Here is a 71,097-nt window from a genome sequence, read left to right as displayed (position 1 = left end):
CTCTGCTCTGTGTGTGTGTGTGAGTGGTGATTCTTGAGGAAAGGGTTTTTTTTTTTTTTTTTTGGTTTAAAGTGAGGAAAGTGGGGAAAAAGTTATAATTGATTAGAACAGTTCTGAGCCTGAAAAAAAAAAGTAGTAGTGGGTGGATTGAGCCAGTTGGCTCCATAAGATACTGGAACAAGGGCCTTACATATTGAGGATGTGGGTTTCCTTAATATAGAAAAAAGGGATTCATATAGAGAAATTATATTTGCTAAATGGATTAATTAATTAGTAAATAAAGATTAACACACAAAATATATTGCATTTTAACCCTTAAATTATAATAAATTATACCTAAAAATATATTAATTAATGTTGTGTCCCTACCTTATTGTGTCCTAGTTTTTCAAGAATTGCACTGTTTGCAGTCCTTTCCTTTATATTGATGAGTCTGATTGCCATCTTCACATGTTGGATGATTAGAAAGAGATTTTGCTAAAATAACCAAGGAAACAACAGGCCTTCATTTGAGGGATAATTCCCTTTGATTCTCAAACCTTTACAGCTTGTGAACAACCAGAGTACAGCTTTGAGCCCCATCAAATGCTTTTTGGAAAAAAGAGGGTATTTGGTAGCAAGAACGGAAAGAACTTTTGAGCACCGTAAAGCTCTTTTGTAGTCTAATAGAAAAAGCTGAAATTTGGAGATTTTAGGAAAAAAAATTCTACTATTTAGTATTTACTTTTTAAGCTTTATAAATCCAGAGATTTAAAGCACTTTCAAGGGCATGGTGAAGACAGATACAGTTAAACTTTTGGTGGTATACTGTAGTATTCTTAAATATCTGTCTGTGATAGGTGTTGACCTGTGTTCTTAAATATCCTTTAAGCAGATATGTTTAGCTAATTGAATCATATAATGTCACATTATTTGCAATAGGTAGGTGTCCCGCCTAATATGCTACTGTTCTAGTCAAAATAAGAGACAGCGAAAGTAATAACTAATAAATGGTTTTAATTCTGACCTCCTTAACCCTTTTAGGGATCATATTATAATCAGGTTTTTAGAATCGTTAGTCTCTTTTATTGTTATGAGATGCCAACAATCTTGTCAGTCAAGAGGGGGAAGAAATCTTTTGTTCATTGCTAGATTGTTTTGACTATTGTGATGGAGTTTAGTGTTCATTATTAACATGCTAGTGTCACGCTTGTGTCTACCATATAAATTCCATCTTGTTGCAGAAAGTGAAAAAAGAGCCAATTTTTCTCCTTGCAGGATTCCTTTTTTCTCTACAATTTTGGATGTAGTGGTCCATCTTTTATATTTCTGCATTCTAGGGTTCTGTTAAAGAATTGAGTTTCCAAATTTTTTTTTTGGTCATGATTTGCTCATGTAGCCCTCTTGAATATTTTCAGGACCATATTTGATGTTGACATTGAAAGTTTTGAGGAGAAACCATGGAAATATCCTGGCATTGATATATCAGACTTCTTCAATTTTGGTTTGAATGAGGAGAGCTGGAAAGATTATTGCAGGCAGCTGGTAACTTTATTAAACCTTGAATCATAATGTTGGCCATGTAAATGAAAACTAAGTCCCTGCATATTGATTTTTCAGGAACAACTCCGCCTAGAGTCTACCATGCAAAGCAAAATTCGTGTTTATGAAAGTGGGCGAACAGAGCAGGTAATGAGGTTGAGGTCTTTATGTATCTTGGGACTTGGGAAAGTTTATTGTGGTTTTCAATAGAATATTTGGCTTCTATGCTCAAGTTATTTTACCAGAAAAAATCTTTTATTGCTTTTATTTCCCCAGGAGTATGATCCAGATTTACCCCCAGAATTGGCAGCAGCCACTGGTGTTCATGATGTTCTGGCTGAAAATGCAAATTCTGGAAAGTTGGATGTTGGACAAAGTGATTTAGCAAAAGGATCTGCTCGTGTGCGGCCACCTATAGTATGTACAGCTGTTATGTTATTTTTGACATGAAGATTTGTAGACAACTATATTCTGCCATTAATTTTTACTCTTTATTTTCATATAGCTCTCTTCTTTTTCTTTGCCTTTCTAATTGTCACAATATTTACACAGAGCTTTTAGCAATCATGGTAAAAAAAGCTGTATCTATGAGACAATTGCGTTTATTTGCTATATTAGCGTCCGGGCTCATCTATTTTTTTTCCCCTCCAGCCAACCGGGAGAGCAATACAGGTTGAAGGTGGTTATGGTGAGCGTCTCCCCTCCATTGACACTCGACCTCCTCGCATGCGTGATTCAGATGCAATTATTGAGGTATGTACTAATATTTGTCTTTAAGTGCACTGATCTAATTGTGGGATTGGATGCTTCATTTCATATGTGGTGTAGATAACCAGGCGTATTTCGGTGAACAGATTGTCTTGCAGGACTCTGTAGATGATGATTCCTCCACAGGAAATGCCCCAGAGCAACCAGACAATGAAACCCCCAGAGAGGATTTTAGAGGTGGCGATGTAGCTGAAGAAGACGTGGAGCAGGTGGATAGTGAGTATTTTGATGGTTTTCCACAGGCTTACAATGTTCGAAAGAGAGATCTTGGAAGAAGAATGCCATCTGTGAATTCTGGTCAAGATAACTTGAATGATGGGGATGGAATATCATCCTTCCCTCCAGAAGCTCCAGTCCAGATTTCTAGTTCGAGGGGGCAGACTAGCGGGAAAGTTGGTACTCCTTATGATGAAAGGTATGAAATAAGTCTTGGAAATAGATGTAATGTCTGATATATGTTCATAGAAACCTATCTGTTATTCTGGTCAATTTGATAATTCTTTATTCAACACATTCCTTTAAGTAAGGAAGAGAAGTCCACCTCAATGCAACAATCCTTGATTCCAAGTACTTGGATTGGATTTACAATCCTTGTCCCACCTTGCGCCTTTGCCTTGTGTTCTATCTTAAGTTTTTACAGGCCATTTTTATACAAAAGCTTAGGATGTCATCGTCTGAACGTGTGAATGCATTTAAATTGTAGAAGCAAATTAACTTGCATTTCATGTGTATTAGAGAATCATGGTAAAAGGATTCCAAACGATATATTGGATAACAAAGCATAAATGTAAAATTACTTATGGTCTTCTTAGAAGGTGAGAGAAAAAATAGTTCCAAATGGATCATTCTTGCAGTTCTCAAAGTAATTGTCTGCTTTTTCTGTCCAATCAATAAAAGGGATTTGTCAGTATTCTCATTTGGAGGTTTTCAGTTGGCATATATACACTTTTGCCTTGTGTACTTCATCAGGTACAACTTATGATATTGTAGTTAGTAGTTACCCAATTTTGTTCATATATTTTGTAACGACCCAAGGAAAAACGTTAGCCACATCTACGTTATACCTCAAAAAGACTAGTCACAATTGAGGCTCCTTACAGTTGTTAATAAAGCTCAGTTCAACTTAGTAAATACCCGATGTGGGACTCATCACACACCCACACACATCACACAATCAATCAAATTGGGGCGTCACAATCTCCCCCACTTAAATCCCTAACGTTCTTGTTAGGGCCCACTTTATGGAGTAGTGTCTCCGAGCCCACACGGGATTACCCAACCTGGCTCTGATATCACATGTAACGACTTAAGGAAAAACGCTAGCCACATCTGCGCTATACCTCAAAAGGACTAGTCACAATTGAGGCTCTTTGCAGTTGTTAATAAAGTCCAGTTCAACCCAGTAAATACCCAATGTGGGACTCATCACACATCCACACACATCACACAATCAATCAAATTAGAGCGTCACATATTTAGCTACATATAATATTTATTGACTGAAACATATTTGTTAAAATGTTTAATCTTTAGCATATCTTTATTAGCCTGATCTGGAATTATTATTAACTTGTAAAATTGCATCAGACTCAACAATTGCATTTTAACTTGCGCCTTTTGAATACAGGCGGACACAGGAAAGAGCACGTGACCAATCCCCTCATATGGCTCCCAGTCGAAGTACACGTGATGGGAAATTTCATGATGATCAGAAGGAAGAATCAGTTGAAAGCTTGGATGGTAAACATAGTCCGCGGTTATCATCTCCTGTCACGGTTAGGGTTGCCAGAGAGTCAAGTGTTGAGCAGAAAGATGCTGAACATGATGAGCTCTTGCTAGCTGATGGAAGCCCTGTGATGGAAAAGGATGAAATGACTTTAAACACAATAGGCAAAAATGACACCCTCAAGGATGGAGTGTTAAATAAGCAAAAATTGAGTTCTCGTGTCGAACAACCTGTGCTCCAAGAATTTGATGAGGGCGAGGACTCAAAGGCTGCAAGAAGTAGTGAAAACAGCAAAGCTAGGTCAGGAAGCAGCAGGGACTATCAGAAGTGGCGGGATGGGGCTGATGAGGAAGTCATTCAAGAAGGACGTTCAACACGCACAGAGAGCATGAAAAGGCACCTTGATGACAATGAACAGGGTCTCCGAAGAAAGAATCGTGATGGAAGACAAGATATAGAAAGAAGTCGCATGGCAGTAAAAGGAACGGAAGATTACCTCTATAGAGACTGGGATCCTAGCTCAGGTCATCAGATGCATATGAAAGCTGATGGATTTAATAGGCGAAAGGAGAGGGACAATCCTGAAATTCCTTGGCAACGGCGAGATGATGATCCTTACAACAGAAGGATTAGAGCTGAAGAAACAAGGAAGAGGGAGCGTGGTGAGGAAATGGGATCCAGGCATAGGGGTAAGGTTCGAGATGGCGAGAGGAGTGACAAAGATGAATTTCTCCATTCAAGGAAACAGTTAGATAATGGAAACTATAGGATTCCTTATGATAAGGAGGCTGGATCACGCCACAGGGAAAGAGATGATGGTCTGAAGAGTAGGTATGAAAATGTGGATGATTACCATGGCAAGAGAAGGAAGGATGAGGAATATCTGAGGAGGGACCATGCTGACAAAGAAGAAATCTTGCATGGCCACAGGGAAAGTACCAGTCGTCGAAAGCGAGAAAGGGATGAGGTTTTGGACCCACGGAAGAGAGATGACCAACTAAGACTTAGGGATAATCTTGAGGATCACCACTCTGTTAGGCACAAAGATGAGGGCTGGTTGCAGAGAGAAAGGGGTGAAAGGCCGCCAAGAGAGAGGGAGGATTGGCATAGGTTAAAACAGTCTCATGAAGAAAATCTACCCAAGCGGGAAAGAGATGAAGGACGGGGTGCTTTAAGGGGTGGGCGTGGTCCAGAGGAAAAAGCATTGGCTGGCCATTCTAGGGCAAAGGAAGAGTACAAGGGATCTGATAAAGAATACCAATTCAAAGACACAGTGCGACACAGTGAACAGTCCAAGAGACGGGAACGAATTGAGGATGAAAATTCACATTATAGGGGACGCGAGGATGTTTACCCACGTGGAAATCAATTTAGTAATGATGAAAGAAGATCCAGGCAGGAGAGGTCAAGTACTCGTAATGATCGTGCTGTTAGTGCTTCTGATAACCAAAGAGTGCATGACAAAAAGCATAGAGAGAATACAAGGAAGAATAAAGAGTCTGAGGGTGGTGATCACAACGCTATAGGCCCTTCCAAGAGAAATCGAGAAGACCAAAGTGGTCAAATTAATGAGACGGTATGTTCCATGTTTAGACACAACAATGTATAGTTTTGTCATGATAAGGAAAAAAAATCTCCTTCATAGAAGTTGAGTTATTGGACAATGCCTTCACAAGAAGAACAAGTAGGTCACAAGCTTGAATTCATATAATTAAAGCATTGTTTACAAAAAGAAATTAAAAAAAGAAAAAGAAAAAAGAGAGAGAAATCTGGCTCACTCCCTCTTCCAGCAAGGCTTAGTTAAGCTCCTGTTTTCAGCTGGAATTCTAACCACAAAATTTTTTTTGGTTGGGAGGGGTGGGTGGTGTTGGGTGGTGGGGATTGGACCCATTAAGCATCCTACTTCAAGGACCTGATTGTTGAAGCTTGTTATAATAACTGGTTACTGAATTTTCATTATTCAGGCATTGGACTAAGGTTGAAACCATGATTTCAGTGGAATAAAGAGTTGCTTCCAAAATTGAGTATTTTCTTTTAAAGATGCTAATTTCTGGGAAATGTACAGTGTAGCTTTCATTTAGGAATAATATAGGTCATCAGATGGGCTGACCGACTGTAGTTGTGTTGGTTAAGTGCTAATGTTATTGAAATAAATAAATATATAGACAAATAAACAGAAATGACACCATTCTGATAATCTTGCTTAGGCTAGTGTTTTGCAATATCGAGAATTGACTTTTTTCCCCATTAAATGGCGAGTGTTGTCAATCCTTGTTTACACTTAGAGGCCATTTTTCATGGATTGAGAAGTGGCCTGGTTGTTTTAAGCTATTTACCTCCTGATGCAGGAGTCTAACGCAATAGATGGAAGATGTTGACATGGCATGGTGATGTGGCACGAGGGAGTGACATGGCACAAGGCAAGCCAAGCCTAAGGGCTGTCTTTCACATGTTCCATGTGATTATTGTAGCTAAATCCACATGTGCTAAGTTTGTTGTAGTATTTTAAAATTGGAGGGAAAATTAGTTAGAGGCACATACACATGCTAGATTTTAGAAGTTGTTAGGAAGTAGAAGTTATGTGCTTTATCAAATATTGCAAGTGATTATATATTACAAATGTAATATAGCATGTGATAAATGTGAGTTGGTTATGGTTGATGTCATCACCAGTAACTAACCCCTAGGCTATAAATATCCATGTATAAGCATTGTAATAGGGCTTCTTGTTAGTAAATGAAAATAATCCTTTGAGAGCTTTTCCTCAAGAACTTACTGTTCTTTGTAGGGGTGTCTAATCGCCTATCAATCTGTTCTAAGCAACTGTCCCGTTTAGTTCTAAACTATATTACATCCCATCACATTCTTTGCACCATCTCCATAGTATTTTATTCATGTATGCCTCTGCTTGTAATTAGAGTAATTCATTCGGGTAAAGAAAGGGAAGATGCAGACAATTTTATTTTGTAAAACTGACCCAAAACACACATAGATTTTGATGTTTGGAATGAATTTGAGATCATTGAAGTAAGTTTTTTGACATAAAATTTGATTTTGATCATTTGAGCTTGTTCTTAGGCTTGCAGACTAATTTTTAAACTGCTTTGCTTGTCTTGGTCAGATTACCATCTCGTATTGGCATTTCCTATTATCATTTCCTATTTTCTTTCTTCAATTCATTTGGGTTTTGATTGTGAATTTGAGATACTCTTTGTTATTACTAATAAGAGAGAGAGAGATACAATTTGCTGAGTCCATTGAGGTGTTCTTTTTTTGGTTCACTACTTAATTCTCAATGTAGGAAGTATCCCTGCAGGCTCATGGTCACTTCTCATTATTGTTTTTTGGCCTTTGTACTTAAATATGGTAGGAAATGTTCAAATCTGTTTTTCCTTCTTGTTCCTTTATATAGGGCTTGAAAGGCTCCGGGGATCAAGGAAATGGTGAGCGTGAGGTTCCAGTGCAGCGTCATGTCTCCAGAAAACATAGGGAAGATGTTTCCTCAGAAGATGAACAACTAGACTCAAAAAGAGGGCGCTCCAAGTTGGAACGTTGGACTAGCCATGCTGAGAGGGATTTCAGTATCAACAGTAGGCCATCATCTTCCTTGAAATTTAAGGAGAGTGATAGGAATATCAATGGCGCATCTTCAGAAGCCACCAAACCTCTGGATGAATCTGCTAACACAGTCGAGATTGTTGATAATCAACATCCATCAGCTGAAGAGAAAGATGCTGGTGATCTGGAAAGCAAGGATGCTGACACAAAACCTTTGGAGGAAAGGCACCTGGAGGATACAGTGGAGAAGTTGAAGAAGCGAAGTGAGCGGTTCAAGCTTCCACTGCCGAGTGAGAAAGAAGTCTTGGTGATTAAGAAGATAGAGAGTGAAGCACTGCCCTCTGCCAAAATTGAGACTCCTGTGGAGTCAGAGATCAAACCAGAGCGGCCTGCTAGGAAAAGAAGGTGGGTAAGTAACTAAATGTGAAATCAAGGGACCTGCATTATTTTGCTGAATTGCTCATGATTTTGAGGGAAGTCTTGGCCTGATTCTGTAATTCTAGAACCCCGCCGGTTGAGTCACGCCCTTGGTTTTCAAATGGCATCTGTAGGGTTTTAGAGACGGCCATCTACCTCTTCAATACTCGTATCATCTTTTGTAACCATGCTGCCACCCTATACTTTTGATGTTTTGTATATACTAGTGAATGTAACATTAAACTGGTCACTGATGGTGGCACAGGAATTATTTTTTAGTGTTAATTCATATTATGACTCAGAATAATCTGGGTTGCCAGACGTGGCAAGTCTGACCCTTGCAGAAGCCAAATGCTATGGGAGGCCGGAACTAGTTTGATGCTGGCGTCTTCCAGTTGTGGCAGCTTTGATGTTTGAAGAAAAGGGCCGATGAGCAAAACAGGAGCAGCCAGATTTACTACAGTGTTATAGACTTATAGTTCTTACACTTGTATTTTGTATCTTGATTAGTTATCATTTTTTTTAACCTTCTTTTTTCGGCCAGAAGCCTGAAGTAGAAGTTCCTTTTGTACTTAAGGAACAAGTGAGTTTTAAGAAATGCGAAATTTAAAGATAAAGAACAAGAAAAAAGAAAGATTTTTAGTCATCTTCCGAGTTATCTATCCATTTTCCAAGTACTAACTGTTAAGTTCCACCAGATGAAATGGAATTTCATCATCCCAATGAGATACCGAGGGGAACAATTTTTCAACAACAATCTTTTATTAAATAACAATAGTTGACTGACCCAGCGATTTGGTAAACTGATAATTTCAGCTTTGAAGCAAACTTCATTTGGTGTATTGGTTTTTATCATTTGATTAACTACGAAAAGAAAATTCAATATAATTAGCATCACAAGTTTGTCTGTCTAGTAGGCTGGACAATTCAAGTTTCATCACACTTTGTAACAATGTAGGGGTTTTCTTTAAGAGGTTGTTTGTTTATTTACACTAAAAATCAGTTTATTTTCGCCATCAACTTCAATTTATGCATAACCTTTTTGAGTCTTGTAAAATAAATCAATGAAAATAAGCTCTTTCAAGCTCGCACTAAGATCAAAAGACAAATAGTGGGATGGAAAACGGTTCACCATGACTCCATATGGCCAAAAAAAAAAAAAAAAAAAAAACCACTCTCAACCGGCCTTCCATGTTTCACCTCCATAACCAATTTCGAATTTGTCAATCTCACATCCCAAAGCTTAACTGTATGATCGTATGACTCAGTAACACACGTTTGATGACTAATAGGTGAAGCAACACACATAATCCTTATGATCCTAAAAAGCTCTAAAAGTGAGGGTCTTAGAGCATCAGCATTAGGAAATGCTACTCTACTCTATTTTACCATCTCAAAAAGCTACTTTATTACTTATACCATACCATTTTACAATACCTCCAGCATCCCAAACTTTTATTTTCCTCATCTACTCATTAAAATAATATATCTACATAATAAAATAATATATACCAAAAGCAACAATCTACACAGCAACCACCGTCTTCACTGAGACCAGTCACTTCAACCCAAAACCCCAGCTGCAAGAACAAGCCTTTCCCACCACCACCAAGATCTTCCTCTTCCGTGACTCGATCATCGACCCAGACCCACACCGCCACCATGATCTCCAATCTTCGCCAATCCACTCCAATCCCAAACCCAAAATCAACACCCAGCTCCGTCACGCCGATCCCAAATCTAAAATCAACACCCAAATCCAAAATCTCCAATCCACGCCCAGATTAACCCAGATCAACACCCAGCTTTGTCACACCCAGATCAACCCATAACCCACGGCCCACCATGCCAATCCACCACTTGACCCATGATACACTGATCAGAGCAAACCACACCCACATTGAAGCAAACAGCATTGAAAGAGAGGAAAGGGAGAGGGAGAAAGAGAGAGAGACGAGGAGGACAGAGTTGAGAGAGTGGGAGAGTCAGAGTAGATGAGAGAGAAAGGAATAAAATAATTTTTTTATTTTTAGAATACTGCTACAATGCAATTCTACATGTAGAATTGCACTATAGCAGTATTGCAAAAAAAATTTGAAATTCTTGGTTTTACAATTCTTTGATGCAGAGCATTTTGGGGCTGCAAATGCCAAATTCTCCTTACATTTGGCATTAGCATTCCCCAATGCTAATGCTCATATCTTGCTAGACCAAAGGGAGCTTATCATGAATATATATATAGGGCAAGACTTAGGTACAGTACTTAAGTGCTGTTTCTTATGTTCCCTTCTTAAGATTCTGTTATATGGATTTTTTTCAAGGGATAGAACTTTATTTTTTAGTTAAGTATCCACATGTTAGAATCTTAAGAAATGAACCTAAGGAACTGCATCTAAGGTATTGTACCTAAGTTTTGTCTATATATATAAATATAAATATATATATATATATATATATCAATCAAGGCGATACTATTAGATTGGACAATGCAAATAATATCACCTATCATTCATAACTAAATTAAAATTGTTAAGATTCTTAAAAATAAAATAAATAAAAATCAAACGGTTTAAATTTAGTCCTTTAATTTTGCCTATAATTGTCAAATTAGTTATTCATGTTAAAATTATTATCAATTTAGTCCATTATTATTATTTTTTTTTAAAGTCAATCTAATTCTTTGTCTAAATATTTTAGTTAGGAAATGATATCATTTAAATGTTTTTTTTACTATTAAAAAATTAACTAAAAACATTCATAATGTGCATTACTTAAAAGATCTTATTGTTCAATATTAATTTAAAAAATGCTTAAAGGACTTCATGTACTAATAGATTTGGACAAAATAATTAAATTAACTCTTCTAGTTATTTACTAATAGATTTTACAATTGAATAATTATTTACTTCCTGTCGAGGGCGGTTTTTTGCACGTAACTATGTGTCTCCTGCTGGAAGTATGACTTTGCTAAGCCCGGATTTGTTTTAGGGAGTTCAACCCGGAACTCGACATTGAGCCGCATGGACCAATGGCTTCCGGTGTATTTTTAAGCCTACAAAATAGATGAAGCCGAAAGTCTTAGAATCATGATAATGGTTGAAATAAATAAAAAATATGCTTAGCATGATAGTTTTGATTAAATGATGAGTTGATACGTTATTATTATGTATATTAAGTGATGTCCAATATTAGAAAAGAATTAATTAGGTATCAAATGTCTAATAATGGGATGAGTCCAATAGTCTATATCCAGCTGTGGTTCATGGTTCATGTTCAACATAATAAGGTATGTCCGGCAATGGTCCATGTCCAAATAATATGTGTCCAATGGTAGTTCATTTCCAAAAAATATGTGTGCGATGGTGGTAGATCAATTTATTAGTATGTATGTTCATTAATGAAGTATTAGTGAGATTATGTTCATTAAATAGTGAGATGATATTAAAATAACTTGCATCTAACGGTAAAACAATAATGAGTTAACATATACTTAATAATGTAATTTCAAAGATGGAGAAAGTATTGACTTTTTTTCATAGTTTGTAGCTCCAGCCGCATAGCATCAGTGGACTTAACATTTCAGCAACATGAGAAAATGAGCCCAGTGGCATAATAACATTAGTCGAGTGGTATAATGATAATGAATAAAATATACTTAATAATATAAATTTGAAGACAAAAATATAATGACTTATCTTCATATTTTGCAGCTCCAGCCATATAACATCAGTGGACTTAACATTTCAGTAGCACGAGAAAATGAGTCCAGCGATACAATATGATATTATGAGTCCTTTCATAGTGACTTCATGATTGAAAGGGAAAAATTGGTGCAACTGGAGGGAGAGAGAATATGTCCAGCCGTGTGCATAGATTGGTTAAGTTCATCCTCTTTATCGTGCATTTAAATCATTAAATGATTTTCCCCATAAAATGCTCTTTTAGTTTTTTAGTCAAATATGAGTGATATTGCCTTCCATAAGAAGAACTTTTAATTTTATAAGTTTTTGCCTTTCATAAGAAGAGCTTTTAGCATTATAAATATGTCTTCCATAAGAAAGGACTTTTAGTAATAAGTTCTTGGAAGAGTGTTTGATATGTTTTAAGATGTGTGTAGATGGTAAGAAACATATATATTTTGTGAGATATAGTGTTTGTAATATGTATAGGAATTATATGTAGATACTTTGTTGGACATTGATCTTGTATACGTATACTTTGTGAGACAGAGTTTAAAGATATATGAGAAGTATGTATGAGTATTTTGTGAGGAATGTGTTTGTAAAATATATGAAAGCGTGAGATAGATAATATGAAAGTTAAATATAGTAAATACATGAGATTATAGTTGCTGCTGGAGTGGTTTTTTTTGTGTTATGTAATGGGTTATGTTGCTTTCTAAGAAGGGAGATTTTGTATGAGAAATAAAGAATGAGATGGAGAAGTGTTTTTGGGCAGCAAAATGATGAAGTTTCAGAATATTAAAGTGGGAGAGATGGATAGTGTGTAATGGTGTAGTGTCATAGGTGTAATGTATTGGTGTTATCTAAGAAGAGATATTTTTGTAAGGGAGATGGAGAAGTATGGAAGAGTTTAGAGATATATGCAGTAAAGTGATGTTTCAGAATATTGGGGATTAGAGAGGAGGTCCCCTTTGGTGTGTGGCTTGGTCCTCTTTATATAGAGCCAAGCATGTAATTAGATTAAAACTAGTTGAAGGGTGTTGAGGGCCATTTGTGAGAAAGAAAGCCCAATAACAATGGCAACAAAGAATTGACAAAGTAGGCAGCAAAACCATTAGGCCCAAGCGGCAGGAATAATGGATCACAGGCCCAAGAAATAAACAAATGGGTCTTGAAGAGGCAAGTGGGCTTAAGGAAGCCCGGAAAGAAAGAAATAGCATCCCATGGGCAGTGTATGAGGTAGAAAAGCGAGAAAGGGTCGCCACAGGCCCAAGGAAATGCAAACTAAGAAAGTAAGGGATTTATGATAGACCCATAAACCCCAAGGATGAGAATAAGGTTATTGGGCCAGGAAAACCCAATGAAGTTAGTAAAAAGCCCATGGAAGTGTGGAATTAGCAAATGGGCCGAGGAAGCCCAAAGAAAGCAAACGGGCCGTGGATGCCCAAAGGAAAGCCCAAAGGGACATAGGAGCCCATAAGTAAAAACAAAACAGTGGCCATGTCAAGCCCACTAAGAGAAGGAATAAACTGCTGACCTAAAAGAGACCTAGCAGGATTAAGTTGTTACGGCAGGAATAATAGAACGACATTACAAGAAATAAAGGAAACCAACAAGTGGGCCAAAGAAATGTAAGACCCATCATCAAATAAAGCCCAGCTCGTGAATGGAGCGGGAAAACAAAGAACGGCCCACGTAAAAGAACGAAGAAGTAAGACAAACTGTGCAAACAAAGCTCCAGACCGCGGCAAACACATGAGCAGCAGGCAAATTTTTGGACATATCTGAAAGGAAAGCACGTGCAAGGCCCAGGCACCACCAGCCTGTACCCAGCCAATATGGGACGTGGTGGGGTCATGGGTCAGAGGTAAGAGGTAAGGGGGGTATGGTTTGGTGGTGGGGAGAGGGGAAAAGACCTATTTTGCGGCTCCTACCCAAGCCCTTTTTGGGAGGTATGTCTTGTTGGGATGACAGACCACCCAAAAAAGGCAAGGTTGAAGGGGGAACCGTTAGGTGCATGCCTTGAGGGAAAGAGAGAGAAAACATTTACACCGTGGCAGGTAAGAGTGCTACGGTGGACTAACGAATGAAACAAACCTGCCTTTATCTGGCAAGGGTGAGTGGCACACAGACGAATCCTTTGGTGGTCGGCAAGTACGCCCAGACCAAACAAAGGCGGTTAAGGGGCAAAGTGGTAAAATCTGGTCACGGCAGGCACTATAAAAGGACCCTTGCCATGCCCTGCACAGGGGATCGAAAAACAGAAAGCATGGTAGAGTAAAAAAAAAAGAAAACAATAAAAAGAAAACAAGAAAAAGAAAAAAAGATAAGAGAGAAAACAGAAGAAAAAAGAAGGATAATACAATGAGCATGCATCAGTAGGTCAATTTCCCTCTCTCCCCTTTCAAATCCTGCTCTCTTCCAAAACATAACAAGGATTCCTTTTGGGTATTAACCATTCAGGTCCGACTCCCTCAAAGCCATTAATCCTCACGGCAGGATCTTTTCCTGGGAGATTATTTACATTGAGAGGAGGCGTTCTCCCCTTTTTGGTTTTGCTTCTGTGAACCAAACTTAAACTTGACTTTATGCCCATTCTTGATTAGTTCATATTAATTTCTTTCTCCTTTACTTTCTTTATAAATGACATTGTTACGACTGTAATTATATTTTATAAGTAGGGATTTCTTGGCCATTTTCCATTAAATAGTCAGAGTACTCTGTTTTGTTATTATTATTATATCTATCTGTCGTAACTCATTTGAAACAGTTCTGCTTCCCGTAAGCACACTCCTGGCAGACGAGGCATAGTTTGTGTGTAAGCAGACCCAAGTTGAGTTACAATTGGACCGGTCTCAACTCCTTTACTCAGAAACATTCGGGCCCATTACCGCAGGAGGCAGCCCAATGCACAACGCAAAAAAGGCATCTACAAAGGGAAATTTAGCAAATAAGGAAAAATCTTTGACAAAGTAAGTGGTTTCATTAGTGAGATTTTGTTTTTTAGCCAAAAGAAGCAAAGTTAGAAACTTAATGGTGCTGTCACAGCTGTTACAACTGTTAGCTGTTGTAAGGTGGTGGGCTATGCTAGTGGTGTTAGGCTGCTTCCAGCGGCACTAGGTCCAAGTTTTTTGGATAAAGGAGTCGGGACCGGTTCAGCTACAACTCAAGTTGGTCCGGCTTATGTGCAAACTAGGCCAGGTTTGCCAGGAACGTACTTATGGCAGATAGAACTGTTTCAGACAAGTTGTGGCAGACAGACATAATAATAATAAAATAAATAAAATATCTGGCCACTTAGTGGGAAATGACCAAACAACCCTCACACACAATTACAGCAGCAATAATAATCATTTTTACAGAAGGGAAAGAGTAGAGCAAAAGTGAACAAGTATTAATATGTATGGGTTAATCAAAATATTAGGAAATCAACTAAAGTCCAGTCCCAGGAGCAAAGCCAAAGAGGAAAGAACGTTCCTTCTTAACGCAATTAATCTCTTAAGAAGAGTCTTGCCGTGGAGATTAACTGCCTTGAGGGAAACGGACCTGAGTGATTTATGCACAGAGGCTCCTTATGGTTTTCACAAAGAGCAGGACCTCATGAGGGAGAGAGAGAATCAATCAACTGATGCATGCCTGCCGTTCTAATTCTCACTTTGTTTTTCTTTCTGGTTGTTTTCTTTCTTTCTTTCCCACTAGTTTCTTTTTTTATTTCTTGGTTTCTCTTTCAAATTCCTATTTCTTAGTCAAGGTTCACGTTGTTACTCTCTGTTTTTCTGTTCACGACAAGACCCTTTTTTTATAGTACCTGCCGTGACCGGATTTTACTATTTTAGCCCTTAACCTCCTTTGTCTGGTCTGGGTGTACTGACCGACCATCACTATTCCGTCTGTGTGCCATCCCCCCATCACCAGACAAAGAAGAGTATTTTGTTTGCTTGTCTGCCGTGGCACCCTTTCCTGTTACGGTCTGGGTTCTTTCTCTCTCCCTATCCCTCATGGCATGCACCTAGTGGTTCCAACTTAGCTTGCCTCTTTTGGGTAGTAAGTCATCCCAGCAGTTAACCTCCTCGAAAGAGCCTGAGCCGGAACCTCAAAAATAGATTTTTCCCCTCTCCCAACTACCAAATCATGCCCTCTGAATCTCTGACCCCCGACTTCACCATGCTCTGTATTGGCTGGGTACAGGTTGATGGTGCCTGGGCCTTACGCATGTCTTCCTTCCATATGTGTCCAAAATCTGCCTACTGCCCATTCGTCTACCGTAGTCTGGAGGCTTGCCTGCATAGTTTGCCGTCCGTTTTCTTTGACCTTTTATGTGGGCTGCTTTTTTATTTCCCGCTCCTCTTAGGAGCTGGGCCTTACTTGATGATGCACCTTATATTTCTTTAGCCCACTTCTTGATTTTCCTTATTTCTTGCCATATTGTTCTGTTATTCCTGCTGTAATGACTCAATCCTGCTGGGCCTCTTTAGGACAGCCGTTTACTCTTTCCCCCAGTGGCTTGGTATGGCCACTGGTTTTTTCTTGCTTATGGGCTTCTGTGTCCCTTTTGTCTTTCTCTTGGGCATCCTTGGCCCACTTGCTTTCTTTCGGCTTGCTTGGCCCTTTTACTAGTTTTGCATTCCCATGGGCTTTTACTAACTTCATTGGGCTTCCCCGGCCCAATTATCTTATTCTCATTCTTGGGGTCCACAGGCTTGCCATAAACCCCTTACTTTCTTAGTTTGCATTACTTTGGGCCTGCGGCAGTCATTTCTCACTTTTCTACATCATACACTGCCCATGAGATGCTATTTCTCTCTTTCCGGACTTCTTTAAGCCCATTTGCCTCTTCAAGACCCATTTGTTTATTTCATGGGCTTGTGATCCATTATTCCTGCCGCTTGGGCCTAATGGTTTTGCTATCTGCTTGCCAATTCTTTGCTACCCTTGTTATTGGGCTTTTCTTCCTTCTACCTGGATTCTCACAAATGGCCCTCAACAGCTGTCAAATGATGCCATCTGAAGTGAGATTTTTTGCTTGGAGGGAAGATATTTGGCATTAAATTCATGGTTTGGCTAAAAATGGTAAGATAATCTTTATGAGATCCTTCTATTTCTGGTACCACAGTTAGAGCCACTACAGAATGTGCTGGAGTTGTTGCAGCTTCTACAGAAGCTGTCCACTGCAGAATGTGCTAGAGTTGTTGTAGCTTCTACAGAAGTTGTTTCTGCTTTTGCTGGAGCTGTTTGCAGCTTCTACTGGAGTTGCTGTTGGTATTTTTGGCTAAGTTTCTTCTTTTGGAAAATTATATGCTTAGTCCATATATAATTTTGGTAAGTAATAGACTAGTTAGTTGATATTTGATGAAGTTTTAGAAATGTAATTATGGTCTTTTTGTATTTTAACCAAATCTTGGAGAGTAAGAAGAGCATTTTAATGCTAGATATGAGATATTAATATATATTTAGCCATGTGCTTGGAATTGATTTAGAAGATAATAATATAATCTACATGAAATACTATAATTACATTTTTAAACTTATATTATATGATGAACATTAATTTTTATGTAAAGAGCATAGGGAGTTTTATCATTTTAAGTGTTATGTGATATGAGAGGCTTACCAAATGTTACCTATTGCACATTGACCCGTCAAAGTTCAGGGAATTGGGAAAGACATTCCAAGCAACATGCCAAGTAACATACTTTCCTTTATCAACTTTGAACCACTAGAGTTTTACTAAACATACTTCTTGGCCCTCCAAACCACGACTCCCAAAATTCCCCCGATGAGACTCATGAGCTTGGATCATGAGCCAAAAAATGAGATGATGTGCTATGAGCTTGAACCATGGGCTTTGACGCATTTTTGTGTAAATATGGGCTCTTTTGGGCTTTAGAAGAGATTTTCCCAAAATCCATGATAGTGTTGACGTGGTGCAGGTCGCCAATGAAATGAAGTCATGTGGTGTGAAAAATTTGTCCTCAACACTTCCTTTTCAACATACAACCTACATATGTTTATCAAAATATATAACTGACAAAAGAAAGAATATATAGGAAGAAAAATTGAAGTAGACGTAACCTTAAATGTGTACCAAACTCCAGAATCATACCTAAATTGAAAAAGTAATAGATTCACAACTAACAACACTTAACTCCATAATCGGTTTAGCCCAAAAATAGTTTTAATCAAGTGATTTCATTCAATTGAATATAAAATATAATCAAAGTATACCCAACCCAAAACATATACCTAACTCCAAGACCATTCCCAAATTGAAAATAGTTATTAAAAAATATGGGATAATAAAAGAGGCAAAAGAGTATCACAACAGTATGAAAGATATGGACCAAACTAGACTGAAGTGGACCAAAATGGATCTATTAGACCGAAGTAGACCAATTAAACCGAAATGAAGTGAAGTGGACCAATTAGACCAAAGTGGAAATTGGACTGAAATTGACCAAAGTAGACTGAAGTGGACCCATTGGACCGAAATGGACTGAGTGGACTGAATGGAATGAAGTGGACCGAAATGGACTGAGGTGGACCAATTGGATAGAAGTAGACACAATTAGAATGAAGTAGACCAAAATGCTACGTTAATATAGCTCAATAGCAAGGTTGTACAAAAAATATGCATGACCCGCCAACTGACCTAACCCATTCCATATGAGTCCATTAAGTGAGGTGAATTGAGTTGGGCAAGTTAGACAACTAAATAAGCAAATCAGGTTGAGATGCTTCTAACCCGCCACAACCCAACTTGCCCACCTATATTATATCTATACAGTATACACCTACTTTATTTCTCTCATTTATTTCTCTTTTTATTTTTACTTTTTTTCATTTTTACCTTTCTCTTCTTGCTAAACTCTAGCTACTATCTCTAAGATTTTGTTATTGATCTTAGTGTATGTACATATTTAATTTAAATTTATGAGATATTTTTCATTTCAATGTGATAAAAATTTTTAGTCATTCTTACATATTTAATTTTAGTCATTCTTACACAAACGCATCGCCGGAGCCTTACCAACCTCGTTAGTGCAGCGGCGATAGTTAAAAGCACAAGCAGTCGAGACCTTCATTTCCGTTATAGAGTAAGAAGGAACTCTACCATTCAAATCTCTCTCTCTCTCTTATTGCTTCACTTTTTCTAAAACTTTAAGCTTCTCATAATCCATGCCTTTTGAGCTCTAAGCCTCTAACGCATCCCTTTAGAATTAAATAAAATTATACTATGCATTTAGTAACTGAAAACCATTCATTCTTCACTGTCCTTTCTCATTTCTAAGAATTCACAATTTTCTTAGACTTCGAATTTGCTTTGCTATGGCTTTTATTGTTTGCCTTACTTTTCTTTTGTAGTAGTAATTCTCTATTGTTGATTACACTTCTTTGTTATCACTGACTGCCCATTTACATTGCACTTCCCCTGCGCCCTTTTGTGGCATCAATTTTCCAAGTTCATGCTTTAGTTATTGTTTGTTGTTACGTATTATCCACGCATAGTGTTACGCACAGGGGCGGCCCTAGATACTTTGGGGCCTAAGGCGAGAACTAAAAATGTATGTGTATGTGTATGTGTATGTGTATGAGTGTGTATGTGTATGAGTGTGTATGTGTATCTGTATGTTTATGTGTGTATATGTGTATGTTTATATTTATGTGTATGTGCATGTGTGTTTATATTTATGTTCATTTATGTTTATGTATTTTATGTATGTGTGTATATTTATGTATGTGTATGTGTATGAGTATGAGTGTGTATGTGTATGTGTATGTGTATGTTTATGTGTGTGTATGTGTATGTGTATATGCATGTGTGTTTATGTTTATGTTCATTTATGTTTATATATGTTTATGTATGTGTATATGTTTATGTATGTTTATATTTATAAACATAAATATAAATATAAACACACATACACGTAAACATACATAAACACAAACACAAACAAACATACACAAACGCACCGCCGGAGCCTTACCAACCTCGTTAGTGCGGCGGCGATAGTTAATAGCACAAGCAGTCGAGACCTTCATTTCCGTTGTAGAGTAAGAAGGAACTCTACCATTCAAATCTCTCTCTCTCTCTCTCTCTCTCTCTCTCTTATTGCTTCACTTTTTCTAAAATTTTAAGCTTCTCATAATCCATGCCTTTTGAGCTCTAAGCCTCTAACGCATCCCTTTAGAATTAAATAAAATTATCGTTGGCTGCCCATTTACATTGCACTTCCCCTGCGCCCTTTTGTGGCACCAATTTTTCAAGTTCATGCTTTAGTTATTGTTTGCTGTTACGTATTATCCACGCATAGTGTTACGCACAGGGGTGGTCCTAAACATTTTAGGGCCTAAGGCGAGAACTAAAAATGTGACATTTTTTATACTTATATATTAATTAAATTAATGTTTATTTAATATTTTTATATTATATTTTTCATCATTATTTTCATGGCGTAAATGCACTTTTAGTCCCTAGGTTTTTCACGTTTTTCTATTTTGGTCCCTAAGTTTTTTTTTTATCACTTTTAGTCCCAAAAACAATTAATGCCCCTCATTTTAGTCCTTACCGTCAGTCAACTAATGGGAGATGCTGATGTGGTTGACGGAGAGAACTGTAAATCATTTTAAAATATTAAAAAGTACTGTCTGTTTTTAGCACGTGGCCTTCCCGCTACTTATCATCGTAAAATCCCCAAATCCCCTAAATCCCTAGACTTTACCTCTCAGAGTTCCTCCTAGCTTGTTTATCACCGAAAATCCCAGCCTGTTCATCATCGAAAATCCCCAAATGTCAGCTTTGATCTTTAATCCCTAGACTTTACCTTTAACTCAGAGTTCCTCATCACCAAAAATCCCAGCTTGTTCATCACCGAAAATGCCCAAATCAACTACTTTATCGTCTTTGATTTTGATCTTTAATCCCTAGACAGTACCAGAACCTCCTCACCTCTCCAGCCACACAACCTCGAAGCCAGATGGCTAACCCACCAAAGAAGCTGGGTTCCTCAATTTCAGCCGTTTAACTATCAATGCACGAGATATATATATGTAAGTTGTTTAATTTTTATTCACCGTTACTAATCCAAGTTGTGCTTATTGGGGTTTTATGGGTTTGTCTGTGGATTTCTGTATTTCTATGAGTTATTGTTTGTGGCTTTGTCTCCATTTTGTTTTGTTTTTTTGTTTTTATGTTTATATTTGGGTTGTGCGGGTTTAAGTTGGATTTGTCTATCTGGGTCTCTATTTATTGGTAAAGCTGGGACTTGGGAATTGCAATGTTGTTGATTTTTTTTTTTTGGGGAGTTATATATGAGATTTAGAGAATTGGGTTGGTTTGTTTGTGTTAAGGAATTGTTGGATTTTTTATGATTTTAGAGTTCAATGTTGGATTAGCTGGGACCTGGGAATTGCAATGTTGTTGATTTTTTTTTTTTTTTTTTTTGGGAGTTATATATGAGATTTAGAGAATTGGGTTGGTTTGTTTGTGTTAAGGAATTGTTGGATTTTTTTATGTTTTTAGAGTTCAATGTTGGATTAGCTGGGACTTGGGAATTGCAATGTTGTTGAATTTTTGTTTTTTGTTTTTTTTTTGGGAGTTATAAATGAGATTTAGAGAATTGGGTTGGTTTGTTTGTGTTAAGGAATTGTTGGATTTTTTATGTTTTTAGAGTTCAATGTTGGATTAATTGAAAATGCAAATTAAGAGTTTGATGAAATGACTTTGTGAGCTATCTGTGATTTATTGACTGAGATTGTTGACTGATATCTTTCTCCATTGTCCATTTACAATGGTTACTGAGTTCTCAGAAGTATTTTGTATCTAAGCTAGGTGGCTGTTCAACAGGTTCTAGAATGGAAGCAAGCTATTTAACAGGTTCCAGAATGGAAGCAAGCTGTTCAACAGGTTCCAGCATGAGGAGGAGAGCACCAATGAGGTGCTACTGTAATAAAAAACACGTCATAGTTGTGTCATGGACATCAGATAACCCTGGCAGATTCTACGGCTGTCCAAACTACTGGGTAAATTGTTACTTATTTTTAGTTAAAATTATTGTTTCAAAATGTGATGGTTCTAAAAATTGTTAGTTAAAATTGTTAGTTATTTGTAATACAAATTAAAAATAAAAAAGTTTTAATTTTCTAAGCATTATTTGCATTTTAAGTGGGGCGTAAGTGTAGGTTCTTCCAATGGGGTGATGATGAGATATGTGCTCGTGGTAAGGTGCTTATCCCACAGCAAAGGCAAAAGATCATCACACTTAAGGCTGAGGTTGCAAGCTGTAAGAAGAGGGAGAAGTTTTTAGTTGTGGTTGTGGTATTGTTAGTGGTGATGTGTGTAATTTTGTGTTTGTTTAGGTAATGTATGTAGTGTTTGGTTAGGTAATGTAGGTAATGTATGTAGTGTTAGGTAATGTATGTAGTTTTGTGTTTGCTGTTGCGTGCTGCTGCTACTGCTGCAATTTTGTGTTGTTGTGTGCTGCTGCTGCTGCTGTGTGCTGCAATTTTGTGTTGCTGCTGTTGTGTGCTGTTGCTGCTGCAATTTTGTGCTGCTGATGCTGTATGCTGCTGTTGTGTGCTATTATCAATATTTGTTAACAGGGCTGACAGTTTAGATGTATGTAGGGTAGTGATTGTTATGGGAATTATTAGGGCAGTTTTAGTTTATGTTGGGCTGACAGTTTTAGCCATGTATTCTCTCATGGTAATTTTGTGCTCATGCCAGTTGTTAGCAATGTAACTCACTTCCCTATGAAATGAATACAGTTTTTGTTTAAGATATAAATGTAAATTCTGATTTGAATGCATACACTAGTTGCAGAAAATGTATTTACCATACTATTGTTGTGGCAGAAAATGAATACACTTGCTATTTTGCAGAAAATGAATACAGCAGTTGCAGAAAATGTATACACTTGCTGTTTTGCAGAAAATGTATACACTTGCTGTTTTGCAGAAAATGTATACACTTGCTATTTTGCAGAAAATGAATACAGCAGTTGCAGAAAATGTATACACTTGCTGTTTTGCAGAAAATGAATATGCAGAAAATGTATACACTTGCTGTTTTACAGAAAATGAATACAGCAGTTGCAGAAAATGTATACACTTGCTGTTTTACAGAAAATGAATACACCAGTGTGTAATATTGCTGTTTTGTACCTGTAAATGTACCTGTTTTCTAGAAAATTCTGTTTTAAAATGTATCTACCTGTAAATGTATTAACCAGCTAGTTGTACTGTTCTCAATGCAAATACATTAACTGCCTCTCATTGATATGAGTACCAAAAGTAAAGGACACAAGATTCAATATTAAACTAAAAACACAAATTGAATAAACATACAGCTGCTATTGTTATCATTAACTGCTAACAACCACAGTCACCATAATTACATAGTTCAACACTATCATCACCAGAATTGCACAAAATATGGCATTGTTCCATAATGACATAATTACATAGTTAAACCAAAATATGGCATTGTTCCATAATTACATAATTACATGGTTAAGACAAAATATGGCATTGTTCCATAATTACATATTGTTGAGTATGGGCTTAGATCTGAATTTAAGAATCCTGTTGTTGAAACTCTCACACATATTGTTGAGTATGGTGTCAGTCAAGCCATCCTCACTAAACATGTGTCTAGCCCATTTTATTGTTGAGTGAGAATCCAACCACCTGTGTGCATCAGCATCAATCTTCTTCAACTCATCCATCACCCTATCAAACTCTTGTTTGTAAGTTGCCTTGGCTGCCCTCCAAAACATATCTCTGATCAAAACACCAGGATAGTCCTTCCTGAAGTTGTTATAGAGGTGCCTATAGCAAATCCTGTGTTCATACTGTGGCCAGTTGTCAATGAATGTTTGCACCAACCCTTGTCACAAACAGTATCACAGGCAAGTATGTGAAGTTAATGGACCAAAAGTATAATGACTAAATACAGATTAAAACAACCAATGGAGAATTAACAACACACCTTTTGCTGGTCTGACATAAACACCCATCTCTTATTCTGGCCTATGTCTGCAAGTAATAGATTGATGAACCAGGTCCAAGAGTCATTCGTTTCAGCCTCTACCACTGCATATGCAAGTGGGAAATACTTTTCATTAGGATCTCTGCATACTGCAGTAATCAATTGGCCCTCTGACTTGTTTTTCAAATGGCAGGTATCCAAACCAATGAATGACCTGCATCCAGCTAGAAACCCCTTCTTACATCCCTCCAAACATATATATAGTCTCTCAGAATAAGGCACTCCACATACCAAATCAGACTCAGCTGCTAAATCACCCTCATTGAAGGTATGTACCTTCATAAGTATTGTACTGGCAGGACTAAACCTCCTTAATTCATCACAGTACTCCCACAGCTGGTTGTACTGTTGTGTATAAGCCCCATCCACATAGTCTCTAGCCTTATCCCTAGCCCTACTTGCTTTTCCAACACTTATGTTTATGGTATACTTATCATGGACAGCTTCTTGGATGTCTCTCAGCTTCATGTTGAGTTGTCTTTTTACCTTCTTCATCAACTTTTTCCCAATATATGATGAAGTACACCTCCGGTTCTTGAAATTTCTAGAGCATGTATGTTCCAAATTCAATGTCCTTAGTTGGTAGCTCCTTTCCCTTGGCACCTTTGCTAGATAGGCAACAAACTTGTAATTTTCCTGGCAGACAATTCTTACCCTTTACAAGTCATTTTTTATAAATTTGATCCCCCATCCACCATGAACTGCATATTTTGTTATAGCTTCCTTGAATTGCTTGAGTGTTGTAAACATCATATCTTTTTCAAAAGAAATATGCTCTGCCTTAGCCACTGGCTTAAACATAGGGAACTTCTTCACTTCCTTATTTTTCTGTCTCTGTCTCCTCCCATTTCCCACATGTGTACTTCTATCATCCTCAGCATCATCATCACTGTCATACCCAAGTTCATCATCAGATGATGATTCCACTAGACTGTGCAATTCCTCACTCTCATAATCAGAGTTCATTACACTAGCACCCATTTTCCCTGGTTCAACAACATCATCATCATCCTTACCATCCCAACTATCACTACTATCTTCAACAAAGTCCTTAACACCATGGTTCAACTCTACCTCATCATCTAGCCTACTTCCCCCACCTCCACTATCACTGCCATCACTTATGATAAAGACCTGAGGTGGATGCTCAGTAATAGGTTCTTTACCTACTCTCCTTGAACCCACTTGGGAAACAGCAATATCAACATTAAAAGTTTGATCATTAGCATCCACCTCAGTTGGCTCATCCTCATTGTTAAAAGTTTGATCATCACTATCATAAAAACTAAAAAAATCACTCCCATCATGGTCATCATCATCACTACCATCACTACCATCACTATAATAACCCATAGGGCCTTGCTCCACTGCCAATGACTACACACCCTCGTTAACATCCTCTCCTTCATCAACTAGTATAGGATCATCTATTGGGTGCTCCGCATACACATGAATCTCTTCATGACCCTTCACTAATTCTATCATGTACATGGCATCATGATCATCAACAACCAAATGGAAGTTTGCCCTATCTTGGTCCATACTAGGCATTGTATACCATATCCTGCTAACAGATGTGTACCCAAAATCTCTACATATACCCTCTATCTCAACCTTGGGCCACTTATCAGGGTCACAATTATCAACTATATCTACATTACCTCCCACATATGTTTTATGGTTCTCAATAAAATAGCCACCATGATGCACGGATATACTGAATAGGTCATCCATTCTGCATGCCAAAACAACTTCAATTAAACAATGCAAGAACAATACAACACTCATTTACGAACATAGCACCTAATAAAATATTTCATTCTACATGCACACAACACAACACTTAATAAAGTATTACCAACACAACACTAATCAAATAATTTTTCACAACACAGCACTGACTTCAATGGTTTTGTCGTACTAAAATAGATATGCATAGTTATCAAATTACACAAAAAACCCTCATACAATACTGTTAGCCTTACTTAACTCTTTTCAACAGGGGCACATAGGGAACACAGAGAACATAGAGAACATATGGACCACAATCAAAAGTAAAATACAAAAGCATACAAAAAGCAAACAAAAACATTATGGCCCTACTATCAGAACCAACCAACAAGCATATTGTCAACATATAAATATGGATATAGACAGAGAGAGCAAATACCTTTTCACATACAAAGAGAGAGAGAAAAAAAAAATACTGCCTTCAAGTGGCAGAGGTGGGTTTTGATTGTGGCTTCAAGTGATAGCCAAGCAAAAGTCTAAGAAGATCAAGCTGGGATTTTCGGTGATGAGGAACTCTGAGGTAAAGTTTAAAGATCAAAGATGATAGTAGCTGATTTGGGCATTTTCGGTGATGAGGAACTCTGAGTCTAGGGATTAAAGATCAAAGACAATATTTGGGGATTTTCGGTGATGAACAAAAGCTAGGATTTTGAATTTTCGGTGATGAACAAAAGTCGGGATTTTGGATTTTCGGTGATGAACAGAGGAACTCTGAGATAAAGTTTAGGGATTAAAGATTAAAGATCATTTGGGGATTTACGGTGATAAAGTAGACATGAACAATGGGCGTGTGTGAGTAAGTTGCGCGGGAAGGCCACGTGCTAAAACGGACTATACTTTTTAATATTTTAAAATGATTTACAGTTCTTTCTGTCAGCTACATCAGCATTTCCCGTTAGTTCGCTGACGATAAGAACTAAAATGAGGGGCGTTAATTGTTTTTGGGACTAAAAGTGGTAAAAAAAAAACTTAGGGACCAAAATAGAAAAATGTGAAAAACCTAGGGACTAAAAGTGCATTTACGCCTATTTTCATTTTCTTCTAAATTATTTTGAAATTCATTATCAAGATTTGTTGTATTGCAAAATTGAACATCATTTTCTTCTAAATTATTTTGGTGAATTTCTTACTCATTTGTGATATTTTCATCTAACTTTTGTGTTATATTTTGTTTATTACTAATAACAAATTTATCCATTGATCATTTTTTAGACTCAATTAATTTTTTATTTTTTTTTCTTTTTTTAAGTTTTTCATATCCAGATGCATATTTTCTAGTAGACAGTTCTAATCAAACAATATATTTATAAAAACTAAAATAAAAAATAACTTTCAAGAGCAGAGCAAATGAGAAATAGAACCTGATTTATATAAAAAGTATTGTTGTAATTTCACTGAACAATAACAAGTTTTTTAGTAATCTCAACCTGCATAAATTAAAAAAAAATTAAGTACAAACATAACAAAAATTTAAACACAGTCATAACACTGACACAAGACTTATTAATAAGACCCACCAAAAAAAAAAAAACTTGAAGGCCCAAACTTAACGCCCAGTCCAGGGAGGGTCCAGGCAGCCATAATGATAAACTGATAAGTGATAAACAAAGTAACAAAACCAGCCAGGGACAGGGAGGGCCCAAATAAACAAAGTTATCTTAAGCTCTTAACAAATAATATTTATAATTTTATACCTGATTCCTGAACCTCAGAACCTGATACGGTGAGGTGAGCAGTTGAGACTTGAGAGAGGCGGAGAGCAGAGAATCAGAGTGAGGCTGAGGCGGTCCAGCTGGACCAGCCGTCCAGGCGGAGGAGCTTCAAGCTTGCTGCCTTGCTTGAGCCTTGAGCTGTTGTCTGTTGAGCAGATGAGAACAGACTGAACAGTGGAGACTGGAGACTAGAGAGAGGCGGAGAGCAGAGACTAGAGAGAAAGGTAAAATTTTTAGGGTTTTGATTTGTGATTGTTTTGTGGTTAATCTCTTTGACCGGATTTGTAGTTTATCTGGTCAATGATTTTGTTTAGAACCAATGTTTAATAGGATTTACCAAAATTTTTGATTTTTTGGTTAAAAGGATGTGCCAGATTATTTTTGTAATTCATTTGAAACTAATTTTTTTTTTTTTTTTTTTTTCCTCTACTACCCGGTTCTTTTCTAAAACAGTTGGCATGCGTAACTTACGCATGCCAACTGTTTGTAAAAATGCACCGCACTTTTAGTCCACTTAGTACAGCTTATTTTCCAGTTTTTTTGAAAATGGGCAGTTCAAAAAAGATGGATGAAAGACGCCTTTGGTTTTTGCTAAGTCTAATTTTATCTAAGATGAAATACGACAATTCATGGGACATGACAATACGACAATTCATGAAAAAATTATGACATAGGACATGATGATACAACAATTCTTGAAAAAATATGACACAACACGGTGTGAATATGATAATATACCCTTAGGTACATTGTATTTATATATAGGCATATTTTTTTATTTAATCAAAGAAATTTTTTTAAAATACTCTTCCCAACAGTCTGGGTTTTTGGAGTGTCTGAGCTTCTTAGGGTTTTATTTGTGTTAGCGAAACTATGTACTCTTGTTATACCTTCACAGTTTACCTATACTGATTTTTTGTCTTTTGTTTGTTCCTCTTCTGCTGTAAGTTTTCATGCATTTGGATTAAAAGGTTTATCTCAAAATTTTATACTTCTTCAATGGACTTATCTTGCTGTCAATTTCATACAAGTCTGGCTTATACTAAGTACTGAGACTGGGTTTTGTTGGCTGCATTTTTTGCAGATAGCTAACACTCAAAAGGCTCTCCCCAACATTGAAAATCTTATTGTTGTAGCAGTAATTTTGCTGTTTCCCAAAACTTCAATGTCTCTCAGAAAACCACCTATCCCACGTCTCCTCCTCAACAATGTCTCTTGCATGAGAAATGCCCAACAAATACTGCGACATGTAAATGTATCCCTTCACGATGGTGGAGCACTTGTGCTTACAGGCACCAATGGTTCAGGCAAGACCACTTTTCTCCGTATGTTAGCTGGATTTTCTAAACCTTCTGCTGGTCAGATCCTATGGAATGGTCATGACATTACACAATCAGGAGTGTTCCACCAATACAAGCTTCAGCTCAATTGGCTCTCCCTGAAAGATGCCATCAAAGAGAAGTTTACAGTCCTTGACAATGTTCAATGGTTTGAAGTTCTTGAAGGTAAGCAAGGGAACTCTATGCCTGCATTGGAGCTGATGGGTCTTGGACGGTTGGCAAAGGAGAAGGCAAGATTGCTGTCAATGGGCCAGCGGAAAAGGCTGCAGCTTGCAAGGCTGCTGGCACTGGATCGGCCAATTTGGTTGCTTGATGAGCCTTCAGTTGCATTAGATGATGATGGGGTGAAGTTACTTGAGTATATCATTTCTGAGCATAGAAAGAAGGGTGGCATTGTTATTGTGGCAACACATCTGCCAATTAAGATGGAAGATGCCATGTATCTGCGGCTGCCACCAAGGTTCCCGAGAAGGATTACATTGGTAGATATGCTTGATCGTGCAGACTTCTAATACCATACCAATTTTGTTTCACAAGACCCATAGAAGACACTAGAATTGCAGATATGAAAATGCATCTTTGGTTCTTTTTCTTCTTCTTCATTATTAATTTGTATCTTTTCAAAGGTTGTGGGACCAGCGTTGAGTTGTAGCACTCTGATGGTCTGAATAACAAGGAATGAAATTGACATCAAAATTATCAGCACTCTGGGACTGGATCCAGGTTGAATTTCAATGTACTAATACTACGAATTTAACAACCAAATTATTTATTTTTTTGGGTTGAATAACAATGAATGAAATTAATCAAATTACTAGCATGTTGGATGTTCTTCAACATATTTCCATAGTAAGTTGCAACCCTCACTTTGTAGGTGTTTTCAGTTTTGTTTCCCATACCTTTTTGCGGGTTCTGGGCAAACACATGACCTTTCTCTACAAGGAGGAGACCTTTCAGGATGCGCATGTACATCAAATAGAAAGTAAAGCACATCCAACCACACAAGACTACAGTTTTTTTTTACCAGACTGCAGTCACTTTATTGGCTCATACTAGATTCTGGAATTATATTGAGAAAATGGTAATAGTTACACGCTATATGTACAGGACACACAGTTAAGCTGAAATTGAGAACACACAGAGTAGCCGAAATTGTGTTGAAGTGTATATGGAAGTGTGTAACTTAGCGATGGATTTGAACCTTTAACCCTGGATGTCGCTGATGGAAATTTCATGAAGTTCAGTTAAGGTACTAGTTCTTCTTAGAGAGTCATTGCAAAATACAGAAAGTGCAAAAATTTACACAAGCACAAAAAACATCTGTATCAATCTTTCTAAATCAACCTTAAGCAAATTGACGTAAAAACATTTTACATGCTCAATTCCTCACAACCCGATATCGTTACTTTCGCGCTTAAACTCTCCCTCTCATATTTCTCTTCAAAAAAACCCAGCCACGCTCGCAGATTTCTCTCCAAAAAAACCCAGCCACGCTCTCAGGTTTCTCTCCAAAAACCCAGCCACCTCGGGTCCCCTGTCCGGCCAGCTCCAGCTTCCGCCGGCGCCGCCCCCCGCCGGCCAAACCAGGTACTTTTCTGCCTTTTTAGATTAGATTTCTCCTTTTCTTTTCGTTTTTCTTCATCTCTAACCCATCTCTAGTTTTTCGTAGGTTCGATTTCTACTCCTTGCTGGAAAAACACCTCAAAGTTTCAGGTTTTATTTTTGATGAATCATAATTTTTACACATATTTGATTTCTTATCATTTTTCATATGGGTTTTTCGGTGTTGATTTGGTAGTGTGAGATTTATTTTTTTTTTTTTTTATGATTTTGACATTGGTTGTTTGATATGAGTTAGGGTTTATGATTTTCAGATCTGGGTTTTTTTGGGGGGTTTTATTTATGTGTGGCATTATGATATTTTGTGATGAAATTATTGTATACTAGTTTATGATACATGTTTGAGATCCAAGGTTCCTTGTTAGAATTTGAAGTAGCAGATCTGATATGAATTCATGTTCTCCCAAGATAAAAGGGGTTTGAGAAAACTGAAAACCCATGGGAACTCGAATGGACGACTGAAGACATGTAATGTCATGTCAATTTTTAAGCACCATACTTTATACTTGAAGTGATGGGCAATTGTAGAAAATTTTACCAATGCTAATGTAATGATGTTCTGCTGCTTTTGAGTTCTTGGAAACATATCTCCAGCTTGAGAATTAATGGTTTTTTATGGGAAAAAACAGAGAGCTGAGGATAAATTAAATGGTTCTTTTATGATTCTTTTTAAGGTTCTTAACTGTTGATTTATTTGCTTCAGCTATTAAAGTATAAAATTATTTGAGTAAATTGAATGCCACATTGATTTTCTAAGCCAAGCTAAGGACTAGCTCAAAAATATTACAAAAACATATTAGTCATACAATGAGGGGAAAAAAAAAAATGAGGGAAGAAAAGGGTGTGGTGCTTTAAATTTTTTTTACCAAAATCTGGTGAAAAGTTGTGTAACCCTTTATTAGTATTGTCCCACACCAGTGGTTGCTGTGTTTAGTACTCATTTTACAGAGTGGTTAATTTTAGAGTATGCGGAACCTAATAAGTCTCATAATAAATGTCTAAAAAATTACAGAAACAAGACCAGTCATAAACAGGCACTAGTGTCGTGTTATTGTTCTATATAACAGAAAGAAAAGTACACGATTTTCTGTATATATATTTTACATTGTTTTGTAGATACCCTTCTTCACCAAAATGTAAAAATTTCATTAAAGCAATTCATTTTGTTTTGACCAATATTGGGATTCCAATACAATTCCCACTGTTTGCACTTACACTGTTAATGAATGGCAGGGTCCTCATAGTGATATCATCAGCCTCCACCTCGTCCTCCACCCCATGTCATTTTCTCTTCTGGTACTCATTCATTGATTATATATATATAATTTTTTTTATCATAAAATAGGTTGAGTCATATTTTATTGATGAGCATAGGTTGAGTCAAATTAGATCATCTACATTATTCCCTTTACATTTTAATAACTTATAAAATACTTATTTTGCATGTCCTACTTTCATTGCAGGTCCTACTTTCATCTTTTAGATAAAGATTTGCAAACTTAATTACTACTACTCCAGGTAAATTCTGTTTAAAAAAATATTGTTCCTATTGTGTATGATTTCTATGTATTGGAAATAATTATTAATTAATGTCATCTTTAGCATAAAATTGAGGTATAACAAACTATTATTGATAGCAAAGAAATACCAAATTATTATTGGTGTTGGACTTATCATTGTTATTAGTATTTTTTCCCCTCTTTAATTGTAACTTTTATTTTCAAGTGATCATAACTTTAAGCAAAGTGAAAATTTAAAACTTTTATTCACATGGGTTAGTGACTAACATAGTTATTAAGATTCTTAAAAGGACCAGCATCTAACTTACCTTCACAGGTGCAGCAAGACACTATTCTTAATTGGCTAGCTATTTTGAAACATTAACTTACCTAAAACATTAAAGTTACAAATATTTTGAAACATTTACACATAATTGTCCTTCAAAATTGACTCACGGGAACATGTACTTCCTCTTCTAAGAAGCTGACAGGTTCTCTTTTGAGTGGTGACTTTGATATCATAACAGTGTATTTTAGGTCCCACCCATGTTCTTCCTTTCTTGCATATATACATGTTCTGACAGGATTTGTTTGACCATCTTGGAGCCTGTTGCTATGGCCTATAAGCAAGCCCCTATACATAAGGTACTGCTATACATAGTTACGATCGATATGGACAATTGAAATTCCAAAAGAATAGGATCGAACCACATGCAATAGATGTTTAGAACTCTGGTGTTCAACCAGCCATAAACAGCTAGTTTGAATCATTAATTGTCATGGACCCATGGGTCCATTAATTGCCCCAGGCCCCCCAAAGGTAAAGGACCACTACTGCAATTGAATTACCATTGTTAAAGCTTCTGCTGCTAAATGGTCCTGGTCGGTATACATTTTGGAATGTAATGTGAAAATATTTAGTAGTATATAAAAAAAATAAAGTAGTAGCATGAGATCTTTATGAACCATATATTACAACAAACTCATAACAAGATATTTATAATAGGCTAATCCCAAACTAATATAAACTAGGATACTTTAATCTAAAAAAAAAAAAAAAAACTAGGATACTTAGTAGAATTAAGATTTTGTTACTTGCACGTAAAGTAAGATTAGATTTGGACTTGATTAAGAGTTGAGAATGATATAAGAGAATTAGAATTCAGTAATGATAATTCTTTTTTTAATGTGCAGGCATTGGATGTAAGATTATATAAAAAATAAAAATTAATCTCATCTCCTTAGAGAAAGTCATGGAGCTATTAGAAAATAAATAAGAAATTTTTTTGTTGCAGATTAGATTTATTTTACAATGTGTACACCCGAACCTTTCAAATGTAGCCTAGCCATAAGAGACAGTAGAAGGGCCTCCTTCAATCATATATTTTCTAAATAATATTTTACTCCTTTCACTAAATTTCCCACTGCTTGTAACTGCCCAAATTGAAATTCTTCTATCCCTTGTGAGTTTGAACTAAAAGGAATTTTAAGAATGACCTCCTTATCCCTCTTCCCCAGCAAGTTATCCAATCTATCATGATCCCAACACCTATTATCACTGTTTTATAAAAATAGCTTACCCGCAAATCTTCCATCCCCAAAGGCATTGATCTCAATACTCTTAAAGTACTAGGTGTGGGAAGCCATCTACCACCCCAAACCTTAACATTTTCCCCACAGCCTATACACCATCTACTTCCTTTCTCTATCACACTCTGCGCCTCTAATATACTCTTCCATGTGAATGATGCATTGGACTTCCACTTAGCTTCCATAAAGGAGCAATGTGGACAGTATCTTGCTTGAGAAGAACAAAAGCCAAAGAATCTTGCTCATGCATTAGCCTCCACCCGTGTTTTGCAAGCAATGCCATGGTACAAGCTTCAAGATCCTGAAAACCAAACCCTCCTTATTTGTTTTTACACAACTTTTCCCATTTCTTCCATCAAATTTTCCTCCATTTGTGCCCCAATAAAACCGGTTCAACATTATCCCGAGCTCCCAATTGCTTGGGCAACAACTTCCATAAACTTTTATGCAAAAGGGATGCTCATAGCTGCTTTAAGCCATAAGGGTCTAGCAATTACAGCAGCAGTGCAGGCAATAAAATTTTCCCATGAGATTGGGCTACGCGACATTATTCTAGAAGGAGACTCTTTTGAGCTTGATTGAAAAGCTTCTGGCTCATGAGGAAGACAGTTCATGGTGGGCAAATTTAGTACAAGAGGCAAAGATGGGGTTAATGCAGTTCCGAACCTGGGAGGTAAGCCACACCAGAAATGAGGCCAACAATGCAGCTCATATCCTTGCTAGACATGCACAGGGAATCGATGATTGTGAAGCTTGGTTAGAGGATGTACCTTGTTTCCTTTCTAAACAACTGTAATATGGTGTAATGCAGATGAATATTTAATTTGATAATGAAGATTCAGTTTTCATTATTAAAAAAAAAAAAAAAATGGTGCTAGTAGTGAGCCCACGTGAAAGTGGCGTTGCTCCAATCACAACCTGTCATCTTAGCAAGTTGTAAATAATTTTATTTTTTCGATAAGTAGCAAGTCATAAATAATGTTGTGAAAATAGTTGTCCTTAGCATTGCTCATTTAGTTAAGCATATTGTTTTTCTTCTAATTCATAGGAAATTGAATGCTGGGAAGAATATATAACTGTTTCAACCTTTTTTCCCCTGATAATCAGCTATTTAGACTTTAGATTATAGCAAACCTGAGACAATGCTCAGTTCTTAATTGGAAAAGGTTAATTTTGATATTTGCTTTTGTAGTCTTCTTTCTTAGCTTAGGTTCTGTTCATGGATTTGCATGTTTGGTTTTTTGCCTGCTAGGTTTTTCAATGTACTTTGTCAACGGATTTCTCCTACTGCTATTTTGTTTTACTCATTTTTATCACCTTTACTGAGAAAAGGGAACTCTTTCTGATTTTAAGTTTACAAGAAATGACTTGTGTTTTCATTTATTATGAAACTTTGCAGACTGAAAATAATTACTATAATATTTACTTCAACTTATACTTTGTTGGGCAGCCACTCCTGATATGAATATTTTGAAGCAGCTTGTGCTCACCAAACATCGCTTCAGTGGTTTAACCAGGCATTGTAGAGGTAATGAAAATCCAATTTGTGAGTTCAGATACCCTATTAAATTCATTGATTTAAAAAAAAATAGAATAAAAATGGCATCTAAATGACATAATGGTTTTTTTCACTTGAATGCCACTTAAACTGCTAAACTGTGATAACCAAAAGCAGATCTCAAGGCTAACTCTGGTATATAAGACATAAGTATTAGTATATGTGATGTTTTGAGTACAGAAAACCTAAGCCTCCTTTTTTTTGGGTAAAGTTATCTAAAGCCAGTTTCTATGTACTTGTTTTCATCTTCTCTTCAGCACTGCGTTCTTCCTACCTCCATTCATCCACAGATGCCTCAGTTGAAGTTCATTCTCCAGAGCAGGAAGTAGTGATTGCTTTGGGGAGCAATGTGGGAGACAGACTAGATAATTTTAATAACACCTTGGAGTTGATGAACAAATCAGGCATAAATATTACAAGACATGCTTGTTTGTATGAAACAGCTCCGGCATATGTGACTGATCAGCCTAACTTTCTCAATTCTGCGGTCAGAGCCATTACTAAACTCGGCCCACATGAATTACTGGGAGTGCTCAAGCAAATTGAAAAGGACATGGGTCGTTCCGATGGTATAAGGTATGGTCCAAGGCCAATTGACTTGGATATATTGTTCTATGGAAAGTTCAAGGTCCACTCTGATATTCTTACCATACCCCATGAAAGAATTTGGGAGAGACCATTTGTAATGGCCCCTCTAATGGATTTATTGGGATCATCTGCTGATTGTGATACAGTTACTTGTTGGCATTCCTTTTCACCGCTATCGGGTGGACTTTTAGAGTTTTGGGAGAAAATGGGTGGTGAATCCCTTATTGGAAAGGAAGGCATGAAAAGGGTTTTACCCATTGAAAGTGGTTTATGGGACTGGTCACAGAGAACCTCTATCATGGGTATCCTTAATGTGACCCCAGATAGTTTTAGTGATGGAGGAAAGTTTGTCTCTGTGGAGGCTGCAGTTACTCAGGCTCGCTTGATGATTTCTGAAGGGGCTGATATGATCGATATTGGTGCTCAATCTACACGGCCAATGGCCTCTAGGATATCCGCTGAAGAAGAATTAGATAGACTAATGCCTGTTTTAGAAGCTGTTGCAGGGATGCCAGAGGCAGAGGGAAAGCTCATATCAGTTGATACTTTCTATTCAGGAGTTGCTTCTGAAGCAGTCAGCAAGGGGGCTCATCTTGTAAACGATGTATCTGCTGGGCAATTAGATTCTAACATGCTTAGGGTGGTCGCTAGCCTTAGGGTTCCATATATTGCAATGCACATGAGAGGGGAACCACATACAATGCAAAATAGCGAAAACCTGCAGTATGATGATGTTTGTAAGCAGATAGCGTCTGAAATATATTCGAGGGTTAAGGATGCAGAATTATCAGGTATCCCAGCTTGGAGGGTAATTATTGACCCTGGAATTGGATTCTCAAAGAAAACTGAACATGATTTGGACATCCTTGGGGGATTACCAAACATTCGTGCCGAGATTGGAAGGAAAAGTTTTGGTGTCTCTCATGCTCCCATGCTGATTGGACCCTCCAGAAAGAAATTTTTAGGTCACATTTGCTCTCGAATTGTTGCAGATGAGAGAGATCCTGCCACTATTGCTTGTGTCACTGCCGGTGTTTTGGGTGGAGCAAATATTGTACGAGTACATAATGTAAGAGACAATGCAGACTCTGTAAAGGTCTGTGATGCAATGCTGAAACAGAGGAGCACAAAAAATCTCTCTTGATGTTTGCTTGGTAACATGACGATCATGGACAACTGCCACTAGCCATGAAGCCGGAAGTGGTTATGAAATCAAAGTAGTCAAACCATTCCACAAGTCTTATCAGAGAGGCAAATGCTCATACAAAAATAAAAACTATTCATTTCCAATGCAAAGTTTACACTGAGAGTTTTGACAGGTTACAGAGATTTGATTAGAAAAACAATTAGGATTTTAAGAGAAATGATAATGAAAGCATTTCCCTTTCCCTCATCAAGTGCTCACTTTGGTTAGCTTAGAAGAACTAATTTTTCTGTTTCAAAACCTCAGCTTCAGCCCTAGCCATGGGATCATCCTTCATCTCTTCATCTTCCTTTTCCTCTTCTCGATCTTGGGTCATTTTCTTTCGATGCAACTCCTCTGCAGCCTCCATTGCAGCCCGATTCTCTGCCTGAATTCGCTGCATTTCCTCTTCTTGCTGCTGCCTTTCGAACCACGTGTCAGCATCCGCCCAAACTACAAAAGATTGAAGCAAATACAAGCAGTGGGAAATTAAGTGAAAGGAGTATAATTTGATGGAGGCCAAAGCTCAAATGGTAATTCTAGAGATAAGATTTGGAGTATAATTTGGAGGATGAAGATATAGAATAAAGTGAAGTTTTTTGTGTGGGGAGCCTGCAATGAGATGAGATCCTTCCAATGTGTGCAAACCTGTGCAAAAAGAGAGTGCTTCATCAACCATGAAGTCCAAGTTGCAAATTGAGTGAAGAAGACACTATACATGCATTATGGGGATGTGAAGAGGTGCAAAACATATGGTCATGCAACGAAGTCTCACTCGGCTGGACCACCCCAAGTTACCTAGATTTTATGAGTTTGTTCTGGAGAATTTTAGAGACGAGTAAAGATACAGTTGAACAGTTCATTATGTGCCCTAGATGATATGGAAGTCAAGGAAGAGTTGGATGTTTGAACAAATAAGTAAGCCTTCGAGTTCTATAACCTGAGAAGCAATTATGCACACCTGCAAGAATATAAAGAGAGTGTGTTTAAGAGGTGTGAGACCTGAACCTTCGCAATGGAACACAATTGATCAGAGTTGGAAGCCGCCAAGAGCACCATTGTATAAAGTTAACTTTGATGGTGCAGTTTTTAGAGAGCAAGAGTATCTGGAGTTGGTGTACTGGTGCGGGATGCAAAAGGGATGCTTATGGCTGCTTCCAGCAATTACAGCAGCAATGCAGGCAATAAAATTTGCCTATGAGATTGGGCTACGCGACATTATTAAAGGATACTCTTTGAGTGTGATTGAAAAGCTTCTAGCTCATGAGGAAGACAGTTCATGGTGGGCAAATTTAGTACAAGAGGCAAAGATGGGGCTAATGCAGTTCCGAACCTGGGAGGTAAGCCACACCAGAAATGAGGCCAACAATACAACTCATATCCTTGCTAGACATGCATAGGGAATCGATGATTGTGAAGCTTGGTTAGAGGAGGTACCTTATTTCCTTTCTAAACAACTGCATATGGTGTAATGCAAATGAATATTTCATTTGATAATGAAGATTCAGTTTTCATTATTAAAAATAAAATAAAAAATTTTAAAAAAATGGTGCTATCAGTGAGCCCATGTGAAAGTGGCGTTGCTCCAATCAAAACCTGTCACCTTAGCAAGTTGTAAATAATTTTTTTTTTTTTTTTTTTTTTTTTTTTCCGATAAGTAGCAAGTCGTAAATAATGTTGTGAAAATAGCTGTCCTTAGCATTGCTTATTTAGTTAAGCATATTTTTTCTTCTTCTAATTCATAGGAAATTGAATGCTGGGAAGAATATATAACTGTTTATAAACTTTTTTTCCCCTGATAATCAGCTGTTTAGACTTCAGATTATAGCAAACCTGAGACAATGCTCAGTTCTTAATTGGAAAAGGTTAATCCTGATATTTGCTTTTGTAGTCTTCTTTCTTAGCTTAGGTTCTTTCCATGGATTTGCATGTTTGGTTTTTTGCCTGCTAGGTTTTTCAATGTACTTTGTCAATGGATTTCTACTACTGCTATTTTGTTTTACTCATTTTTATCACCTTTACTGAGAAAAGGGAACTCTTTCTGATTTTAAGTTTACAAGAAATGACTTGATTTCATTTATTATGAAACTTTGCAGACTGAAAAGAATTACTATAATATTTACTTCAACTTATACTTTGTTGAGCAGCCACTCCTGATATGAATATTTTGAAGCAGCTTGTGCCCGCCAAACATTGCTTCAATGGTTTAACCAGGCATTGTAGAGGTAATGAAAATCCAATTTGTGAGTTCAGATACCCTATTAAATTCATTGATTTAAAAAAATTAAAAATTAAAAGTGCATCTAAATGACATAAGTAACGGTTTTTTTTTTCACTTGAATGCCACTTAAACTGCTAAACTGTGATAAACAAAAGCAGATCTCAAGGCTAACTCTGGTATATAAGACATAAGTATTAGTATATGTGATGTTTTGAGTACAGAAAACCTAAGCCTCCTTTTTTTTGGGTAAAGTTATCTAAAGCCAATTTCTATGTACTTGTTTTCATCTTCTCTTCAGCACTGCATTCTTCCTACCTCCATTCATCCACAGATGCCTCAGTTGAAGTTCATTCTCCAGAGCAGGAGGTAGTGATTGCTTTGGGGAGCAATGTGGGAGACAGACTGGATAATTTTAATAACGCCTTGGAGTTGATGAACAAATCAGGCATAAATATTACAAGACATGCTTGTTTGTATGAAACAACTCCGGCATATGTGACTGATCAGCCTAACTTTCTCAATTCTGCGGTCAGAGCCGTTACTAAACTTGGCCCACATGAATTACTGGGAGTGCTCAAGCAAATTGGAAAGGACATGGGTCATTCCGATGGTATAAGTTATGGTCCAAGGCCAATTGACTTGGACATATTGTTCTATGGAAAGTTCAAGGTCCACTCTGATATTCTTACCATACCCCATGAAAGAACTTGGGAGAGACCATTTGTAATGGCCCCTTTAATGGATTTATTGGGATCATCTGCTGATTGTGATACTGTTACTTGTTGGCATTCTTTTTCACTGCTATCGGGTGGACTTTTAGAGTTTTGGGAGAAAATGGGTGGTGAATCCCTTATTGGAAAGGAAGGCATGAAAAGGGTTTTACCCATTAAAAGTGGTTTATGGGACTGGTCACAGAGAACCTCTGTCATGGGTATCGTTAATGTGACCCCAGATAGTTTTATTGTTGGAGGAAAGTTTGTCTCTGTGGAGGCTGCAGTTACTCAGGCCCGCTTGATGATTTCTGAAGGGTTGATATGATCGATATTGGCGCTCAATCACAGCCAATGGCCTCTAGGATATCCGCTGAAGAAGAATTAGATAGACTAATGCCTTTTTTAGAAGCTGTTGCAAGGATGCCGGAGGCAGAGGGAAAGCTCATATCAGTTGATACTTTCTATTCAAAAGTTGCTTCTGAAGCAGTCAGCAAAGGGGCTTATCTTCTAAACGATGTATCTGCTTGGCAATTAGATTCTAACATGCTTAGGGTGGTCGCTGGCCTTAGGGTTCCATATATTGCAATGCACATGAGAGGGGAACCACATACAATGCAAAATAGCAAAAACCTACAGTAGTTTGTAAGCAGATAGCGTTTGAAATATACTCGAGGGTTAAGGATGCAGAATTATCAGGTATCCCAGCTTGGAGGGTAATTATTGACCTTGGAATTGGATTCTCAAAGAAAACTGAACATGATTTGGACATCCTAGTGGTATTACCAAACATTCGTGCCGAGATTGCAAGGAAAAGTTTTGGTGTCTCTCATGCTCCCATGCTGATTGGACCCTCCAGAAAGAAATTTTTAGGTCACATTTGCTCTCGAATTGCTGCAAATGAGAGAGATCCTGCCACTATTGCTTGTGTCACTGCCGGTGTTTTGGGTGGAGCAAATATTGTACGAGTACATAACGTAAGAGACAATGCAGACTCTGTAAAGGTCTGTGATGCAATGCTAAAACAAAGGAGCGCAAAAAATCTCTCTTGATGTTTGCTTTGTAACATGATGTCCATTTAGTTGACGCAGTGTTGTGTCAGCTTACAAAAGTGCATGGCATTAACCAGATTCTTTATTGTTGTTATTTTTTTTTTTTTTTTTTAAAATCACCAACCGTGTACTCAGAAATTTTGTTGTAAATTTTTCCTTCAATAACCTATTGGAGTTAGCAATATTCTCATTGGTTTGTCAATCAGCTCCAACTTCAAGGCCTTATGAATGTACAAAGGGTCATGGTATATGGTTGTTTTGCTTTCTGTTTAAAGCCAGAAAGAGAAAGAACATAAATTAGGGCATGAGATGAGAGATGAGCATCAATAGAATTGAAAGAAGAAAGAAGTTTGCCTAGCTAGCTCTTTAAGTATGGGAAATAGAACTTGATACTCCATTGATGTGTATGAACATCTCGGAAGAGACAGCATATTTTGATGTTCCATAATCACATAGTTTCCTATTAAGCCAAGCAACTTACATCCTTCTGCCAATTCTTACAAGTAAATTACAGGAGGCTAACAAACTTGGTCCAATCTGATTGTCAATCAGCATTTAAGAGATTAGCACCATTATTCAGTTCTCAGTTTTCTACACCAATGACAGTGAAAGCTAGCCATATAACAATGCTCTTGAAGAGAAGAGAAAGTACAAAAATGGATATTGTCCTCAATTAACACATGCTCTTGAAGCTAGCCATGGCATTGCTCGCAAAACACGGGTGGAGGCTAATGCATGAGCAAGATTCTTTGGCTTTTGTTCTTCTTAAAGCAAAATACTGTCCACATTGCTCCTTTATGGAAGCTAAGTGGAAGTCCAATGCATCATTCACATGGAAGAGTATATTAGAGGCACAGAGTGTGATAGAGAAAGGAAGTAGATGGTGTATAGGCTGTGGAGAAAATGTTAAGGTTTGGGGTGGTAGATGGCTTCCCACACCTAGTACTTTAAAAGTATGAGATCAATGCCTTTGGGGATGGAAGATTTACGGGTAAGCTATTTTTATAAAACAGTGATAAGATCATGATAGATTGGATAACTTGCTAGGGAAGAGGGATAAGGAGGTCATTCTTAAAATTCCTTTTAGTTCAAACTCACAAGGGATAGAAGAATTTCAATTTGGGCAGTTACAAGCAGTGGGAAATTTAGTGAAAGGAGTATAATATTATTTAGAAAATATATGATTGAAAGAGGCCCTTCTACTGTCTCTTATGGTTAGGCTGCATTTGAAAGGTTCGGGTGTACACATTGTAAAATAAATCTAATCATCCAATGCCAGCACATTAAAAAAAGAATTATCATTACTGAATTATAATTCTCTTATATCATTCTCAACTCTTAATCAAGTCCAAATCTAATCTTACTTTGCATGCAAGTAACAAAATCTTAATTCTACTAAGTATCCTAGTTTTTTTTTAGATTAAAGTATCCTAGTTTATATTAGTTTAGGATTAGCCTATTATAAATATCTTCTTATGAGTTTGTTGTAATAAATGGTTCATAAAGATCTCATGCTACTACTTTATTTTTTTTATATACTACTAAATATTTTCACATTACATTCCAAAATGTATACCGACCAGGACCATTTGGCAGCAGAAGCTCAACCGGGAGAAAACTTCTATATTTTTTAGCAAGGCAATAAATGTAGAAAGAAGGTAAGAGATTTCGGACTTCTTGGGGGTTCCGGAGGTAAAAGAATATGAAAAATATCTTGGCTTGCCGGCGGTGGCGGTGGCGGTGGCGGTGGTTGGAAGAAATAAAAAGGAGAGTTTAGGATACATAAAGGAAAGGGTATGGAATAAAATACAAGGGTGGAGAGAAAAACTATTATCTCAAGCAGGTAGAGCTTCGCCATGAGCTGCTTCAAATTACCGATGAGTCTTTGCAATGAGATTGAGGCTATGATTCGAAAATTCTATTGGGGGTAGAAGGGGGAGCAAAGAAAGATCCATTGGAAAAAATGGGAAATTCTTTGCAAACCAAAGTTAGAGGGAGGCATGGGATTTAAGGAGTTGGAAAAATTCAACGATGCTATGCTAGTTGAACAGGGGTGGAGGCTATTAAGGGATCATAATTCTCTCTTCTTTCATGTCTTTAAGGCCAAATATTTTCCAAAGGGTTCGGTCTTGGAAGCTACAACTTCATCTGGGTCCTATGTGTGGCAAAGTATTATGAAAGCCAGGAAGGTAATCTCAAAAGGAATGAGGTGGAGGATTGGAGATGGCAAGAGCATAAATCTGTACTGTGACAATTGGCTTCCAGGTGGGGGGTCCTCAAAAATAATTTCTCCACGAGTACCTGAGTTAGAAAGGGCAAAAGTTTCAGCTCTTATATCCCAGGATATAGGTACATGGGACCAGAATCTGCTACATCAACATTTTTTCTCCTTTGAAGCCCAACATATCATGGCTATTCCTTTGTGCCTAACAAACCAGAGGGATGTTTTAATATGGCCGGGTTGTTCCAATGGGGAGTATTCAGTCAAATCAGGCTACAAACAGCTGTGTGAAGAGGAAAACATTTTGGATGCATCGGCCTCAGATGGCTCACTTCAAAAAGCTTTCTGGAAACGTGTGTGGAAGATCCGGGTGCCAAACAAAATTAAAACATTCCTTTGGCGAGTATGCTCTGACGCACTACCTACAAAAGTGAACTTGAAGAAGAGGAAAATCCTTGAAGACACACGATGTGGCGCTTGCCTTTCAGCTGAAGAGACCACCCTCCATGCTATTTGGAGTTGTGAAGAATTGCAAGAAATTTGGCTCCCCTGTTTCAACTAGGTTAGAGCTGAGTACCTGAACATCAATGAGGTTCAGGAGCTAATTAACTTGGTTGGGATGCAGAAACAGAAGTTGGAATTGTTCGCGGTAGTGGCATGGTTCGTATGGAATCGTAGGAATAAAATACGGCTCAAAGAACCTAGCTTGGATAAGAGTAAAATATTCAGTGCAGCAGCATAATACCTCTCGGCATTCCAGTTGAAGTTTCCGATGAAAGTGGCTAAGTCCCCTGCGATTGAGACGAAATGGAGTCCACCGTTGGGTGAGGGGTATAAAACCAACTATGATGGGGCAGTTTTTGAAGACTCGGGTGAGGCAGGGATCGGTGTGGTTGTGCGAAATGCTACCAGTGAAGTGCTAGCTGCACTTTCAGAGAAAATTCCTTACCCCGGCTTAATGGAGTTGGGGGAGATCCTAGCTGCAAGAAGGGTTGTTCGGTTCATTGTGGAATTGGGCATGTCACAGTCAATATTTGAAGGAGACTCGGAGATAGTTTACAAGGCGTTGAAATCAGTTGATGTGGGCCATTCCTCAATCGGTCAATATGTGAAAGACATTATGTCTATTTCCGGTTCGCTTCGAACTTTCTCTTTCTCTCATACTAGGAGGCAAAGTAATTGTGTGGCTCATGCCTTAGCCAAGAGAGCAAGATTTTCTTTTCCGTTGTTAGCCTGGATGGAGCATGTTCCTCCAGACGTGATTCCTGTTGTAGTTTCAGATTTATAGTTTTCTAATAATATTTCGTCGTATTGATTCTAAAAAAAATGATAATTCAATTGCAGTAGTGGTCCTTTACCTTTGGGGGGCCTGGGGCAATTAATGGACCCATGGGTCCATGACAATTAATGATTCAAACTAGTTGTTTATGGCTAGTTGAACACCAGAGTTCTAAACATCTATTGCGTGTGGTTCGATCCTATTCTTTGGGAATTTCAATTGTCCATATCGATCATAACTATGTATAGCAGTACCTTATGTATAAGGGCTTGTTAGAGCATCTCCAACAGTCAAGCTATCTCTATTTTTTCTCCAAAAAAGTCACTGTTCACACAAAAAAAAAACCCTCCAACAACCTCTCCATCCCCAAATTTTTTTTTTTGATTTGCTATAGTAGCTTATGCAAAGAATATTTCCCCTTAAAATAATACCGGTTGAATTAAAAAAAGGCTTTTTTCTCTTTCCTCCCTTTCTCTCTCCTCTCACGGCTACAAAAACAACCATCTTTCTCTCAAACATCTCTAAATTCAAGTATAATCAAAATACAAACTCAAAAACATAATCTTAAAATTAATCAAACCACAACAATAAAAGCAAAAAAATTTCTTGCTCTCATAAAACTGATATAATTTAAACAACAAATCTAAAATCTAAAAACAACAACAGCAGATCAAGAACCAAAAAAAAAAAAAGAACAACAATAAAAGATCAAGAAAAAAAAATAGAAGCTGATCTGACAAATCTAAAATTAGAAACAACAACTAATCAAGAACAAGGAAAAAAAATAGAAGCCGATATGACCCTTGGTTGCATGCACTCCGTGACTCCGCAGTGATGAGGAGGAGCAGCAGTGGTGGTGTGGTGGAGCAAAGGCGATTTCTCCTTTCTCTCCATGCGTGTCTGTGTGTGTTTGAAGATAATGACACCAAAAGGCAAGCAAGATTATGTGAGACGTATCACACAAAGAGCTAAAGAATTTATGGAATCAAGTAGAAAAAGAAAAAAAAAAGAGTAGAAAATGAGAGAGCTGGAGAAAGAAAGAGAGAGGGAGGTTCTGGAATCAAGTGGAAAGTAAAGAAAAAAAAGAGATGATGAAATATTTTCACAATAAATTTTAAGTAATTAGTTAATATTAGTGAGTAAAAATATAATTTCAGTGGTGAATTCAAATTAAAACTAGTAACCATATAAGATTTTGTCATGATTCTTGTGAAAGTATTACAAAAAATATTGTGAATGTAACACTTTTTGTTGAAAATTTTAATTTTTGAGAATGAATAGAGGAAGAAAAAATAAAGATTAAAAAAGAATAAAGAATGAATGAAAAAATAATATTTAAATGAGATGGAGAAAAGATGAGTCTGTTGAAAGACATATTTGAAAAAGTAAGTAGGTAAAAGATAAATATCACTATTAATTATCTAAACAGTACTGGAGATACTCTTATAGGCCATAGCAACATGCTCCAATATGGTCAAACAAATCCTGTCAGAACACACACACATGTGTATATATATATATATCTGTGCAAGAAAGGAAGAACATGGGTGGGACCTAAAATACACTGTTATGATATCAAATTCACAACTCACAAGAGAACCTGTCAGCTTCGTAGAAGAGGAAGGACATGTTCCCGTGAGTCAATTTTGAAGGACAATTATGTGTAAATGTTTCAAAATATTTGTTACTTTAATGTTTTGGGTAAGTTAATGTTTCAAAATAGCTAGTCAATTAAGAATAGTATCAATAATAGTTTGTTATACCTCAATTTTATGCTAAAGATGACATTAATTAATAATTATTTCCAATACATAGAAATCATACACAATAGGAACGATATTTTTTAAAACAGAATTTACCTAGAGTAGTAGTAATTAAGTTTGTAGATCTTTATCTAAAAGATGAAAGTAGGACCTGCAGTGAAAGTAGGACATGCAAAATAAGTATTTTATAAGTTACTAAAATGTAAAGGGAATAATGTAGATAATCTAATTTGACTCAGACTATGCTCATCAATAAAATATGACTCAACCTATTTTATAAAAAAAAAAAAATTATATATATATATATATATATATAAAATCAATGAATGAGTACCAGAAGAGAAAATGACATGGGGTGGAGGACGAGGTGGAGGCTGATGATATCACTATGAGGACCCTGCCATTCATTAACAGTGTAAGTGCAAACAGTGGGAATTGTATTGGAATCCCAATATTGGTCAAAACAAAATGAATTGCTTTAATGAAATTTTTACATTTTTGTGAAGAAGGGTATCTACAAAACAATGTAAAATATATATATAGAAAATCGTGTACTTTTTTTTCTGTTATATAGAACAATAACACGACACTAGTGCGGAGTGCCTGTTTATGACTGGTCTTGTTTCTGTAATTTTTTAGACTTATTACGAGACTTATTAGGTTCCACATAGTCTAAAATTAACCGCTCTGTAAAATGAGTATTAAACACAGCAACCACTGGTGTGGGATAATACTAATAAAGGGTTACACAAATGAAAAACAAATGAAAACAGCTTGATGTTCATTTTAGAACTTTGCTCTCAGAAGTATATAAACAGCTTGATCTAGCAGTCATAAACCAATAACGTAAAGAACAGAGAATGTAGATAGATTGAAGATGAAGAAGCCATCTTGTTTTTGTACTATTTTTACACAGGTGTCTCTTTGCTTTGCTCTCTACCTTGCTCTCAACTTGGGTCAGCCTATTTACAGCAAGAGAAGTGATAGTAGAGCTCTTGATCTTTACTTTATCAGTGTTAGAGGGGGTTTCAGACCTCTTAAGCAACAAACCCAGCTTCTAAAACTGGTCAATCCCTCATTTTACCTCATTCAATTCTTCTGTTTCATGAATATATGTTATCTTATATGTCTTATGGTTTTTAAGGTTTTGTGGGGATGGTTTTTTTGGTTTTTGTTTGTGGGTATGGCTTATTTGGTCTTTATTTGTTGAATAGTCGTCAATTTTGAGTGAGCTTTTGGGTCCAAAATGATAAATAAATTAATGAGCACAAGTAAAAGTTTTGATTGTGCTTCTCTTGCTACTGACTGACTCTTAGCAACCAACCCTGACTATATTGGTTTCCTGTTTACTTTACGAAAGATTTCATATTCCAGAAATAATATTGTTTTCATTGTCTCTAGGGGAATGAATTTTGATTGTTTGTCAGTAGTGATTAAAGGGCCACTTCCTGTTAAATGCTAGAAGAATTCCTGTTTTTACTGTCTATAGCCTTTGATTAGCTTTCTTACTTGAGTTGTAATGAAGCTACTTTGTTGATCCCATGATTAAGTTGATATTTTTCATCATCTATAAGTATATGTATGGTTTGATTCTGTTTATTGATCAATTTCTTGTTCTTTCTTTGTAAATCTGATTTCAATAGATTGCCGCTTCCTTCACTCTCTCTGTATTTCTCTAAGTTGACTGTTCTGAATGTGTTCTTGTTGTCTATGAAGATGGAGAAAGTGGCAAAGGTTTACAATGTGAGTTTTGTGGTGAACACTAGTGAGCTGGGAGAAGACGATCCACTTATGCAGAATGTAAGATCTTTTTGTTTTTTTCCCACTAATTCAAAATGTTGGATATTATGCATCATTTCACCCTGAGCTGCATTGGTCTAGTTTGTTCATTCCCTGAATTAATTGGATGTATCGGCTTCAGCTATTTACAATAATTTTACCTTAATTTTTTGCAGGGTACCATGCTTTTCCCATCACTGAAAGTTCCCTGGTATACCATTCTCTCTGCAATCAGTTCTCTGAACTGGGTACATTTGCATCACAAACAAATGTTTAAATTGCAATATTTTGGATTCTCATGTGATGTATGATAGTCACTGTTTTTAATTCAATCACTCTAGTCTTGTAATAAATAGTAACACTTGTAGGTTTACTACTAGAACATCTAAAGGACATGGAGAAAGTTACTTCCATGAGCAGATAAAGATACCTTTCGGGAATACTTTAGACATTATTGGTGTGGATACTGGGTCATTGCAGGTACATGTTTGTTGAATATATAGAATCCTTTATTTATTGACCGTTGAATTCTCTAATCTCGTCCATTGTATGCATCTCCCTCACACAGGTGCTAATATTTCAGTAATGTAGAATATATTTTACTTGCTAGCTGACTGTTCCCTGTATATATTGGGCCAATTTTGTGTTGTTTACCTATTCAATTTCAAGGTACATGCAAACTATATTTCCCGTAGGCGCTTTATCTCTGGTGTTAAGGGGGTAAGATAGGGTTAGAGAGGTCATAGGATTTTATCTTAATTGTATTTTCCTCAGATTTCTACTGCTGCAGGTACAATTTAAGCCTCTTTCAAAAGGTGTTCAAGCCTTATATTGTTGCTTTTCAGGCAAAGGGCCAACCTCTCTCTTTTTATTTCTTGAGAGAGAGAGAGGTGCAGGGGTGGAAGTGGGGGAATAAGTTTTTGCTTATTGATGATTACTAATGTGTGAAATCTGAATTGATGCAGGACAAAACTAAACAAAAAAAGGGGGGGGGGGGTTGGGTTCATGGGTAGCGTTCATACGGTATTATAACACCTTAGTTTATTTTGGGTTATTTAAGGTTATTTGGTCTTTTGGTTTATTTTTATTATGTATGGCTAGGAGTAGTCTGAATTAATGGTCATGATTAATTGTTTCTAGGTTTCTCTTCTTATAAATTGAAGATAATGAGATTATTGTAAGAGCCTTTCCTTTATGTTAAAAAAAATTTGAGTCTTTGGCTTAAAAATTCTCTTAAGTACATACATTTTTTTTAAAAAAAAGACAAAGAAAAGAAGAGGTTCTCTAAAGAATTTAGGTTTGCTTAATTAAGCACCCAAGAAGAGGTTTTTCCTTTGTTTCTCTTTAAGAAACTTAGGCTTCTATAGAAGTAATCATCGTCTCATTTCATTCCAAATTGTCTCTATCATTTGATACACGAATGTGTACTTTTTGCTTTTTGGTACATATAATTGCAACTAGGTTCTAGACTCCCATGGAGAAGTACATTACAATACTTGTATGCTTTGACCCAAAAATCCTATAAAAGTTTATTTGGATTGATTTGGCTCAATAGGGAATTATTGTCATGTGCTCATTCTATATTTGCTCCTTGTTTGATGACAGTAGGAACAATTCAAATAATTTATGCAGCTTCAACATCTCCAGGTCAACATTTTTTCTTTTTTTAAAACCTATTCCTCTGTATTGTATAAACTACAAATCTGTATATGTCTGTGTTGGAAGAAGCTTAACAAACTGTTGGAAAGTAAAAAATAAAAATTATTTTGGTATCTTATTTCACAATCTTCCCTTGTGTACTCATTCATCATTATTCTAGGTTCTGAATAAACCCACCCAAATTGTAGCCCAGGGTGCAACAGACTTATGACTGAGACACAAAATTGAAGCCTGCAAACTAATAAAATTGGTTGTATCTAGCACTTTTTCGGGAATAATCTGACATTTTAATCTAAAAAAACATATTAATTTTTATACAAGCGTGAAGGTAGCTCATTCAATTCATCATGGATAAGAGATTCTGGAAACTTGTGGATATCTCTCTGAACTGATTGCCAATTTGGTTCTTTTAAATATAAGTTACATAGAACATATTCTTAAATTGCAATATTGATAAATTGAAGGTGAGACACAAGGCAAATTATTAGGATAAACTTAAAGTTTATATGAAATTCTGAGGGAATAATAAATAGAAGTAAAATATGATGGTGTTTATGAATTTGCAAGCTCAAGATGGTCACGTGCGTGCAAAAAGTGTAACTTTCTGTGGTGATAAAATGTAAGGTAAGTATGAAGATTAGGTGTGGTATAGAGTGGATTATGGTGCTGCCATGCTAGGATTTAAAGTGGACTTTAGAAGTTGGGAGTTTATGGGGTGTGTTACTTTTTTTGTTATCATTATTCAGTCAATCTTAATAACGGAAATGATGTTGCTGTGTTTTCTATTCATTTGCTAGTCCTTGTTTCTTATTATTTTCTTCATACTATTTCCTACCACTCATCCAGTAACTCCAATTCAATCTTTAGCTCTGCAATATTTATAGTTGAGTGATTTTTTTAAATCAAACTTGTGGTATATGAACTATACCGTCAGCACACTTGATTGTCTGAGTAGTACATTGGCAGTGTTGTCCAATAGATGATAGATAAACTATAAATTGCACAGAATTTTCATTTTTTCTTCTTTTCTGTTCTCTTACGTTGGTGTGTGTTTGTGTGTTTTTTTTTTGTTGAAAGGATTCAATGCTTACAGGACCATCAAGGGAAATTGGACAAAATCAGTTACATTGGCTGACAAAGACACTAGAAGCAACCAGTAGTAACTGGTAAGATTAATGTTTATTGTTTTGGCTGTTTATAGGCCTTGTGACCCTAAGAATTAGCAAGCTTTTGAATCAAAGCAGAAGCTATGAAATCTTGAAATGATTTTTCATTTTAAATCTTCTAAGATTAGGATTTTAAAAACAGTCGGCTTCCTCTTTCAAAAACAGCTTTTCATTATGATATTTACATAAAATTGGAATTTAGTGTAATAACATTTTGAAACCTTAAGAATTAGTTCTCCATATGTATTACCTCTTTCAATCACTGAATGTCTCTTTTGCCCTTTGTGATTCTAGGCGTATGGTTGTTGGATTCCACCCGCTGGTTGTTTGTGAAGAGAACAAAGAGCAAGTGGAGGCAAAGCAATTTTATGAGCCTCTACGCCATATTTTTGTGAAATTTGGAGTTGTAAGTATTTGATCATTATATTTAATGTTTCTATGTGTAGTTCTCTCAGATCCAATGTTCTGAATTTTTGTATCTGCATAATTCTGAATGTGATGGCATAGAACTGACTAGAAATTTATGTACTTCACTCCCCAGAATGTGTACCTAAGTGGGCAGGGTTGTTCTAAACATGTCAATCATGTTAATGTAGCTTACATTGGGAATCCAACCCCAAGAGAGAATGAATCATATTTTACATCTGTGAAGGGAAAGTAAGTCTTTAATGGGTACTTACCTCTTTCCTCAATTTCAATGTTCTACATTTTACTCCGCAAATGCATACTTTTTCCTGACTTTTTCATTTTCTTCTGTTTCTCAGAGAATTGGTTAATGGGTTTCTTCTTCACAGTGTCAGCTCACTAGAGATTGTGGGTCTTCAATCTTTCTGCATTATGAATATATCTTTAAAATTTTGGGTAACTTTGGACAATTGGCAAGTTTGAATTAGTCTATTGTGTTCAAAATGGAATTTTGAACAAATAGTTAATAGTGTAACTTGCAAAAATGACAATAATCATTGAGCCACTTGTGGAATACAGTGGACTAAGAAAAAAGAAAAAAGAATGTAGTGGACTAATTCAACATCCATCAAATGTCTAAAGGCCTAATAATCCCTTCTAAAGCTTGCCCAAAGCACCAAATGATACATTTTTATGTTGCAGGTAATCTACTTTATTAACTCGGCTGGGGAAGTTGTGCATAAAACTGTACTCCAACAGACGGGGAAGGAGGTGATGTAAAATTTTTATTTGAAGCCATGATAAATTTGCTTCAATGTTTTTCCCCCACATTTACTTGAATTGTCCCCCAATCCGCAAAAATATTTCCCATGTAGATGCCTTTTGTCTTCAGTAGGCTTTCAACCCTCTGACATTATAGGTCCAAGTGATAATTCAGCTTGAATTTTTTTTTTCCTTGTTGGTGTAAACTTGCAATTTGTTTCTTATTATAAATAGTACCTTTAGCAAGATGTATGGAAAGAGTAAATGATCCACTTGAGGGGAATCATGTGTTTAAGAGAGGAACCAACCACATGAGGATTTGTAAACTTTTCTCATAAAAAAAATGAGGTTCACACAGCTAACAGGCATCCCTAATGAAAAATTTCAACTTTTCATGTTGACTAATTCCAGCATAAATAAAGAAAAATTTTAGGAGAAGTTGTTTGGTTTAAGTTTGAAAGGTTTTTCGGAAATTGTACTTGTCATTTTTTATAAAACACTAGAATCTGTGGGGGGATATTTGCTAAAGTTAATGGTTAGAGAATGAGAAATGCTATTGGAGTAACACAAAAGGAGTGAGCTATTTAGGATAGACTCGTGGAATTAGGGGTGGGAAGAAGATTATATTTGTTCCAAATAAATTTATTTCATGATTCAAATTAGGGTAAATTCCATTGCACCTTCTGAGGTTTGGGCTATTGCTAACCAAGTTCAATACTTTTCAAAACTAACCAATTTGGTTCCTAAAGCCAATTTAGTTCGTAATACATTTGAGAAAAAATAACTAACTGTTTAGGGACTAAGTTGGCTTTAGGGACCAAATTGGCTAGTTTTGAACAATATTGGACATTATTGGCATTAGCCCAGTCCTGAAGGTATGTTAGTGGAATTTACCGTTCAAATTAAATATTATATAATGCCTTGTAATACTATTAGATAAAAATTAAAAAAAAAAAAAAACACTAAAAAAACTAAAATCTTAATCTTCAAGTGAAATAGAGAAGTTAACTATACAATTGCATATTGGAAAATAAGGGGAAAGTTAACGATGCTGTGAATGTTTGGTTTGGGAAATAATTTTAGAAACTTTTTATGAAAAAAAAAAAAGAAAATCACTGATTTTTTTGATAACTTTTTATGAAAGTTTCCTAAAATACTCGATTAACAATTGTCCTAAAAACACTCATTAATCACGAATAAATTTTCATTCAACATCTTTTTCCATATTGTTCATTGAATTGATCATTTGACCAGTCTCGTACTCTACACGAGAAAAAAAATCTAAATCGTTTGGTTTGAGGCAAGAAAAAACTAAGTGGGATTGCGATTAGATATTCGTATTAATGGTTACTAAGGTCTCATGATATTCACGAAATCTTGAATTCAAAACCTCTTGCCAATATCTTAGGTCCACCCCTAATAGGTTTCTCCCGTAATAACTCGACGTGTGAGGCAGAGAACTGCACTTAAAAGAAAGTATTAATTAACATTAGCTAAGTGCGAAACAACTAATACAAATGAGAATGATGCTGATTGGCATTTAGGCATGAGTGACATTTATTGGTGGTTTCAAGCCTTCAACTGTCAAGAGAAAGAAACATAAAAAGACGACAACACCCACCGAATTTTTTTTACCCAAATTAACATTCGACCACAAACGTTTGGAAGTCGAAACGAAGGCCAAAAAAGGAAATGACTCAGTTCCTGTCCCTAGTCTCTGTAAATAAATAACACACTGAGCCGCTAGTCAATGAATCTAAGGGCTTTGCTCCTCCTTCTTCTTCACACTCTTAACAGTTTCAGAAAGAGGGTTCAGATTGTGAATGGTTGGGTGGTTGCCCCTCTCTGAACCCAATGATTTCATCAACTTAGCCCTTCAAATCAACCACCCATGACCCTTCTCTTCTAAACCCTACACCCAAAGATCAATATCAAAAACAAAAATAAAAAAAAATAAATATCATATCTCTCTCTCTCTCTCTCTCTCTCTCTGTTGCTGTGTTTGTGTTTGTGTTTGTATCTGTTTCTTTTTCTTCTTTCTTTTCAGATTCATGGCTCTCTCTTTCTCTCTCTCTCTCTCTCTCTCTCTGTGGACACATATATTGAAAGAGGCTGTGACGATGGCTTTGTTGATGTTAAGAGTGTGGAAGATTCGGGTATAGTTGAAAGGGTCCGTTTTACTTGGCGGGGCGACCCGGATGGCCTCTTTGTGAAATTTTTTATCACATCTAGGCAACCGGTTTTTGTTGCAGCCATGGCGGTGCCCCCTTTCGCTTGCCTGATTGGAGAGCCCAATCTGAGCCTCACCCATTTCCCCCACTTCTTTGTCTTTGCTGTTTTTGTGCTTTTTTTTTTTTTGGTGTAGAACCAGTAGATCTAGCTTCTTTTGTTTTTGTTCTTTTCTGTTTGGGTACTGAGAAAATGAGGGAAAGTGATGAACATTTTCTCATTTTCAATGAAGTGGAGATGGTATTATACTTTGTTTGTGTCGATGCGCATGTTTGCTTCTACAAATTTTTTTTTTGAATTTTGAATTTTTTCAGTTACCGTTCTTTACCGTTTTTTTAGTGGTTTTTGCTTTTGAGTTCCTTTCTCTTTCATTTAGCTTTATTGATCAAACCAAAGGCAGCTATAGAGATTTGGAATTTTGGGATTGATGAAAGTAGCTCTTTATTTCGAAGATATAGGGATAATTTTTAAGAGTTAAATGTCGCACCCACATTGGTAGAGTAAAATTAATTTCATTTTACTTAAGCGGTATCCAAACATTTTGAGAAGAAGATTTAAAAACCTGCATTTCTCTCTTCAAAACCTGAAAAGGAATTAGTTGAACTACAACATTTTACCATTAGTATTTTGTAGGAAGTGGGAGGATTAGTGGATGTGGTAAACCATTGGACTTATGATATATTTTTTTGGGTTAAAGGGTCATGTTAATATCATTAATTTTTATTTTGAAACATGAGTTAATCACCATCGTATTTGATTCTAAAAAAAAATTAATGTTTTATTGGTTCAGTAAATGAAAATGTAACTCAACGAACCCAAGGTTTTTTAATTGTCACCAAATATTGTTGTTTTATTCTTGATAAAAGGTAGTATTTTTTTTTTTTGAGAAATTATTTTTGATAAAAGGTTAGAGCCAAATACTGCGGCTTGTTATCTTTAAAAACTCATAATTCTTTATCAGCGACTGACTTGCCTCACTTTCCACAATTTGTAATTTGAATTGAAGAGTTTCCTAAAGTTTCATATCGATTTAGTTTCATTCAACCTAATTCAAGTCTTTCTGGGGAATAGGCTCCAGATCATGTGGTACAGCTTCTAGCCAAATATCAAAATCACTAGCCATAAATTCAGGAAAAAAAAAAAAAAAAATCACTAGCCATAAGAGCTCTTCTTGCCAAAAATCACTATGTGGTGGATTTTCAACTAAAGAGTGAGAATGATCTTACAAGAAAGCGTGACATTACCATCTTTATAAGCATCATCGTTCAGATCTTATACAGGAACAATAAGAGTGTTTCTCCAAATTAAATCATAGGATTGGATTGGAGAATCATACTTTTCATGAATAAAAAAAAAAGTAAAAAATATATTTTTAAACTATATCCATTTTTACACTTATCATCTCTAAGAATGCGTGCATGTGCATGTACGTGTGTATATATATGATGGAGTGCAAAGTGTTATAGTAATAGTTTGAGGGATAAGTATGCATTCTCATCGTTTAGGAGGGACAAGTGTTATGTGAGTAATAATTTAGAGGGTATGTGTGCATTTTTTGATTTAATAAAGTAAATGTAAAATGTGGTATAATTTAGAGAAATAAAGTGTAATTTTTCTTAAAAACATATAATGGTAATTGTGGGGCCCGGTCAAAAAATAATGGGCTATTCCAAATTCAGGCCCGTCCGAGGAGCGTTCTGTTCGAAGAGAAACCACATATGAAACATTATTCAATCCCAATAACGCCAAGGAAACCTGTCCGAGGAGTAACTCCTCCTCGGACATCACGAAGCCCAGACGAGGAACTCTCCTCAACCAATTCAGTTCATCCTCCCAACATATAAAATGAATAAAATCCAAAATATCTCACAGAAAGCTACCACCACATTAATTGCGCCCCAACCACCCTCTTGGCCACATTAATGAGGAAAAGACTCCTGAACAGTACCACCTTGGCCTCTGCAACTCACAAAGGGAGTGATGAGGGCGGTTGATGGGACAGGTGCTCAAGTAGATGCTTAGATGATCAACAAGTGTAAGGTTGAGATGAGAGGAGGAGAACTATATAATGTAGTGGAGTCCCTCAAAGAGAGGGACGGAAAAATTGTAGTAAGAACTGAAGAAATAGAATCATACGTGAGAGATCCATTCTTGTGTTTTTATTTTCTGCAACAATACTGTCCATGTATCAGACCGAACAAGCTCACTGAGGCTAAGTTCTTTGACCCATCCTCTACAAATATTTATTGTGGATTGCGCTTTGGGCCAAGACCTGATCAATAGAATTTGGGCTAGGAAAATCGTGCAACTACAATTGGCGCCGTCTGTGGGGAGAATTAAGGCATCAGCTAGTGCAACGGTCGAGCATGGCAGAACTAGGTCCCCACCAGGAGGATCCTCACCAAGCTAACTCCCAACAAACACAACCCGCCGAGTCCCAGAGGCAAAATAACCTAACCAACCCAGGCGGCAGGGGGAATCGTGAGGGAAGTGTGCATACTATCCGGACGAGCCAGAGTCACACTCAGATAGGAAGTCACGTGTCTCAGAGGCGAAATAGTCACCAAACCATGCAGCGAGAGATAGACGACCTAAAAAGGAAGTTACGACGTGTGCAGCGAAGACGATCTCTCTCTGACTCAGGCGAATCTTCTAATGCGGAGGATGCGAGTTACAGACAAAGGTCAAGGACCCCCCCAAGTGAAACCTTTTCTTACGAAAGGGAACCACGCCCTGTACGGAAGTATGAGAGCTCATCCAGCAAAGGTTCGGGGAACGACGCCATGAAGAAAGCGCTGGACCAGGTTTCAAGGTCCCCCTTCACGTATAGAATTAAAGGGGCTAAGCTGCCTCGACAGTTCAACCAACCGGCATTCGTCATCTATAACGGTCGAGCAGACCCGGTAGAGCATGTGAGTCAATTTAACCAAAAGATGGCGATCTACTCGCAAAATGAACCCCTTATGTGTAAAATCTTCCCGTCCAGCTTGGGATCAATGGCGATGAGGTGGTTCAACGGCCTGAAGACAAATTCCGTAAGCTCATACAAGCAGCTCACTCGGGATTTCTGCTCCCGCTTTATCACCAACACCAGAGTCCCTAGGCCCCTCGGTTCGTTATTGTCCTTATTCATGCACGAGGGAGAGACTCTGAAAGCATACTCGGATAGATACTGGGAAGTGTATAACGACCTGGATGACAACCATGATGCTGTCGCTATCAGCACATTCAAAAGCGGGCTCCCCACCGACCATGGCTTAAGGAAATCCCTCACTGGTAAACCGGTTGCCAACGTTGATCAGTTGAGGGATAGGATCGACAAGTACAAAAGAGTGGAGGAAGATCAGCTGCAAGGGAGGGGAAAGGAGAAGGTTATCCCCCCCAAAGCAAATGATTTCAGGTCGGAACGGCACGACCCTGGTCAGCCGATGAGAAATTTTTTGCGATAGGCTGGGCAGAGCAACCCGCAAACAGTGAATGCCGTATTCAGAGAGCCAGTACAACAGGTACTGGAGAAAGTAAGGGATGAGCCCTATTTCAAGTGGCCGGGAAAGATGGCTGGAGACCATTCCAAACGTAACTAGAACCTGTACTGCCACTATCATCAGGACCATGGGCATACTACTGAGGACTGTAAGAATCTATGGAATCACCTAGATCAGTTGGTCCGAGAAGGAAAGTTACGTCACCTACTGCACCCATCGAGTGGCCATCTCGGCCAAGCAACACAAGAGCCTCGAAAGGACGTGTCCTTAAGACCCCCCACCGGAACGATACATGTCATCCTCACTGCACCAGGAAGAACGGGGCCACCCATCCCCAGGGTGTTAGCTGTTGATCAGCTCCCCTCCGAGGGCAGGCAAAGAGAACCCAAAAGGTCAAAAAAGGGAAGCTCTTTGATACTGGGATTCTCGGATGAGGATAAGAGAGGAACTATTCAACCTCACGATGATGTCTTGGTGGTCACGCTGAGGATTGGGGGCTTCGACGTGAAAAGGGTGTTGGTGGATTCGGGAAGTGCAGTAGAGATAATGTACCCTGATCTATACAAGAGGCTGAACCTGAAGCCAGAAGATTTGGCAGCTTATGACTCCCCCCTTCTCAGCTTCGAGGGAAGGATTGTTATGCCAAAGGGGCAAATCCGACTACCCGTACAGACTGGGGCGGAAGTGGTGGAGGTGAATTTTATCGTGGTCGACGCTTATTCACCCTACACCGCGATAGTTGCAAGGCCATGGATCCACGCCCTAGAGGCCGTGACCTCTACACTTCATCAAAAAGTGAAATACCCATCCAAAGGACAAGTAGAAGAGCTCCAAGGAGATCAGGCCGTGGCCAGGAAGTGTATGGTGGCCGCCATTTTACATCGGCCCCCAATCGAGTCCTCGGCCCCAGAGAGCTTATAGCAACCAACCCCCTCGGCAAGGCAAGGCGATGGGCTAGCCGAGGAGATAAGGTGTGAAAGTTTAGATAGGATCGCTGTCAACGACGACCCAGAGAAGTTCTTTCAGGTCGGCTCTGAATTACCTTCTCAGGAAAAAGAGGAGCTGGTCAGATTTCTCAGAGAAAATGTCGACGTGTTCGCATGGGACGCCTACGACGCCCCGGGAGTTGATCCCAGCCTTATTTGTCACCACTTGAACGTCAACCCCTCTTCAGCTCCGAAGAAACAGCCACCCCGAAATCCTTCGAAGGAATACGTTAGTGCCGTAAGAGACGAAGTGGCGAAATTGAAAAGAGCAGGGGCTATCAAAGAGGTCTTTTATCCCGAATGGTTGGCGAACACGGTGGTGGTAAGAAAGAAGACAGGGAAGTGGAGGGTCTGCGTGGACTTCACGGACCTGAACAAGGTGTGCCCGAATGACCCATTCCCCCTACCCCGAATCGACCGATTGGTGGATGCAACCGTGGGCCACCCTTGAATGAGCTTCCTGGACGCCTTCCAGGGCTATCATCAGATACCCCTTGCGCTGGATGACCAAGAGAAAACGGCTTTCATGACGCCCATCGAAAACTATCATTATAAGGTGATGCCGTTTGGGCTGAAGAACGCAGGCTCAACTTACCAAAGGATGATGACTCGGATGTTCGAGCCATAACTGGGCAAGATCATTGAGGTTTATATAGACGATATGGTTGTGAAGAGCAAAAGGGTTTTCAAGCACGTGAATGACCTCGGAGTAATCTTCGCTATCTTAAGAGAGCACCGGTTGCGGCTGAATGCTTCCAAATGTTCATTCGGGGTCGGGTCTGGAAAATTCCTAGGGTACATGGTCACCCACAGGGGAATAGAAGTAAGCCCCGACCAAATCAAAGCCATTAACAGCCTACAGGTTCCTCGGAATCCGAAGGAAGTGCAGAAGCTCACTGGCATGATTGCGGCATTAAACCGGTTCATATCGCGATCGGCGGATCGATGTCGGCCTTTTTACCTCCTGATAAACAAATGGAAAGGGTTCGAATGGTCGGAGGATTGCGCTCAGGCTTTCCAGCAGCTTAAGGACTACCTGTCTCGATCACCCATCATGTCCAGCCCTGAGGCGGATGAGGTGCTGTTTGCATATGTCGCTGTAGCTCCCCATGCTGTAAGCTTGGTACTGATACGGGATGATAATGGGGTGCAGCGACCGGTTTACTATGTGAGCAAATCATTACATGAGGCCGAGGTACGGTACCTTCCTTTAGAAAAGGAAATTCTGGCGATAGTACATGCAACCCGGAAGCTTCCTCATTACTTTCAGGCGCATACGGTCATCGTTCTAACTCAGCTTCCCCTTCGAGCAGTGCTTCGAAGCGCCGACTATACAGGAAGGATCGCCATGTGGAGTGCGCTCTTGGGAGCCTTTGATATTAAATATATGCCCAGATCCTCCATTAAAGGACAGGTCCTCGCAGACTTGGTAGCGGAGTTTGCTGAGCCCTCTATAGAAACAATAACCGAGAAGAAAGACATGGATGGAAAATCGGTTGGTGCGATTTCAGCAGTTGGGACCATGCAATGGAAGGTCTACGTGGATGGCGCAGCTAACCAGAGAGGGTCAGGAGTTGGGATAGTTTTAATATCCCCGGACGGTGCTGCCATTGAAAAATCATTGAGGCTCGGGTTCTCGGCCACGAACAATGAAGCCGAATACGAAGCCTTACTTCAAAGGATGACGATGGTTCAAAGATTGGGCGGTAGAATAATAGAAGCATTCTCGGACTCCAGACTGGTGGTCGGACAAGTGATGGGTGAGCTGGAAGCTCGAGATACTAGGATGCAAGAGTATCTGGGACAAGTCAAGCGGCTACAGACGAATTTTGAATCCTTCAATCTGACGCACATCTCCAGGAGTGCAAACACCCATGCAGACTCGCTGGCCACTCTCGCCACGTCCTCGGCGCATAATCTGCCGCGAATGATCCTGGTTGAAGATGTAGCCCAGGCAAGCCCCATCAGCAGAAGCCCGGCCAGAGTCCATCAGATCAGCAAGAGTCACAGCTGGATGGACCCCATAAAGAACTTCCTTCAAAACGACGTCTTGCCGGAGGAAAAATTGGAAGCCGAGAAGATACGAAAGAATGCTCCTCGGTTCTGGCTATCAGAGGACCACAAACTATATCCACGCTCTTACTCTGGACCGTACCTACTCTGCGTACATCCAGAAGAATCTGAATCCCTACTAGAGGAGTTACACGAGGGGATTTGTGGAAGTCATACCGGAGGAAGGTCATTGGCACACAGGGCACTTACCCAAGGGTATTGGTGGCCGAACATGCAAAGAGAGGCCCAAGAATACGCTAAGAAGTGCGACCAGTGCCAAAGATTCGCCCCGAATATCCACCAACCCGGAGGGGTTTTCAACCCCCTCTCTAGCCCATGGCTGTTCGCACAATGGGGCATTGATATAGTTGGACCTTTCCCCAAAGCTGCGGGGAACAAGCGATACATAATAGTCGGAACTGATTACTTCACTAAATGGGTGGAAGCTGAACCCTTGGCCAACATTAGGGACGTGGACGCCCAAAAATTCATCTGGAAGAACATCATCACCCGCTTCGGGACTCCGCGTACACTCATTTCCGACAATGGTCTGCAGTTCGACAGTAAGTACTTTAGGGAGTATTGCCGCGAGTTTGGAATCATTAACCGATACTCCACCCCCGCCTACCCTCAAGGAAATGGGCAGGTCGAAGCCGTGAACAAGGTCATAGTGAACGGATTGAAGAAAAGACTGGACGAGGCAAAGGGGAGATGGGTAGAAGAACTCCCCCACGTCTTATGGACTTATCGGACGACGCCGCGGCGATCGACCAGTGAGACCCCCTTCTCGATGACTTATGGGGCTGAGGCCGTGCTTCCAATCGAGAACAACTTTCTCACACTAAGGTCTAGATTGTTTACCCCAAACGATAACGACGAGTTACTGGAACGGAGTCTGGACCTAGCCGAAGAAAGAAGGGAAAAAGCGATGATTCATATGGCCTATTATCACCAGAAGCTGAGACAAGGGTATGATGCTAACGTCAAACTGCGGCCTCTAGTTCCAGGTGATCTCATGATGAGGAAGATTCTTGGCAGCGCAAAAAACCCCTCTTGGGGCAAGTTGGGGCCTAATTGGGAGGGACCATACCGTGTCACATCCGTGGCCGGAATAGGCGCCTACTACCTAGAAGATTTGGATGAAAAAACTGTACCTCGACCATGGAATGTAAATAACCTCAGAAGATATTGTTATTAATGAAAATGGCTTCGCCCACATTTTGTTTCGTGACTATCCACTGCTTGCTGGTCTACATGACAATTTTTATAAGTTTTAAACAGAACCTAAGTCCTGCATGGCTCCTCGGACCACAGACTTAGGGGAAATTATTACTTAAGGCAACTATTTATAAGTTTTAAACAGAACCTAAGTCCTGCATGGCTCCTCGGACCACAGACTTAGGGGAAATTAATACTTAAGGCAACTATTTATAAGTTTTAAACAGAACCTAAGTCCTGCATGGCTCCTCGGACCACAGACTAGGGGAAATTATTACTTAAGGCAACTATTTATAAGTTTTAAACAAAACCTAAATCCTGCATGACTCCTCGGACCACAGACTTAGAGGAAATTATTACTTAAGGCAACTATTCATAGTTTTAAACAGAACCTAAGTCCTGCATGGCTCCTCGGACCACAGACTAGGGGAAATTATTACTTAAAACAACTATTTATAAGTTTTAAACAGAACCTAAGTCCTGCATGGCTACTCGGACCACAGACTTAGGGGAAATTATTACTTAAGGCAACTATTCATAGTTTTAAACAGAACCTAAGTCCTGCATGGCTCCTCGGACCACAGAACTTAGGGGAAATTAATACTCATGACAATTTTTATAAGTTTTAAACAGAACCTAAGTCCTGCATGGCTCCTCGGACCACAGACTTAGGGGAAATTATTACTTAAGGCAACTATTTATAAATTTTAAACAGAACCTAAGTCCTGCATGGCTCCTTGGACCACAGTCTAGGGGAAATTATTACTTAAGGCAACTATTTATAAGTTTTAAACAGAACCTAAGTCCTGCATGGCTCCTCGGACCACAGACTTAGGGGAAATTATTACTTAAGGCAACTATTCATAGTTTTAAACAGAACCTAAGTCCTGCATGGCTCCTCGGACCACAGAACTTAGGGGAAATTAATACTCATGACAATTTTTATAAGTTTTAAACAGAACCTAAGTCCTGCATGGCTCCTCGGACCACAGACTTAGGGGAAATTATTACTTAAGGCAACTATTCATAGTTTTAAACAGAACCTAAGTCCTGCATGGCTCCTCGGACCACAGACTTAGGGGAAATTATTACTTATGATAGATTGGGAGATTATTACTTAAAGGAAATCATTTTAATGCGTGCGCGCAGTCTGGCACCATCGCAAACCTCAAATGCGCAGCCCAAAAACCCATTTTATTTTGACCGTTTATCTGTATCTACATCGTTGCAAATGTTTAAAGAAGAGCGCTACTGACATACATCCATAGTAAGCAAAACGAACATTTTATATTAATATTCCGAGTACATTAGAAAGAGAGGTCCTTACAAAAGAATGGAAAAATAGGACGACTCTCATTCAAAAAAAAAAAAAGGGGAAAGAGTACAAAGATCAAAAGCCTAGAAGGCTAAGCCTTAGCAGGAGGATCTTCTTTCTGCTCGGGCTGAGGAGGAGGAACCTCGATGGTAGAGTCTGCGGCGGGATCCTTCGCCATATCAGGCACAAGGACAGCATCAGGCACCGCCAGGTCCTGCTCTAAAGCCACTTGGGCGTCATCAGGCTTCTCTCGGATCTCCTGAGGATAGAAGATGTTCTCGGGCAGTCTTAGTGCCGAATCCGCAGGAACTCCTGCAGCATCGAGAGCATGAGCCCATGAAATACTGCAGTAATCCCTGCACACCTCGGGGATCTCCTCGGATAGCCTGGCCTCCGTCTCTTCGGCCCCGAGCTGGCGAGCAGCATTCTTCTCAGCCTCTGTAGCCTCTCGGATCAGCTGGGCCTCCTCTTTAACCAGCCGCAGCTCATCCTCGACTTTTTGCAGAGCAGTCTTGAGATCTTGCACTGCCTGCCTCTCAGTGGCGAGGTTAATCTGTGTCGAGTACAGCTCTTTGCGCTGGTCCTCCGCCTGGGTCTCGGCACTCTTCAAACCAGCCTCTGCACTTTTGCGCCGGTTCTCCGACTCCTTGAACTCGTCCGTAAGTTTAAGGTGATCGTGCTGGAGGGACCCCAAGGTTTTCTCCATCTCCGTCCGAGCCTGGGTCTCGGCCTCAGCCCGATTACGGTTACCTCGGCAGAATTCCTCAGCCACGAATACCTGCTGAGTAATCTACGGACGAAACAAGAGTGCTTTAAAAAAAAATCTAACAAGGTCAAATAAATTAATGAAACAGTAGAAGGATTACTTACCATCGCGAGATCCCTTTTAAGGGATAGGAAGATCTCGGGCTGAGAGAATCGCCTATAAGCCTCCATGTCCCGAGGAAGGAGTAGGGGTTGCTCTAAGGCCTCGGCCACGTACCCTGCCCGGCCTCGGTTGTACTCTCGGACCGAAGCATTGTAGGGGATGGCAACCCCATCCAGCTCCAACTTGGGGCTCCATACACGCGGGGTAGCGCATACCTCCGCAAGGCTCTCCTCGTCCCGACTCTCCGAGGAGTTGCCCCTTCTGCTCCTTGGTGCCCGAGCAGTCTTTTGCTGCTTGGTCGGCTGGCAACCACCTCACCCTCCTCAGGGGTGTCAACCGGCCTCTTCTTCTTCAGGTCCGGATTAACCTTAAGGCCAGGTTCCGAAATGCCCTGAGGGACCACAGGAGGAAGGGTTTTGACTTGTGATGGAGGTGGTCCCTTCGATGACTGACCTTTCCCTCGGGAGGCCATCAGCTCCTTTAGAGATTTTCCCTTTCCTGCCATGGGCTCTGTCTCTTCATCCGAAGTATCGTCCGAGCAGATAACGATGGAAGGAACGCCAACTGCAGAATGTCGGTCCCGCTCTCCTTCAGGATCGGAAAGTTCCACCAAGGGGGTTTGCTGAACTTCCTCCTCAAAATAAAACTCGTCTATCTCTTCCTCAAGGGAAAGACGAGATGATTCAGCTTCCTCTTCAACCTGAACGGCAACACCAGGCTCGTTTGGCGGAGGTAGCTGCTCTGCTAAGTAGGGATTTCTAACACCGAGCAACACAACTGGTGGCAGATCGTGTTCAGCTAGGAACCCGTCCTTGGACACGTCAATCCTAGCCAACCTCGGACTGCCAGCCCTTATAGCGTGACCGATAGCCTGGAAAGAGCTGCTCAGAGGTTGATAGCCCAGAACCAGATGGGCCGCACGCAACTGTCCGTCCTCGGAAACGTAAATCTCCGACCTAAGAAGGTAGTTCAACGCTGGCACGTTCACAAAGTTTAGCCGAGGAGCGACGTGAACTTTATCTGCAAACAACCAAGAAAAATGGGGTTAGTTCACGAAATTTTCCAATTACAAAGAAAGCAAGAAAAACAACCCCTCAATACTAAATCCTTTCCCAAAAAGGACCGATCCTAAAAACGCCGCACTTGGGTTTCCTGCCCGAGTTGGACAATGAATACCGTCGAACCACTCCCCAGAAGCAATAAGGAAGTCATTCTTCACGGTCTTTTTGGATATTGGGAGACAAGAGATCAACCTAACGTCCTCGTTCCGGGATTTAAGATAATACCCATCATCCCCGAGGCGGTGACATTCGTACAGATAAGCCACATCGTGCCAAGTAAGGCCTAGATTCATCCGCTCGTCTAAGACATCTACACAGCCTAGTATCTTGAACATATTCGGGGCACACTGATACGGCGTCAACCTATGGTTGAACAGGTACTCCCTTGTAATCCTACGCATGGGAAGTGTCATCCCTCCCTCTATGAAAGCAATCATGGGGATAACGACTTCTCCCTCACCTCTATCTGTCAATACTCCTTCAAGAGGACAGTACTGCAGCCCAACCCCCGGGGGAATGTGATATTTAGCCCTAAAGGCCTCCATAGCGGCTGGAGTTTTTACTAATTTCTCAAATCTACCCATCTGAACTGAACTGGGGAAACGAAAGTAAAGACTGAGAAGAAAAGTAGAGTCCGAGGAGGGAATTGAAACGGCGAGATGAACGAAATGTACCGGTACCTTCACAAAACGCTCAATGGAATGCCTGGAAATCTCTCTTGGACGAAACGCTTCACAAAAAACGGCTACGGTGGCGTAACGGACGCAAGTGTTCGTATATCTCTGGGATTCGATGGAGTTCTCTGGAGTCCTTTGAGGTTTATGAAATGCAGATAAAAAGAAGGAACTGAACCCCTCTGACGTCTTATATAGCCGGGAGGAGAGAGAAAAGATCACTCCTACCTAAAAATACGAGAAAAAACGATGGCCGTTCAATCCACGCCACACCGTTGGATGAAGGGAACATAACGCCTCCAGAAGTTAATGGCCGCGCCTCGTAAATTGTAGCGCGTCAAAAGTAATGGTCCGCACGCGCGCCCCAAGCTCTCCTTATTTCCATCCTCTCACTAACATCAAAACCCCGCTTTTCTCCTCTGAAGGAGATAAAAACCGGAGTTTTGAGGGGCTATTGTGGGGCCCGGCCCAAAAATAATGGGTTATTCCAAATTCAGGCCCGTCCGAGGAGCGTCCTGTCCGAAGAGAAACCACATATGAAGCATTACTCAATCCCAATAACGCCAAGGAAACCTGTCCGAGGAGTAACTCCTCCTCGGACATCACGAAGCCCAGACGAGGAACTCTCCCCAGCCAATTCAGTTCATCCTCCTAACATATAAAATGAATAAAATCCAAAATATCTCACGGAAAGCTACCACCACATTAATTGCGCCCCAACCACCCTCTTGGCCGCATTAATGAGGAAAAGACCCCTGAACAGTACCACCTTGGCCTCTGCAACTCACAAAGGGAGTGATGAGGACGGCTGATGGGACAGGTGCTCAAGTAGATGCTTAGATGATCAACAAGTGTAATGTTGAGATGAGAGGATGAGAACTATATAATGTAGTGGAGTCCCTCAAAGAGAGGGACGGAAAAACTGTAGTAAGAACTGAAGAAATAGAATCATACGTGAGAGATCCATTCTTGTGTTTTTATTTTCTGCAACAATACTGTCCATGTATCAGACCGAACAGGCTCACTGAGGCTAAGTTCTTTGACCCATCCTCTACAAATATTTATTGTGGGTTGCGCTTTGGGCCAAGGCCTGATCAATAGAATTTGGGCCAGGAAAATCGTGCAACTACAGTAATTATAATGTATCAAGGCTAACTCAAATATTTAAAACAATTCCTCATCTGACCGAGATAAGTATAAAATGAGGGGAAAATTTTTTCTTTTTATGTGGGGCCACCGAAAAAGCTTGAATGCTCAAAAAGTTGGTTTTTTTTTTGGCTTGCCAAATGTACTAAAAAATGGCAAGGGGAGGCTTTAAGTTACAAACAGCTAAAAAGGGCCAATGATTTTTTTTTTTTTTTTTTTGGCCTTTTTGTTTAGATTGATGAGAAATGGAAAAGATTCAAAACTTTTACACTATGTTTGGTTGGGGTGAATTTAGGGAGATCGAAAACATAGGAAGGAAAATACTAAGGAATACGGTGTTTTTCACTGTTTGGCAAGCTGAGGAAAATAGGAAGGGAGGAAAACTTGGGAGAAAATTTTCTCTTCCAGGCTCACAAATTTCATCCTCCCAAATTGGGAAGAAAAGCCTGGAGTGAAAATGCTCTCACAACACTTTTACCAAAATACCCTATTTTGGAATCAAGTAAAAAAGAAAAGAAAAAAAGAAAAAAACAGAGAGATAGTGCTAGAGAAAAAAAAAAAAAAAAAAAAAAAAAAAAAAAAAAAAAAAAAGAAAAAAAGGAGAGAATGAGAGCGCTAGAGTCAAGTAAAAAAAAAAGAGAGAGAGAGAGAGAGCACTGGAGGAAAAAAAATATAAAAAAAAAAAAATGAGAGCGCTAGAGTCAAGTAAAAAAAAAAAAAAAAACAGAGAGAGAGCGGAGAAAAAAGAGAAAGAATGAGAGCTGTGCCAAACGAGAAAGAAGATAAAAAAGAGGAGGATAGGGATAAGATAAAAGAAGGGGGGATAGGGATAAGGAAGGACAACGTGTGGAAGAGGAAAAGAAGAAAAAAAAAAGGAAAGAAAAACGTATGGATGAAATGAAGGCTGGGAAAAGGAAAAATAATATAATGAATAAAAAATCCTAATTGAGAAATGTTATCACAATATTTTCACAATAAATTTTAAGTAACAAATTGTTATTAGTTAATATTGGTGAGTAAAAAAATAATTTTAGTAGTGCGTTCAAATTAAAATTAGTAACAACTTTCCACATAAATTTTGTTGTGAAAATATTGCGAAAAATGTTGTGGACGTAACACTTCTCATTGAAAAATATAATTGTTGGTAAATTTTATATTATTTAATGAGTACATATAAATCTATTTCTTACCTATTATGCAACAAGGGTATGATAGTCAATTTATATAAACGACATTTTCTATCTTCTCACTTTTCTTTTCAATCAAACAAAAGAGTTTTCCACCCTTCTACTTTTCCATCCTCCCACTTTTCCACTTTTCCACTACATTAGCTCTTGCAAAGTCTTGTAAAATATAAAAAGTAGCTTATTTTATACATTTTGACCAAAAAAACACTCACATTAGTGAGTGTAAAATTGTGCATAAATGTACAAGTACTACAGTAATGGTGCATCCGTGCATATATGCACGGTTACTATAACTCTTCTATACATTATTTTAGTATTATTTCTCTCCCCTCACATTCTATCTTCCACTTACTCTCTCTCTCTTCAACTCATAAAAATATTTTTTATATAAAATATAGTGTATAATAGATAAATTGATGTGAGTGTTTTATAAAAATGATGGTGTAAAATAGAAAAAATAGATTTTTGTGTAAAATAGACAAAATCTTTTAGAAAAGCTGATGCGGTTGCTCTAAACAAGAGTTAGTATTAAGTGTCGCGGGGATATGTAACTCTCCTCTTGTATGGGGTAAAATTTCTCCAACAATGGGATTATGGTTTATGAATAAGAGGAAGTGAATGTATACCCTCATATCATAATAGGCCATTTAACTAATTCATTTGTAGTGATCTTTGTTTTTCTGAAAACATGTGAGGCTGATCAAAATTGGTATTTAGACAAGATTACCAAAACTTCTCTGATAAGATCCATTGAATGCATACTTTTCAATGTTGTTCTACATTTTACTCCGCAAATGCATACATTTTTTTTTTTTTTTTTTTTTTTTTTACGATTTCAGTGTCTTATATTTCTCAGAGAATTGGTTAATGGGTTTCTTCTTTCACTAGAGATTGTGGGTCTTCAATCTTTCTGCATTATGAATATATCTTTAAAAAATTGGCTATCTTTGGACAATTGGCAAGTTTGAATTAGTCTGTCGTGTTCAACATGGAATTTTGAACAAATAGTTGATATGATAGTGTAACTTGGAAAAGTGACAATAATCACTGAGCCACTTTGTGCAAAACAATGGACTAAGAAAAAAGAAAATAAAAAAGGAATATAGTGGACTAATTCAACTTCCATCAAATGTCTAAATGCCCAATAATCCCGTCTAAAGCTTATCCGCACCAAATGATAGATTTTGATGTTGCAAATAATCTACTTTATTAACTCGGCTGGGGAAGTTGTGCATAAAACTGTACTCCAACAGAGGGGTCAGGAGGTGATGTAAAATTGTATTTGAAGCCATGATGATTTTGCTTCAATTTCAACAACAACCCCCCCCCCCCCCCAAACATTTACTTGAATTTGTCCCCCAATCTGCAAAAATATTTCCCATGTAGATGCCTTTTGTCTTCAACAGGCCTTCAACCCTTTAACATTTATAGGTGTAAGTGATAATTCAGCTTGATTTTTTTTTTTTTCTTTTTGGTGTAAACTTGCAATTTATTTCTTATTATAAATAGTACCTATAGTAAGATGTATGGAAAGATTGAATGAGCATCTTGAGGGGAATCATGTGTTAAAGAGAGAAACCAACCACCTGAGGATTTTTAAACTTTTCCCATAAAATAAATGAGGTTCACACAACTAACAGGCATCCCCAATGAAAATTTTCAACTTTTCTTGTTGATTAATACCAGCATAAACAAAGAAAAATGTAAGGAGAAGTTGTTTACTTTAAGTTTGAAAGGTTTTTCAGAAATTCTACTTTTCATTCTTTATTAAAAAAAAACTGGAATCTGCAGGGGATATTTGCAAAAAAAATTGGGTAGAGAATGAGTAATGCTATTGGTAAGACAAAAGGAGCAAGCTATTTAGTATAGGCTTGTGGGATTAAAAGTGGGAAGAAGATCATATTCATTCCAAATAAATTTATTTTAAGATTCAAATTAAATAGTAAATAGTGCCTGTAAGGACACGATTTTGTAACGAACCGTAACAGTGTTGGGTTCGCACGTAAAAAGGCCCAAACAATATCATTTATAGAGCATGGGTTTGAAAGGCTAGGCCTTGGTTACCAGGCGGTAGGTTTTTCGTGATATCCATACATGGTTAAGTCGTCTTCGCCCATGGAGTCTTTCTCCTGGAGGCGGGCTGGGAGGCTCTGGTTTTTGGCCATTTTTCCCAGCCCCTTTTTGGCGCACTAACTTTTACATTATATAGTCCTTCTTGGTTGATCCTATCCCTCCACTTGTTGGTCAGGCAGGTGCTTACTTCTGTACCTGTCCCATCAGTTGTCCCCTCTTACTTTTCTGTTTAGTCGCGAGGATCGAAGTTACACCATCCAAGCGTCTTTTCTCATTAACATGATCGAGACGTTGGCCAGTGCATTTAATGCGGAGGGGACGTATTTTCCCTGAACCTCATTTTGCACCGTACCTCCATGTGGGCCCTATTCCACTCACATCCCCTTCAGGGGACGATTTGGGGATAGCCTTCACTAAGACGTTGCTTTTCTCATCAAAGCCTTGGAGTGCTGAGGACAGGGTCGTCCTCAGCTGTTCCCCTTAACCCCTCGGCCTTTGATCACTCGTCCTCGGCACACTACCTCTTCGGCACGGGCCTTGAGCCCGGATAGAGCGTGGGCCGGATCATAAGCTTCCCGGCCCTACAATAGCCCCTCAAAATCCTACTATCCGACTCCTCGGACGGATAGGAGGGTTTTGATGACATCACACATCTGCCAATGCCTGTCCATCCTTATCACCTATCGGTTCTCGAGACTTTTATCTGCCCCAGATACGTTCCTAGAGCCCTTGGAAGGCGAAACGTGGCCTCATTAAATACGGGCGGCTTTGTGTTTCCCACATTCAATGGTATGATGAAGATCGAACGGTCGTGATCCCTTGGTCTTTATAGACGGGAAAATTTGTGCAGTTTACCCTAGAAAGTATAAGAGATTTTTTGGAACGGATCCGTCCCTTCAATTTTGCACTTAAGAGTTCTAGCGCGTATATTCTGGGTTCATCTGAATTTTCGTCCAAATTCAAGTCTATCTCCAGCACAAAAAGCCTATCCGAAGCGCCTTTCCTCTTTTATGTAAGTTTCCTACCTCTATTAACTCATGCTTTTTCTTTTCTGTGTTTGTTTTTCGTTGATTCCCTTTCCTCTCCCATCACGGGTTGGTTTTGTTTAGTAAATCATAGAGATAGCTAAATTGAGACAGAGGAAATTAGTAGATACTGAAGAGGCAATGAATAAGTTCATCGTCGA

The 71,097-nt window shown here is 38.4% G+C and overlaps 5 protein-coding genes and 1 pseudogene across 13 annotated transcripts in view; all 6 read left to right on the top strand.

Annotated features, from left to right (window-relative positions):
• The window catches only part of LOC115977229 (FIP1[V]-like protein), a 12,882-nt gene extending 4,246 nt beyond the window's left edge, over positions 1 to 8,636 (top strand). The window contains exons 3-10 of one of the 2 annotated variants that reach the window (XM_031098964.1): positions 1,398 to 1,524; positions 1,600 to 1,668; positions 1,798 to 1,938; positions 2,173 to 2,274; positions 2,376 to 2,704; positions 3,917 to 5,591; positions 6,364 to 6,435; positions 7,428 to 7,512. In XM_031098964.1, coding sequence (XP_030954824.1) covers positions 1,398 to 1,524; positions 1,600 to 1,668; positions 1,798 to 1,938; positions 2,173 to 2,274; positions 2,376 to 2,704; positions 3,917 to 5,591; positions 6,364 to 6,393 — 2,473 coding nt within the window. In that variant the 3' untranslated portion in view covers positions 6,394 to 6,435; positions 7,428 to 7,512. Of the gene's footprint in view, positions 1 to 1,397; positions 1,525 to 1,599; positions 1,669 to 1,797; positions 1,939 to 2,172; positions 2,275 to 2,375; positions 2,705 to 3,916; positions 5,592 to 6,363; positions 6,436 to 7,427 lie in introns of both variants that reach the window. The other variant, XM_031098963.1, reaches the window with a different exon arrangement.
• Positions 8,637 to 27,143: 18,507 nt separating this feature from the next.
• LOC115977228 (ABC transporter I family member 1) lies at positions 27,144 to 29,373 on the top strand. The gene is made up of 2 exons (XM_031098962.1): positions 27,144 to 27,446; positions 28,307 to 29,373. The coding sequence occupies exon 2, from the start codon at positions 28,388 to 28,390 to the stop codon at positions 29,072 to 29,074; it is 687 nt and encodes a 228-aa protein (XP_030954822.1). The 5' UTR covers positions 27,144 to 27,446; positions 28,307 to 28,387; the 3' UTR covers positions 29,075 to 29,373.
• A 74-nt stretch (positions 29,374 to 29,447) lies between these two features.
• Positions 29,448 to 38,030, top strand: LOC115977225 (folate synthesis bifunctional protein, mitochondrial-like). 7 transcript variants are annotated; one of them, XM_031098955.1, is made up of 7 exons: positions 29,448 to 29,544; positions 29,670 to 30,149; positions 30,222 to 30,275; positions 31,416 to 31,478; positions 31,646 to 31,700; positions 34,722 to 34,799; positions 35,087 to 38,030. In XM_031098955.1, exons 6-7 carry the CDS (start codon positions 34,733 to 34,735, stop codon positions 36,559 to 36,561), a joined length of 1,542 nt encoding a protein of 513 aa, XP_030954815.1. In that variant the 5' UTR covers positions 29,448 to 29,544; positions 29,670 to 30,149; positions 30,222 to 30,275; positions 31,416 to 31,478; positions 31,646 to 31,700; positions 34,722 to 34,732; the 3' UTR covers positions 36,562 to 38,030. The 7 variants fall into 7 exon arrangements, with proteins under 7 accessions (XP_030954815.1, XP_030954817.1, XP_030954816.1 ...); XM_031098957.1 differs by having other exon boundaries at positions 29,448 to 29,811; positions 30,017 to 30,149; XM_031098956.1 differs by having other exon boundaries at positions 29,448 to 30,149; positions 30,232 to 30,275.
• LOC115977227 lies at positions 33,987 to 40,629 on the top strand (annotated as a pseudogene).
• Positions 40,630 to 43,576: 2,947 nt separating this feature from the next.
• LOC115973850 lies at positions 43,577 to 44,092 on the top strand. Its single transcript, XM_031094090.1, has one exon. The coding sequence runs from the start codon at positions 43,577 to 43,579 to the stop codon at positions 44,090 to 44,092; it is 516 nt and encodes a 171-aa protein (XP_030949950.1).
• Positions 44,093 to 46,569: 2,477 nt separating this feature from the next.
• On the top strand, positions 46,570 to 51,865 carry LOC115977224. Of its 2 annotated transcripts, none has more exons than XR_004088500.1 (9): positions 46,570 to 46,912; positions 47,563 to 47,646; positions 47,802 to 47,836; positions 47,994 to 48,105; positions 50,362 to 50,450; positions 50,745 to 50,856; positions 50,992 to 51,122; positions 51,215 to 51,263; positions 51,558 to 51,865. XR_004088500.1 is itself a non-coding variant. In XM_031098953.1 (9 exons), exons 1-9 carry the CDS (start codon positions 46,724 to 46,726, stop codon positions 51,633 to 51,635), a joined length of 864 nt encoding a protein of 287 aa, XP_030954813.1. In that variant the 5' UTR covers positions 46,570 to 46,723; the 3' UTR covers positions 51,636 to 51,865. The 2 variants fall into 2 exon arrangements, 1 of the variants encoding a protein (XP_030954813.1); XM_031098953.1 differs by having other exon boundaries at positions 50,992 to 51,107.
• Positions 51,866 to 71,097: the final 19,232 nt, after the last annotated feature.

This window comes from Quercus lobata, chromosome 2, assembly GCF_001633185.2.
Source record: "Quercus lobata isolate SW786 chromosome 2, ValleyOak3.0 Primary Assembly, whole genome shotgun sequence".
Lineage (NCBI taxonomy): Eukaryota > Viridiplantae > Streptophyta > Magnoliopsida > Fagales > Fagaceae > Quercus > Quercus lobata.
Note: the sequence above shows the minus strand (reverse complement) of the source record. Positions and strands in the feature narration are given on the sequence as shown.

What these genes read in the sequence shown, in the direction of transcription:
- LOC115977225 (XM_031098954.1), top strand. Translation starts at nt 33,884, where the DNA reads ATGGTGGGCAAATTTAGTACAAGAGGCAAAGATGGGGTTAATGCAGTT. An exon ending in TGCAGTTCCGAACCTGGGAG is followed by an intron (nt 33,945 to 34,721) that starts GTAAGCCACACC and finishes TTTGTTGGGCAG; the next exon opens with CCACTCCTGATATGAATATT. An exon ending in TTTAACCAGGCATTGTAGAG is followed by an intron (nt 34,800 to 35,086) that starts GTAATGAAAATC and finishes TCTTCTCTTCAG; the next exon opens with CACTGCGTTCTTCCTACCTC.
- LOC115977228 (XM_031098962.1), top strand. Translation starts at nt 28,388, where the DNA reads ATGTCTCTCAGAAAACCACCTATCCCACGTCTCCTCCTCAACAATGTC.
- LOC115977224 (XM_031098953.1), top strand. Translation starts at nt 46,724, where the DNA reads ATGAAGAAGCCATCTTGTTTTTGTACTATTTTTACACAGGTGTCTCTT. An exon ending in ACGATCCACTTATGCAGAAT is followed by an intron (nt 47,647 to 47,801) that starts GTAAGATCTTTT and finishes AATTTTTTGCAG; the next exon opens with GGTACCATGCTTTTCCCATC. An exon ending in TGGATACTGGGTCATTGCAG is followed by an intron (nt 48,106 to 50,361) that starts GTACATGTTTGT and finishes TTTTGTTGAAAG; the next exon opens with GATTCAATGCTTACAGGACC.
- LOC115973850 (XM_031094090.1), top strand. Translation starts at nt 43,577, where the DNA reads ATGAAAGTGGCTAAGTCCCCTGCGATTGAGACGAAATGGAGTCCACCG.